The sequence below is a fragment of the Paroedura picta genome, chromosome 1 (genome assembly GCF_049243985.1).
Source record: "Paroedura picta isolate Pp20150507F chromosome 1, Ppicta_v3.0, whole genome shotgun sequence".
Classification (NCBI taxonomy): Eukaryota; Metazoa; Chordata; class Lepidosauria; order Squamata; family Gekkonidae; genus Paroedura; species Paroedura picta.
In genome coordinates, this window is record NC_135369.1 from 58,874,457 (window position 1) to 58,946,545 (window position 72,089).

At 42.2% G+C, this 72,089-nt stretch overlaps 1 protein-coding gene across 4 annotated transcripts; it reads left to right on the forward strand.

Annotated features, from left to right (window-relative positions):
* The first annotated feature begins 1,851 nt into the window (after positions 1-1,851).
* Positions 1,852-38,371, forward strand: LYPLAL1 (lysophospholipase like 1). 4 transcript variants are annotated; one of them, XM_077339667.1, is made up of 5 exons: positions 1,852-2,236; positions 4,699-4,798; positions 19,428-19,597; positions 28,143-28,258; positions 37,262-38,371. In XM_077339667.1, the coding sequence occupies exons 1-5, from the start codon at positions 1,867-1,869 to the stop codon at positions 37,322-37,324; spliced, it is 819 nt and encodes a 272-aa protein (XP_077195782.1). In that variant the 5' UTR covers positions 1,852-1,866; the 3' UTR covers positions 37,325-38,371. The 4 variants fall into 4 exon arrangements, with proteins under 4 accessions (XP_077195782.1, XP_077195768.1, XP_077195791.1 ...); XM_077339653.1 differs by lacking the exon at positions 37,262-38,371 and adding an exon at positions 29,275-31,216; XM_077339676.1 differs by lacking the exon at positions 37,262-38,371 and adding an exon at positions 30,865-31,216.
* Positions 38,372-72,089: the final 33,718 nt, after the last annotated feature.

Consider the following 72,089-nt stretch of genomic DNA (forward strand, 5'->3'; position numbering starts at 1 on the left):
GTTTGTGCTCTTCTTCTTTCCATGGAGGGTGATAGGACCAACATAAAAATGGTTTAAATAAATGAATAAGCAGTCCCAACATAAAATATTATTTTAATACTGTTTTCTCTGAGTGGAACCCAAGCTTAAGAGATCTGGAGTGGGTGGGGAGGAGGCATCCCCATCCCCACAGCCTTTCCTGCCTGGCCTGCCCTTTGGGAGATGGGGATGGGTGTAAAGGAGGCAGCCACTCCCCTATGGTCTTCCTGGAGCAGCCTGGCCTTTGGGAGAAATGGAGTAAGGTGGAAAAGAGGCAGCCCCACCATGGCTTTGCCCACCAAGCCTGGTTTTTGGGAGAGGTGAAAGAAGGGGAAGGAAGGAGGCAGCCCCTCTGCAGTCTTCCCTGCCTGGTGCAGCCTTTGGGAAATGCTGCTAAATTGTTAATTTGTTTTTATTATGTTTTATATTGTTAATGTTTTGTTTATATTCACTATGTTGGTTTTAATTCTTAAGGATTCATTGTCAAGAAGCCATCTTGGTGTTGTGGTTAAGAACAGTGGCTTCTAATCTAGCAACATGGGTTTGATTCCCCGCTCCTCCATATGCAGCCACCTGTGTGACCTTGGGCTCATCAGAGCCCTGATAATACTGTTTTGACTGAGCAATCCTGTAACTGTTAGAGCTCTCTCAACATCTGTTGTGGGGAGAGGAAAAGAAGGCAATTGTAAACCACTTTGAGATTCCATCTGGAAGTGAAAAGCAAGGCATAAAAATCAACTCTTCTTCTTAATCACATTATATACACCACTTTGAGCCATTTTGGGAGGGCAGTACAGAAATGTAATAATAATTAATATTCTAATTTTCACTTGGTAAACCCATGGAAGAAAAACTGGTAATTACCATTGCTCTGTCACAAGTTGGCTTGTCTGTCCAAATTGTCAATACTGTGAAAAATGTTGATTTCTGGTAGCTGTGCATAATAAATGCATAGTCCTTGGGTAATTCAGAGGCTCTGAGAATCTCAGTTCTGTAGTAAATGCAAGCTTTTAAACTAGAAGGTGCTTTATTTTGGCCAGCACCCTTGTATCTTCCTTATTTTAAAAGCTTGAGATGTTTTTTGTTCCCTTTCTTTATTATTGAAGAAAATAACCTAGAAAGTCTATCTTTAGAGGTGCCGTCAGTTAGACAAACATCAGAGCAGGCAATAAGGATGGCCTGTTCCAGTGACTTCAACTGCAACTGAAGCCCAATTTCACAGGAGGAAGGCCCAGTGAATAAAGTGGGCCTTGCTATTGAACACAGCTACTTCGGAGTACTGATTTTTTTAAAAAATTAAAACATCCCCAATAAGATGCATCCCAATGTGTGAGCCAAACTGCCGGCCCCATCGAACTGTTCCCTAGGCAACGCAGAGAAAACGGCACATGTGACAAGTCGTGAGCACTGGCTGCTGTGGGATGCGGGACTGGCACACGGGTCCCAGCGGTCACAATAGCTTTCCATCAGAACTAGGCACTTTACGACCGCACAATGCTTAATGCTAAAACAGAGGAGTGGATGATGCCTTTTCTTCAGCTACAGGGACTCATAACCCACCCTAACATACAGAATGCATTGTTTTCTAGGGACAGATGCAACTTTTGCGTAGTGGCAGTTCTTATTCAAGCTCGGCTAGCTCCTCGTATTTTCTACACCGTTAACTCTTCTGGGTTTCGTTTTTTCACTTCCTTCCCTCTCCCAACCTTTTCTCCCCACGCAAGACTATTTCTGGCTCCAGGTTCACCTATTCAATGCTAACCCGGGATACTATAATGATGCTGCCGAGCCTGAAACGCCGTGAAGGGCAAACACGAACCAAGCATTCAGTTCCCTGCCTGCGAGCCAATGGGACTCTTGGCGCTTGCAAACCCTCGCCCCACCCTACAATCGACGCGCCTGCGCCTCTGGTGCCACCTCTTCCAAGGCCGGCCCCGCAAAGACGGATGCGTCGTCTGTCTTGTTACGTGCAGCTCCCGCCCTTTTCCTGGCGCGCCGGTGTTGGGAGCTACGCCGGAAGAAGCAGGAGCCTGGATGGCGGCTCCGGGCGCGCTGCAGAGAAGCGTGGTTGCCCCCTCGGGAAGGCACTCCGCCTCGGTCCTCTTTCTCCACGGTTCAGGTGGATGCTTCTGGTCGCCGATGAGGAGATCTGCCTGCCCTGTAGCGAGCGGACTCCCATTTCAGAGAAAACTGGCTGCAGGGAGCGAAGAGGGCGCAGGTTTCCCCTGGGATAAGGAAGGCGTGGGGGTTGGGTTAGTTGTTTTCTCGCTGAGCAGGGACGAGTGTTGGAGAAGCACGAGTGCTGTGGTTTCTGTTCAGGTGATTGACCTGAGGAAACAGCTCAAATTCTCTTGGAAACTACTTCACACAGTGATGTGCCAGAATATATGGAAACAACTACTGTTTGCATGAATCTGCACACATAAGCAGTATTAGTTTGTTGCTTGGGAAATGTGGTTTGTGTAACCATTGCTAGTGGCTGTATCAATATGATCTGTACTTTTGAACATCACAAAACAGAATCCTATCCCATACATGTGACAATTTTAGGATCTCCTGGCTATATTACATACATGCCATAGGATAAATAACAAGAATTTAGGAGTCAGTATGTTACAGCCTAGAAATAAATATGCTGAACCTTGCAATTGGTTCGGCTGCATGGTTTGGTTCATAAATTGGTATGTACACACACACGCATGCAGGGTTTTTTAAAACAAAAATAAGCAGGAGTTTAATTTTACCTTCAGTCTAACAAGGTATTATTCCAACTTTAGTTTTTGTGGATTAAACTTCATTTAATCAGATACAAGTATTGTAGGACTTCACCTGGCAGACATTTATATATTTGTGATTTTGATAATTTGCTGTTTCTCTAGTTTTTCTTTGTAAATTAACACATGTAGTGGCTGAATCCCAGTTTTTATTATGACCAAGGCCTTGTTTAGCCTGAGCTTTGGAGAGACGGTGGTTACATCTCTAGAATTCTTCTTCAGCTGGTTCATGCCACAGAATAGTGACAGTGAGGTCCTGGTGGTTTGGACTTTTTTTAGGTGAACATGAAAGGAAGATACTTGGTACATCTTTTATTTTAGAACATCTAGGGATGTTTTTACATTATAAAGTCATTTAGTAGTTTTTGTACAAAGTCAGTGCAGCCTTTGATGCAGTGGGCTTATAGTCATTGATGAACCTATGCTCCATGAACAAAGTTTGAATCCAGTGGCACCTTTAAGATCAACAAAGTTTTATTCAAGGGATAAGCTTTCATGTACATATACACTTCTTCAGTATCTTGTTGTCCTTAAAGGTGCCACTAGACTTTGATCTGCTGCTTCAGACCAACATGGCTATCCACTCTGCTCCATGAATTTGCCTGGTACGTTTTAATGCTACCTGGACTAGCAAGTCATCAATACATAGTGTGGCAGTGTATCCCATTAATTGAACATGCATTGACTATTTTGAATCTGCTTCAACACCATTCAAGTTCTACTAGTAAGGGAGAGGAATTTTTAAAATCCTTTACATCTGAATTTCTATATTTTTCTTACCTCCTATTAATATTACCCCCCTAAACTGAAAGGCTCAGATTCTTTACTGGTAATGGATTCCCCCCCCCCCTGATTGTTTTCTGCATGTTTTCCATTTCTGTGATGTCCCCCTTCTTTTTTTAAATGGGGCATACAAGTTTTTTTGAAATCAGCTGCATCAAATATCTAGACAACAATGGCATCTGTTTTCAGCCTCTTTCCTAATAATTACTACTCTAGAGTTTACGCTTTTCACTGCTACCTTGGTGATATTAATTGGCTAGAAGTATAAAAAAGACTGCATATTAGAAGTGTCTTCATGCTTAATTTTTGTAGCTTTTCAGTAGCAGTGTTTTAAAGTTCAGCGAGGGTGGAGTGTACAAGCATGTGAAAGGAGGCTTTTCAGTGCCTTTGGGCAGCCTTGATTTTCAGACCACAAGTGTGCTGAAACTGGTTCATCAGCCAGTGCTGTGCTTACAATTATTGAAACTGTGGCAGCTAAGTAGGTGAGCTAGATCAAAGCCTTTTTAATGTGGTTTCAAATAACATTTTTTTTAAAGTGTAAACACTTATTGGGGTTATAGCACTGTAAACTTGTTTAAAATGTTTTTACTACCGTAGTGCAAACTCAGCTGGTGTTTTTTAAGGGATAATTTTTCATGGAAAATAGAACAGCCCAAGTTGCCAGTTCCTGATGCAGCGATGCTCCAGGGTAGCTGAGACTTGCTTCACAAATTATTTATCTCCTGTGTCAGTATACCCAGACCAGTGTATTTGATGCAACATGCCTTCCTCTCTCTATTCCATTATTTAGTTCTGTGAAGAATTTTTAAAAGAGTTAGTTTTGCTAGTTAATGAAATGAGTTGCATTAGCATTACAGTGAAATTCCTAAGTCCTCTGAAGCTATTGAATGGGGTAATTGCTTATGGTTGCAATGTTAGTACAGGATCCTACAGAACTTTCCTGCTAATGATGGTGTTTTCCTTTGGCACAGGTGGTTATTCTGGGGTTGCAAAAGGCAAACAAGTTCTGTAGGATCCAACAATTTCTATTTGAGATGTTAAATAATATTTAAAATGTAGGCCAAGTTTTTGCCATTGTATAAATGCACATCTAATATAAGTTTTATATATCTACATTACTCAGGTGATACGGGACAAGGAATAAGAGCCTGGATCAAGCAAGTTTTGAATCAGGATTGGTCTTTTCAGCATATAAAAGTCATTTATCCAACAGCTCCTGCCAGGTACTCCACAGTATTTTTTCATGCTATTCTTGAATTGATTTTTACCTGTAGTAATTATTCAGATTGTAAAGAATTTGAAAAGTAGCAGCTTCTCAGGAAGCTTTGAGCACAGTAGGATAATAACATAAATGTTTGTAGTCCTAATTTGTATTATGAATCAGTCCCCCTTGCCTTGAATTTATTATTTCTTTCACAATTAAAAGTAAGATCTGTTTTGAGCTTTTGTGACTTTTACGGATGCAGTTCATTGTGCGTGCTCCAAGCTGTTTACTTCATCCTCTTTCCTGGTAAAAATAAAATTGTCTCATTGCTGAAAATAACTTGTGATTTGTACAAAGGAAGGTTTTTTAAAAACCTTAAACATTGTGAACTTTACAGTGCACCTTCTAATTTCCAAGTGGCACTGTGAAGATGCATATGTGTTAAAGAAGAACGCTCAGTAAAACAACATTAATAGCCTGCTCAGCTAGAAAGCTCAGAAAAACAGTTGTTCTTCAGGTGTTCACAGCCGCTGCTTGTAATTAGTAGTCCACTGTTGGAGAAGAGAGATCTTCTGAAATATGAAATAAGATCAAAATAGGTGTTGCCATCAAGGCTTGGTCCTGCAAGGGAACAGTGGATGTACATAACTAAACCATTTGAATTTTGAATGCTTACTGTATACAAGTGAAAAGTGAAGTGTTTGAACACAAGGTCCTAAGAGGGAGTGCTCTTTGCCACTGATGAAAGTGCAAGTGAAAATGGCTGTTATGTCCAGACATCGTTCTGACAAAGAATGAAATAAAAGAAAAAAAAAAGAAAACAAAAAGGAACAGTGAAATAGTTTGTTTTTCACTGAGGATTGTTACATTGCCTTTGTTCAGATTTTGTTGTGAATTGCTTGGTCTTTACTGAACAGCTGTTTTTTGCTTGTAGAACATTCTTCAAGGGTAGCAAGGATTGCATTATGAGAATTTTGTTGGGAAACATTACCCACCAAGCCTTACAGCCCTGATCTTGCCCCTTCAGGTCCCAAAACTCAAAGAATATTTAAGAAAAACATGATTTGAGTCCCTTGAGGATGCCAAAACTACTGTTTTGATGTAGTGTAAATCAAAGAGTTAAGAATTCTTCAAGGAAGGGTTAGAGAGATGAAAACACCGCTTTCAGAAGTGTAGATCTAGACGGGGGATATGTCAAAAAATAGCTTCACATTTTGATTTTTTTGTTTTTGTTTACTAAAGGTTTCTATGATTTTGTAGTAATACTTTTAATATGCTTGTATTATTGGCCAGGCTAGAGTAACCAGGGGAACAAATAGAGCAAGCTTATGTGCACGTGATGAATATTGAATCCAAAAATTTCCATTTTTGAAAGTGTATTCTTCTGATCCACGTACTTCTGATTCACAGAACTTTCATTTTTCCTGATTGTTGACTTTAAAAGCAGTTCAGTAGAGTTCCTTCCCTGTTACCCAGGAATCACAGTTCCTTTGCAAAGTATTACAGAACATGCACAGTGATGGCTTGGATCATCACCTGCTATTCACTTTCTATTTATAGTGGTTACTTATGCTCATGGATGGGTTGAAGGGGTGTGTGGGGGACTGGGGGGAATAAAAAAATGCTTTTTCTTAATTCCTTGTTCTCACTGCAGCTCACCCAGTTCACCACAGGTTGTTTGGGACAGGGTATCCAATGACCCATTGGGGATACAATTTTAAGAGTCAAAGAAAACGGCATCAGAAAGAGGGAGGCAGGAAAGTCAGCATTGCAGCTCCATTCATATCATATAGGATACAAGGCTTTATTTTGAAGTCATGATGTTGGAAAACAAATCTAGAATGATTTAATTTGCTGGTCTTCATCTGGCAGATGTGGGCTGTATGCTAAGGTGGGACGTTATTTTTTGGAGTTGTACAGGATATAGCAACCACACTGAAGCCAAGTAGGTCTGAATTTAGTTGGAGCTTGCACAGGAGACTGCCAGGAAACATATGCTACTTTGAGTTCTATAGAAGGAAAGCAGGCTATTAATGTTGTAAGGAAATAGATAGTGTCATTGTAAAGTTAAGGCTTCTTAAAGGAAGAGGAAAGATAGAAAAGAGGAGAAAGAAGTCAGACTCACAAAGTGAAGAAGACCAAATTTGGCCCAATGATCCTCGATTTAAATGTGTTTCTGGGCCTTAAAAGGCCATAGACTGCAGCAGGCAAAATTAAATAGACAGAACAGGAAATAGTCAATGTTATTGAAATGCTGTCTTTTGTCTATAGTTTTTAGACAATGCAGTGTGTTTACCAAGGATAGTGGTTAGATGCTATTGCATTTTAAGCTGATAAAGACTGTAAGGGTGTTCTACAACATTAAATAGTTGAAGAGCTGAACTTCTGACCATAAAGAAGAAGGGCTGGTTTTTATACTCCATTTTTCCTGAAGGAGTCTCAAAGTGGTCTACAATCTCCTTCCCATCTACTTGCTACAGTATGAACATTCTTCCTCAATATGATCTTCCTTCACCAAGCTGCCTACTGGCAGGTATCATCACCTCAGCCTTAGTCAAAGACTTCCAAGGGTCCCAAGGTCTGTGATGCTGGCCTATATGCCAAGAGAATAATTCCTCATGAGAGCCTTGGATGGGACTTACTGATTTCCATTATCCCCCATCTCCAGTGATAGCTGGAAATGTGTGTACATTGGACAGATGTGCTTTAAGGAGTAGCTATTTGACTGATAGCTTCCTTGTTGGCTAGTCAGTCAGCTTCCCTAGCTCCCCCCACATCTCTACCATCTTGGAAAGGCCAAGATGTCTTGTTCAAGGCTATGCCTGCTGTTTGCTGATACAGTCAATACTCTGCCCAAGAGTTTCCAGGAGGCCCAAAGTCAATTGCAAGGTAACAGGGTAATGAATAAAACAGAATTAGCTAACCAGTCCACAACAGGTCTGGGAGTCAAGTATTCTGTCCAAGTAAGCAGGAAGGATTGGGGTGCAAGGTCCACAGGCAAGGCTGATATCAGGAAAGCTCTCTCTCTCTGCAAATAAACACAATATTAGTAACAAAGCAACAGACAATACTGAGTTTTACCAAGAAACTTGGAAAACAGAGCAAGTTGCTCCCACAAATTGGCTTTGCCAATATGTTTGCTTTTATCATCTTAATTCAGGGTTTCATTCAATCTTGGGGTTTCTTGATAGCCCTGGAAGGATTTAATTAATTTTATATAATTTTAATATAATTTTAAACTATTTTTTAAATTGATTAATTATTGGGTGTTATGATCATATATGGTCATGTTGACCTGCTCTCCCTTCCCAAAATGGCAAATTATGGGCATGTGTTGGCAGTGCGCACGTAAACAGCTATGCTTCCCAACCGTATTCTGCATGATCACGCCACTTCTGGGGTTTCTCAAAGCCTGCAGATTGTTTCAGGTGGTTCTCAATGGTAAAAAAGTTGAGAGAGGCTATCTTAATTACTGAAACCCAGATGTTCTTTATTCATTAAGTCCTTGGTCCTGCATCAACTCAGTGTTAGGATGCAAGACTGTGTTGTTCTAATCTCCTGGCACTCCTCAGCATCTCCTGGGTTGTAAAACTTGCTTTTTGTCTGTGATGCTTTGCTACCTCAGGAGATGCCGGAGGTGAAAGACAAACTGATTTCTGTCCCTTTGTCTCCTACCAGAAAGAACAACCCTCATCCCCTGAGGGTTATTTTGCTTGTTCTGACTCCAGATACAGCTTCTCAGATGGACATTTCACTGGTACTGCTCCTGATTCCTCCATCTTCTCATCCTCAAATGAAGAGACAGATGGCTGACTCACGGCACAAGAGATGCATCAGTCAGCTGTCATGGGCCAGGAGCTTTACCAGGACACAGTGTCTCCTTCTCAAAGCACCCAGGGTAGCTCAGTAAACCTATAGTGGAGTAAATTTTGTTATGCATTAAGGTGCTGCTTTGTGGACGACGACAATGGCAAACCACCTCTATTTCTTACTTGCTATGGAAACTGCTTGCTGGGGGTCACCAAACTTCCCTGCAACTTGACAGTAGATGACAAACACAAGGTGTCACTGAACAACAACACCTCATTAAATGGCTCGTTTATAATAAATAGCTCTGTCCAGTTTCAGTAGGCTAATCTTGGCCAGTGTTGAACAGCCTTGGTGAGTATCTATTGGGACTGGTTTATGTATGCAATGTCTTCCTTAAGGGCCTGATATTTATATATATCAGTGATTGACAAAGTATCTTAATAGTATATTGCAAAGAAATCCAAAGTGTTGACTCCCTAATTTACCCGCCCTTGTATGAGCATTAACAACATTCCAGTGAAGGCAGTTAGGACATACTGTCCAATGCACATGCCACTGTATCCACATTGCTCGCTGTCCCTCTCCAGGCCGGGCTTGGGTACACAACATGCTCCCTTGGCTCGACGCTTCTCTCCTTTCTCTTAACCACGGGGGATTCCATGGCGGCCCTGCTGCAGAGCACGTGGGGCTTGCCGGATGGAGTCGGGCAGGATGGGGCAACTTTGGACCCATGGTGGGAGGGGGTTGTTTTCTTGCCAGCTCTAAAAGAGCTGAGTGAAGCGTTTCGACGCATTCCTTGGCATTCCTTGCCAGGAGCCAGCGCAGCCCTCCGGGCAGGCTGGGCAGCTGCAGGAGGAGCCAGTGGGGTGCTGGAAATGCGTGTGCACAGGGGTTGTGTGTGCACCTGCGCACAACAATCAAGACAATGTGGAGGCAGCCATTGTCATGGCTCCGCCACTTCAGCCCGCCACCACCTGCCGCCCACCTCCACCACCAGCAGGCAACCTGGCGACCCCAGAGAATGGGCCAGGCGACCCCAAATGGGGTCCCAACCCCAAGATTGAGAACCACAGATCTAAGCAAAGGTCGAGGGAATCCAGGAAGGCTATCCTGTAGTTTCTAAAAATGTTCCTAAAATGTTTTGGAAGCAGGATGAGAATCTATCCATCTATTTACTCACCATCCTTTAGCATTTAAGAGTAAAGTATTCCTTCATTCTTCATCCCAAAAAAACGGTTTAATTTGTCTCAGATATCTAAGTGTTGGCAAATAGAGCATAATCTCATTGTGTCCTATCCACCTCTGCTTCTTGCCTTATCCCCCATGAACTGCTCCCTAATTTCATTTTGCTACTGATAACTTCCATAGTATTTTTAACCACCTGTGCAAAAGTGTGCGATTGCTAGCAAATGTTGGCATGCTAGAACTGTATCAGCATTGTGGAATGATGTAATAGTTTGAATGTTCTCCAGTAGGGTATTAATTCCAGCCTCTTAGGGCTAGTTTGGGCAAGGTGCCTGACAATGTCTATATTGGCATATCAAAAACCTTTCTTCACCAGTGCCACTGGTCTGTGAGCAGTGCGAATGGCTGACAGACTTAATGCAGACATAATGTTTCCTGATCTCTTGTGTAGGGTTAAGCCCAGGGAACTAAAGCCACTGATACTCTGCATGGAACTGTGAACAAACTGACATACTCAGAACATATAGCAGCAGTGCTTATACTTGTTATAATTAGCATTGTTACCCAAATGGCCAACATGTTTATGACCCCCGGCTTTTGGAGCATCCTCCTTGTGTGTTTAATAACACACACATGCATCCAAATAAAATTGCATTAGGGAATACTTCCTTTTGTATGCCAAGGTCCAGAATTTAGTAGTAGAACTTCTCTATGAGAATGGGGAAGGTCCAGGAAATAAAACAGGTGGAAAATATAAGAAAAGTCTAAACCTTTGTTTAGAAAAAATTGATTGAGAAAAGCAGGAGGCAGAAAGCTGCAGACTCTCTCTCACATGTACATACATACAAGCATACACGCAGCAAAGCTTAAACCATAGACAACCTAACACCTAAACAATAAAAGGACATAATAAATTTATTATTATTATTATTTATATGATTTGTAGACCACTCCTCTAGCAACAGTCCTGGAGTGGTTAGCAGCATGTAAAAACCCATACATACGTGGTTTATTTGGGGACAAATAAAAACATACAAATCTATCTGATGCACTGAGCAGGTCCTGAGGGTCTGAGGTAGAAGGAGAAGCAGGGCAGACATTAAAGCCTTCTCCAAGGGTCCTATGTTTAAGCCCACACAGAAGAGCTGCTACAACGTTCTTTTGATGTTTATACTGTTGGAAGGTGAGTAGTTAGTGGGCTGTAAAACTCGACTTGATTTGGATCCAAAAGGTTTGAATTTTACTGGCTGATTTGATTCCAACTACTTCCCAGGTAGACCTATTCAGGCTGCTTCCTTTTTGTCGTGCTGGGAAGTAACTTATGGATGAGTGGAATTTTCCTGGATCCCTATCTTAATTTTACTGAGGTGTGGGGGTTCTCTTATGGACATGCTCCGGTATCAGCACTCTACTTGTAATGATAGTACTCTCCATTTCCTTGAACGATTATGTTTTCTAGAGCTTTAGTGTCTGTTGACTGAGAGAACACTTTACCCCACCTTTCTCCCAATTGGGGACCCATTGCAGCTTGTCATTCTCCTCTCGTCTTTTATCCTCACAAGAAGCTTGTGAGGCACATTAGGATGAGGGAGTGTGACTGGCCCAAGGTCACTCTGAGCTTCCATGGAATGATACTGCACTCTTAACCACTACATCACATTGGACTCCAGCTAGTGCAGAACACTACAGCTCAGCTGTTATCAGGAGCCAGACAGAGCGTGCCTATTACTCCCACTCTACAGTCACTCCATTGGTGCATATCAGTTACTGAACTAAATTTCAGGTACAAACTACCTCAAACAGACCCCTTCATGGAACTGGTCCCTCTCCCCCTATTCTATACCGTGATAGCTTTGCTCATCTGAGCAAGGCCTTTTGCAGGTGCCACCCTGAAAATAAGCAAAGTCAACAACTGCCTGTACACTTATAATCTCTGTCATGGTCCCCACCTTAAGGAATGGCCTGTGTGGGGAGATCAGAAAGGTTCATGCAAACTATCCAAAGCTGAATTATTCAAGAGAACTTTGCACAGGAATTAGTGCTGCACTGTAACAGTGTGGTTCAGAAAGAAGCTTGAGGTGACTTATTCCGTGTATTTTCCCTTGAGTGTCAGTGAGAAAACTGGACTATAAATAGTGTAAACAAATTATACTGATCTTTTTCCACATGCACTCTCTTGCCTGCCCTCTTTCTTCAGCTAGGAGTAGTTACTTTTTTTCCAATCAATAATGCTGCCTTGAACAAGATCATGTTTTGGAGATGATGACAGTTTTCATTGAAGAATATCCGCTGACTATTCTGGCCTAACATTATAATACTAATAATAATGGTCAGCCAGTAGCCAAACTAGCACTGGATAATCTGATGTCATGCTCTTGGTAATAGTAGCCCGAAAGATGGTACTATGTTAGAACTCCTTGTTTATATACAAATTAAAAGATGCATTTTCAGAGTTCTAGAAAGTACTCTGAAGTGTAGTTGTGGCCAAGTAAATATTTTGCACAGATGAGCTGACTCAGTAATAGAAATCAAGGTTTGTATTTGAATGACTTGCTGAATTACGTACTATGTAAAAACAACCTCATCAGCTTTCAGTTGTTATGGTTAGTGTGTTTCTTTTTTGCTTTAATTATTGTGATTTTAATATGTTGTAATTTAAGGTGGGACTTTGAAAATATCATCAGCTACCACATCTGCCCAAGTAGTTTGAAAGTAGATGGTGTTTTTCTGCCATCCTTTCAATCTATAACTGCAGCTTTAAATACTGTTTTAACTACTATTACTGTGACTTTAAACATTTGTTCTCTGTTGAATGTCTAAATCTGAACGGAATACTGCCCATTTTCTCCTGCTGTTTTCTTCCTAAATAGAAAGTGATAGTTTAAATTGGCATTGTAACAGCAAATGTGGTCAAGTTAAAATTATGTTGTCTCAACTTTTTGAAATAAGTATACCCTACCTTTTAATGCTTCTCTTCAAAAAATCTAGGTCAAAGAATCTTTGCTTTATGTAGCATTTCCTTCTCACAGTTCTTCCCATTGTAAATCCAAAATCAGACTTTGAATAAATTGATACTGTGCATGCATGCTTCAGCAATCATCAGATAACTGGGTGTTTCTATTACACATTTTGCAAAGATTTTGCCTCTTTTAAATTTAAGTAAATATTTGTGGAGCCCTGAAAAATGGCTTTGTAGAATAGTGCAAACTGTTTTTGAGCTTGCAGTGGCTTCCTTCTCAGAATAGGTCTCTTATTTGGCTACAGCACAAAATCACCAGTCAGTTTGGCACCATTTAAATATGTTGGCGGGAGTCTTGTTGATCATAGCTGGGGTAGATCAGTAAAACTGTGTCAGGGGATGTGCAACACAGAGTGCCCACCCAGACTCTCAGGCAAATATTATATTAATTCATTTTTTTCAGGGTTCATGTCTTCATTCACCAACTTCAAATCATGCAATTGTGTATGATTAAAATCTGTATGGGTAAATAAAAATACATCAAAGATTCTCTTCATTCAGGCAATATAATATGAGATGAGATGAAATGGGATAGTGTTTCTCTCCTGTATCGTGTATCTCATTGCTTTTGTTCAGCTGTTGGTATTCCTACGGGCAAATTGAAGGAGCAAGTTACTTGCCTTCATCACAGATGCCTCTGGTATTTGTGCTGTTCTCCAGCTGTGATAAACTGTGGTCTGGTTTTCTGTGGCTTGTTCAGTGTGTGCTTAAGTGTAGGCTGTTATAATCTATGCTGGTGGCATCGTAGAACTTGGCAGCTTGTGTAGCATGGAGGATAAGATGACATCGCAACATTTTTCAGTCTCAGATGCTGTAAAGGAAGGAAAGAAGGCAGAAAAGTGGGGAAAGCTTGCTAATGGGAAGGTATTTTTATGTTGTTCCTATAGATTTTGTTAGGTTTGGGAGAATTTTGTTAGGTGCAGTATATAAATCAAATGAATAAATAAAAATTAAATTTAAATGCTGTTCATGAAATGTGGTGAGTGGCACAGATTAACTTCAGGCCTGTGCATCACTTTTACCCCCTGCCAGAGCCGATTCACCACACAAGCATCCTCTTGGGGGGTGCCCTGTTGGCCGAGCACCACTTGACAGGAAGCAACAGGTTGTACCTGTCCTTATCTTTGACGCAGGCTGCAGAGTCTGTGGGTCTGCCTTGGAGTGAGAAGCATGCACTCTAATTGGTGTTGCTGCTTTTTATTGATTTATTTATTTCTTGGATTTCTAGGCTCCCATCTCCAGAAAAGGTATTGTGGTGGCTTACAACAAGAAGAATAATCTTGTACAATAAAATGTTTAAAATCTTTAAAAAATTCAACTAAAATACCCCTGTGGTTGTCCCATCAGTAAAACCAGTGGTCCCCAACCCCCAGTCCGGAGACCGGGACCGGTCTGTGGATCAGTCGGTACCGGGGCACAGCTCCTCCTCATCCTCCTCCTCGGCTGCTGCCTCGGGGGCTGCCTGCCACTCTGCCGCCGGCTCACCTTTGGTGCTCTCCAGCGGCCGCCATGGCTGGGGCTCCCCTTCAGCGTGGCACTGCACAACTGCTGCTGGCAGCGCCTCCCAGCGAGCGGCAGAAAGTCAGGGGCGCCAGCGGGAAAGCAAGCAGAGCAGGGGTGCAAGCGGTGGTGGTGACGTCCCTCAGCAAAAGACTACCCCCCCCCCCGGGCCTCAGTAAAATTGTCAAGTGTTGACTGGTCCCTGGTGATAAAAAGGTTTGGGACCACTGAGTTAAACTATCTCTTGGGCCTGATGTTAAAGCCTTTCAAGTTACAATGATTGGCTTGGCTTTGGTGGCAGGAGAATGGCTCAAAGAGCAGAAAAGACTGGCGCAGATGCAGCTACAAAATCTTCAGTAGTTATTTCCAGAAAAGTCAAAGTATCCCCAGTTCTACTGGCACTTTTACCACTTTAACAGTGACAAGTAATTCTTTGTTATGGAATTTTTACAAACACGTCTAGTACGTAAGATCAGACTCTTTATAGTCCTACTATAGAAGTCTCAAAATAAACTTTCTCACTGTAGTATTGCAAAATTCAAATTCAAAAAAACCTTTAATGGCATATAAAAACACTGTCAAGTATTGCAAAAATATAATAACTGGGGGTACCTTGACAAGTCACCTTTCTGGAAATAAAGCTAAGATATAACTACTGAAGATTTTGTAGCAGAATCTTTTCCCATTTTTTCTGCTAGCGTTTTCACGGACGCTAATAATAGTTTGAGTATTACAATTTTCATTGCAGCAAGCTTCATGATTTCCTTGGTTTGGATACACAAATCATCTGTTTGAATGTGCTTGAGCTTCAGGGACTGTAGTCTGGAAAAGTTCCCTTAGTTTAGAGGTAGCAGCCGTTTCTCATACTCAACTCCCAGCACAATATGCAGCTGATAAGAGACCGTTGCCCAGTCAAAACATGTAGATGTGATTGGAAACTAGGGGAGCTGACTGAAATGTTCTGTCAGGAATTATTTCAAGGTTTTATTGGAGGTTTTAGAGCTAAGTATTTCACCGTTTTTCCTTTTACGTTGAAATGAGTTGTTTCTAGTTTCTGCATCAACATAATCCCAGAAGGCAAGGGCTGAATTCTTAGCCTCTCTGCTTGGAATCTGATTCATGCATGCTTGTTCAACACTAGACTACAGGATCAGTTGTTTGATTTGAGGGTGGACAGTCAATAACACATGCCATGCTTTTATATCCTTTTATTTGCCAGCCATCACGTTCATAGTGGTGAAGTATTGCCATACCCACAGGTATTCCTGGAGCCAGGATCTTGGTTTCAACCATTTAAATTGCTGATAGGAAGGAAAATGACAGTGGCTTAAGGATTATCAGTAGGCAAGTTAGAGTGACTCAAATGACATTTGAGTCCTCTAGCGGTCTTAGCTTTTACAGCTTCAGTTATTCATAATTGCTCATAATAAATTTGTTCTCTTATTTGAGAACGTTGGGACGCTCAAGTATATGGAGAGTCATTCATTACTGACCATTGAATCCTGATACAAATAGAACTATGAAGACATCTTCATTTACATTTTGATGTTTTAAACTTGCTAAAGATTAGAAGCAAAGAGATGACAAAAGAGAGCTTTAAAGTTTGTTTTGGCTTGGGGCACACTTTTTAGATAGTATTTTGAGGGTATAGATTAAAACTGGCACACAGAACATGTACCTGGATGCTGAGAATTCATTTGTAAAGCCCTGGCCTCAGTTACAGGAAAATAATTAAGCGTATCCATCTTTCTTCAGTGGACAAAACCTCCAGAAGGTAAAACAAAGGCAAAGTGGTTAAATTTCTCTCATTGAAATTAAGGACCCTTGAAAAGATGGCTCAGCATTGGTTGGCTCATACCCATGGCTTATAGAAATAAAAGAAATCTCAGTAGACAGCATTTATTACAATGAAGAAGCTGAGCTGACATTTTTAAGAAAATTATGCCTTTCCCCCCCAAAAGTCCACATATATACTAAGCTGTTCTTTAGAGCGGTAGTTGAATATGCTTGCATTTGTGCTGATGGAGAAGGCTTCTGTTGCCAATGGGACAGAAGCCAAGAGACCTCAGGAGCTAGTACCAGTGGATTAATCTACACAAAGCTGGATGTCAGGGAAAGAAAACAAATCTCTTTGTTCACTCGCAGAAGGAATGGCATCCGTACTGTTGCCACGTCTACCCAGATTTAGTGTAGGCAATCTTACAAGAAAGAATCTGTCAGCTGTTTTTTTAAAAGTTTCACTCTTCAAGTTCCTCTGTACTGTCTGACACCCTAATTGCCCATTAAAATTACATTTCAGATTCAGACCGTATTGTCCTTTACCTGACAAGTGTTATAACTGGTTGCTCAACTGATTGTTCTCAGCCAGTGGTTGGATGGATTCAGACCTTCTTCTTTGAAGGAATGGATTACACCTTCCTCCTCAGCCAAGGGTTGTTTTTGTTTTGAAGGCATGGCACTTTTTTTCTAAACACATTTGTCTGAGCTAGAGCTTTTCTGGCATTTCTGATCCAGAAATAGTGATAAAAATGTCATTTGTTTAAATGGAGATGGCAGGTAGAGAATTGAAGAGGAATGCCTGCACCTGTTGTGCTTCAGTTGAAGAGAGCAAGATAGACTTTCTGAGCTCAGAGCAATTACTCAGTCACCCAAAGTAAGACCAGGAGAGTGTTGCAGAAGAGTGCAGGCACCCCAACCTATCTGCATCCTGTCCCACACAGCTCAGCTCCCCAGTGCTGCTTCTCAGACGACCTTCAGCAATGGAAGTAACCTGTGGCTGTGGAAGTAGGGTCAGTGGAAGAGATGTGATGAGTTTATAAAAGGTTCATTGCCCCTCATCTGAGCATCCTTTTTGTGGCGAAGACTTGGATCTTCTATCATGCTATTTCTTTTTTTACTGTTCCTAATTTAAACTCACAAAACTGCCACCATTACTCGTCTGGTTTTTTTGTTTTTTGTTGCCTACTCAGGAATGGTTGCCTACCACCCACTCATATATGAGTCTATCTGAGCAGGGATCTTCTGTGGAAAACAATTTTGTAAGTGACTTCCATACATTTGGAAATGATTTTAATTAGTCAGTAGTAAACGGTTCATTGGTGGAAGATCACACTGCTGTCGTTAAAATCCACCCAAATACGGTGGGTGGCTATTTGCACAAGCAGCTTACTACATTGGGCATTTTACTCTCAAGATGAAGTTGCCTTCCATTGAATGAAACCCTTGTTCCATCAAGGTCAGTATTGCTAACAATATGAGCAATAAGTATGAGGAGCAAGGAAATGAGCAACTGCAGAGCATGGAGCCCTGTTGCCCCTGACTCTTAGCCCAGGGCTGGGGTCCTGTCATACTTATCAAGAAAAAAAAGACTTGATTAAAAAGCCAGTTCACACAATCTTATTGCCAGCGTAATACAATCTCTTTGAATTTTCTTTACATATGTAACGTTCAGAACAATACTGTGCAGATGGCTGCTGTTTCCTGACACCCATTGAAGAGGGTGTGAAAGCACGCTAGACCAGGGGTAGTCAACTGCGGCCCTCCAGATGTCCGTGGACTACAATTCCCAGGAGCCCCTGCCAGCATTCACTGGCAGGGGCTCCTGGGAATTGTAGTCCACGGACATCTGGAGGGCCGCAGTTTGACTACCCCTGCGCTAGACGATAGTGACCATCTGCATGATCTGCTGTTCTAAATATTGCACAACTTGAGTGATTGCGGAGGCTAAGAAAATTAGAAGTCCCCAGTGCAAATCTCCTTTATGTAATAAATTTCATAGATGGTATTACATAGGCCACTATCTCCCAGAACATAACCACTGCCATCCGCACACCGCATTGGGATAATGGTCAGTATCCAACTATGCAGTTTCTCCAACGGAACAGCACATACATATGTAGACAAAAGGGCAGCAGTTCTTCTGTTCTTACTGCAGACCTACACTTGCCCCCCCCCTAAGCTGTACCTTAAGACTCTGCCAAACCCTAGGTACAAAATTTCTGTAGTTTCAGTAGGCGTCATTAAGAGGAGAAAGTACTGCATTGCAAACCCCATGGATGTTTGGATGTCTGCCTACCTTACTGTGCTGTTGTAAGAATAAATGCATTAATGAACTGTTTAAAGTGCAATATACTGTAAATGCCTAGAATCATGGCTGGGGTGGTGGTAGAGTACAGGGTTACTATGTGGTTGTAGAAAGGAATTGTGCCTCATTTAGTGAGAATGTTTCCACATTAGGAGAAATACCTTCTTTTAGCTTCACTTCGGATTTCCTTTGGATGCTGTAAGCATTTCCACGTTTGAGCTTTCCTCCCCTTATTTACGGGGTTGAAATTCATGACATGTTTTCCGCAGTGAGTGTGACAGAGGCAGCCTCCCCCTTTTCAAAAAATGTGTTATTTGCATTATGATGCCATCTTGCACCTTTGGTTTTGTTGTGCCCCTTAATTCCACCATTTTGTGCCCTTGATTAACTCCCCCCTTCCCCCCAAAGTGTCCTGAATATATTTTTTTCCACCTCACTTTATTGAAATTAAATGAGAATTTAAGAGAAGAAGCTTCAGGTTCAGTTACTATTGCTTGATTATATGATAAAGCTGCCATTAATTCTAAATATGTCTTTAAATTTTGGCAGAGTTTTGTGACTTGCCCAGTTTACAGCCCAGTTGAGTTGAAGGAATCTTAAAAAATAAAGCTATCTGTACAACTTTTATGTACGGTGTACATTGCAGTCATATCCACTCAGAATATCACTAGTCATGTGTTATAAATGGCAAATTGAGGCCAGCCAACCCACTTTGTGGAATCAGAGCTGAAATAGCACTTGGTCTGCTGTAGTATCCAGTCTATAACATTACAAACTCTTTTAACAGCTGTCTGGGTTAGTGTTGAAGAGGTGGTGGAGATCAGTTGCCTCTTAGTCATGCCCTTTTTGATCTTAAAATCTCCCCCTGCCCATGGAAGACCTGGACTTCAAAATAAAGGTATGTAGCTATAATAGATAGTATGGGACTTAATTACTTTGGTCTTTCAGTGATGCAGCATTCTGTTAAAACAATGTGTGGAAAGGTCTTGACAAACTTGGTGGTTATACCCTTTTTCTTACTCATGCTGTTTTCATCAACCTTTCTTCCAGACCATACACGCCTATGAGAGGGTCCATGTCCACTGTGTGGTTTGACAGATATAAGATCTCTAATGATTGCCCAGAACATATTGAAACCATTGACTCGATGTGTCAAGACCTTACGAGTTTGATTGATGATGAAGTTAAAAATGGCATCAGGAAGAACAGGATACTCCTGGGTAAGATTTAAAGGAAGAACATATTTAACATGTGTGAAAGAGTTCATCCTATGAATTGAGCCAAGCCTGAAATATGGTATGTGGTTGTGGAGGCTTTGAGCAGCCAAAAAACTCTTTAATGGTTTGGGTGGAGCTGCTGATGCCTTCAAGGGGCAATGTACAGCCATTATAACTGAAAACAATCTAAGTAGGTTAGTCATGTTGAGCTTCTACTGCCACAAGCCAATTAATTTTGAAATGGGCCTCTCTTAAGCATCGTTATTAAGGAACAAACTCTCCAGACACCATCTAAAAGTTTTTATTTATACTTTGGTTGAGAAGCAAAGTACAATCTACTGGCTAAATTTCAATGTCATAACAAACCACATCATATAAAACCATGGTTTGATTAAACTCCAGCTCAAAATGATGTCTGGATACAGACTGTGGGTTGTTGTTGGATGCTAAATTGGGTTTCAAAACCATAGGATTCTAAACAGTGGTATGTCATGATGCCTGAATGCAGACCTCCCAATGTGATCAGCAGCCCCATCGCTCTTAGCCACTCACAAACAGAGGGTGACAAAAGCCGTAAGAGTTGCTCCAGCTCCATTCAGCAATGGATGGTGCATGCTTCTATCTGCCTGCTCACTATTCAGCCACTGAATAATAACAAGCAGGTTGCATACATGGGGAGGCTTGGCTAGATGTCTGGACATATGAGGTATTGGGAATTGTGTTGGAAAGGGGGATAGCAACACACTAACTGGCATGTACAAACAAGTTGTGGTCTGTTTACATACATTAGGCTAACCAGGGGTTGTAAGACAAATTGAATCGACAACTTGTGATATCTGAATGCAACAATTATGTAAAGTGAAAAGTTCTGTCACATAAACTTAATTGCAATAGGAGTTGTGGAGAAACACAATCATGCATTCATTGTGATGAGACTTGTGAAAAACAATATTCCAAGTGGATTATGCCCATTATGTTGAGGACTTAAACCAGCTTAAAAACTGTACAATTTGCAAATATCTTTTTTAACCAACAGTTTAACCAACCATCATATATGGAATTTGCACAAGTATCTATTTTGCCATGTTACTGAGGAGCTACTGAAGCTTCCAGGTAGACATGTAGTTTTTATGCCCATCCATCTCCCCACCCCCCAGAAGGAAAAAATTGTAAAGTGTCCCTAGTCTTTTACTTTGTAAGAATTGAGTGCTACAGGCACCACAGTGAGTACTTCAAGGTGCAGAAAACTTGCTTTTAATGCGGGAATTTGTAAAATCATATCCAGATGCCACCAAGATGCTGAATTGTGGACCAATCCACTTTTGCCTGTTTTCTTTCTGGACCCAGCCCTTCTTAAGCCTCTGAAGTACCCTGTTTTCTTTTCCTTGATGGCTCATTGCCCTGGCTCCAGGATGTGTTGTTTTGGACAGTGATCAACCAAGTCTTTTTGATCTGGTTTTCCTGTTTTACCTGCTGGCATGGAAGCATATGAAGAAGAACAGGTGTCTCCATAAAAGGGGCTGCGGGGGCATCCCTTATATGATATTGTATTGTGTCCTAGAAAAACACAACCTAGGAAAGGCCATTATGAAGAGAATTTTTCTGTCTGGAAAGTCACTTTTTGGCAATATGATTCTACTTGGAACAAGCTACTTAAAAAAAAAAAGATGCCCAAGCTGACTGGTGACTGCCCAAAGAAAATATTATTCTGAACTACTTAAATAGCACAGGTAAATTACTGCACTTAAAAAAAGTAATGAAGTTGATACATCTTTTAAAAACATCTGTCTCTTTTACATAATGGGAAAAACACATAATTGATTTGTAAATATAATCCTAATAATTCAGGCGAGAAGGCAGCATGGTGTAGTATGATCTTGTCAGATCTCAGATACTAAGAAGGCTTGATACTTGTAAGGGAGACCACCAAGAAGGATTCTGCAGAGGAAGGCAATGGCAGCCCACATATGTTTCTCACTAGACTTCAGAGCCCCTTGTTGGGGCCACCATAAGTTGGCTTTACACACACAATAATTAATTCAACCAAAGTTTCTTCAGTATTAATCTCTTTAATATTTTTCCTTACCAGATTTTATGCATCTATTCTTTTTGCTCTTCTTTTAAAAATATGTTAAAACTTAATACTAATGCGAATTAAAATTACTCAATGCACATTTAAATCTTAGATTTACTGACTACCATTCAGGTGTATTGAATGACAGACCATAAAGCAACTTATTGAATATACATTTTTAAATCTAAAAAATCAGCCAGGCAGTTCAAAAGTAGTTTAGTAAGGTTCTGTTGGTATCTGTGGTGGGAAGTCCAATAGGACTTAAATTTCCTTGGATCCGCCCAGACCACCATCAGTGCCTGAGGGTCCAGTGGTTCCGTGCTCCAATCCACCTTTGGTTCATTCCGTAGTGACCACATCGATTCTGAAGCCTAAACCTCCTAAGAGAGGCGTCTGGAGCAACTGGGGCAGTGAATGTTCCTGCTATGGATCAGCAGAGTGTAGCTCGGCTTCAAAGCCTCCAGCTATTAAGAAAGCTCAAAAGAGCAAGTATAAGGACAAGTCCCAAACCCTGCAGCCCCTCTCACTGGCCCCTCCTGGGGATCGCCAGGATGGCATCAGACTGCACATAGTGCCATTGTCCTAATCCAACAGTATGCATCAGATTTCCTCTCCCCACATCAGACACCCTCTGAGGTTGAGAGAGCCCTGATATTACTGCTCGGTCAGAACAGCTTTATCAGTGCTGTGGTGAGCCCAAGGACAGCCAGTTGGTTGCACTGAATCAAACCTGGCTCGCCAGATTAGAAGTCCATACTCCTAACCACTCCACCAAGAGAACTCTCTCTAGATGACTCCTTGATGGAACTGGCATCAGTCTCCCCTGGTGAGGAATATAAACTTCACAAGGAGCAGCTGCTCAGGATGGCTAAGCCCCTAGATCTCAACGCCTTGACCTCAGATGCACATTTGAAAGATAAATTCATGTCAGCTCTATTCAGAAACACCCACAGTAATAGCCCTTCTGGTTATTCAAGACCCAGCAGATTTCACAATCCCAATTTGTGTCAAGTTTCCAGACAGGAACTGGGACTGGCATGCTGCCAGTCTCAAGGGAGTAGAATGTGTGAAGTCCATAAACACAAGCCGAAAATCAGAGCCACCAGGAGCTGGTCCATAGTCCATGTCACTTGCCAAAAGTCCAAAGTACAGAGAATTCAATCAAAGCAAGGAAGCAGGAACAGAGTTGCAGGCTCCAGAATAGGCAACGTTGCCAGCACAGGGAGCAATTGCCTGTACTCTCATTTTATGCTTGGTGCTCAGCTAATCCCAAACACCTGCCTAATTAGTCAGAGTAAGAGCTCTGCAAACACTCACAGTTGCCCAACCTTCCTATTTCAGTGCCACCTGGCAAGCTATCACTTCAGATATTTGGGTTCTTTCTGTTGTTGGTATTGGTTATATGTTATAGTTGAAGTCTAGACCTCTTTGCCAAGGGGGGTTATGGGCAGTTGACAACCCCTTCCCTGAACTCTCTCAACAGTTGACTGAATTACTAGCCAAAGGGGCAGTTGAGAATTCTTGAGGCTATGAGATTCTACTAAAGTTTTTTCCTGGTTGATAGGAAGGACGGTGGGTCCCATCCTATTTTGGACCTCCATGATTTAAATAAATTTCTGTATGTTTCCAAGTTCTATATGGTTTCATTACCATCAGTTATTAAGTCTTTGTCACTGAAACTGCACCTTCAGTCCAATATATGAGCAATTCACATTGTGGTTCACTTAGTGTACAAGTGGACAGGCTCAGCAGGGCATTCAACCTAACTTACGAATGGCCCATAAATTAAATTTATCTGGAACTGATATTTGCTCGAAGGGGGGTCCTCCAGGTAGGCCTATTTGCCAAGGCATGGTCCACATATACTCTGGTTTCTCTTCAGCCAAGGCATGGTCCACAAAGGCTCCTTGGTTTTGCTCCCATGGCAGGATAGATGAGGGCTCTAGGGGAATACATTCCAAGCATAGTGAAGTGGAAAGCTTTTTTATGCCTTCCTTCCTCTGCCCTTGATTTTCAGAGTCTTAGTCAAAATGAGGGCAGAACACATAATGGCAATCTTGATCGCCCCCACCAGTTCTGGTTTTTGAACTTTGTGTTCTTGGCTCTCGGAAACTACATCCAAATCCCGCAGAGCCCTGACCTTCTGTCTATCAGTTCCCTCCAGTATCTGGACCCCAGCCGACTTCATATTACAGCATGTGGAATACAACCATAGACCCCTTGATCCCCGGGAAGTTATAGTGAGATTTTGTTACATTCTAGAAAACAATCCACTAAAAAAAATTACAGATATAAACAGGATCATTTTGATTCCTGGGCCTGAGAGAAAGGATTGTGTCCATCCACCTGCCCGTTACCCCAGGTTCTAGATTATTGGCCCCCTGGGGGCTGACTTTTTCATTTGTTGAGACTCATCTAGCAGCGATTGCAGCATACCACATTGAGGTACAAGGTACCTCTGTGTTTGCACATAAGCTGACCAAACAATTTCTAAAGGGATTGATGAATTTGTTTCCCCAAGACATGTACCCCTCCTGTGATGGTCATTGGAGGTAGTGCTTAATGCACTAGTAAAAGCCCAGTTAAAACCCATAGCCTGTTCATCGGTGGGCTTCCTTACTATGAAGGTTGCCTTTTTAGTGGGGATTACCTCAGGTATGGCTGAGGAAATGGCAAGAGTTTGGGAGGGGAAAGAGGGTTAGCAAAAATGATACAATTACCAATCTAGCAAATGGCGAGAACAGATGGATTCAAAGCAACCAAAACGACAAGCATTCAGTTGGACAATCTGGTAGAATCCATCCAGGGGAAGCTAGATACCAAAGAGGCAGTTTGGAGGCCCCAGTGAAGGGTATTTTATGTAGTAAAAGTCACATAGGCAAAAAGTGGATTTTTGGACAAGGGATTCAGATGCCCCCTTTGATGTGTGCCCAAAAGCTTGATTTATCCAGGATGTCCAGGAGCAAAGCGATCAAATAGAATGATCTGGGAAACTTTGGATATGGTTTGATCTAGGTTACTACTATAAAGCTTTTGGTAAGCTGGGGTTATGTTGGGTGGATAGGAAGGAGATTTCAGATGTAAGAAAGCACTTCTGAGATCTGACTTTTGCCTTATGTCTAGGCTAGTGCAAATGTCCAGAGTCCATAGTCTTGATAGAAGAAGCACACAAGTGCTGGGTCTGGTAGTACTGGTGACATTCCCCCCCCCTCCAATTTTGAGATGACGGAACATGTGTCCATTTCAACTTCATGGTAAGTTGCAGTATTTGACCGCAGATGATGGTCATGAGCAGTAAAAGGGTTAGGTAGCCAGATTTTACCACTAAAGAAAACTAAACAAAAATGAAAATGATTTATCCAAAAAACGAAAACCCTGTTCAATCAAAAGCAAAAACAATTTTGTGATGTATGAAAGTGTGCAGCTGGGGTTGCTTTTTCTCCGTGATCATGATCAGGTGAGTTGAAATCAATGCAATATGACTTTACATGTAGGCACAAGTACACATCATAGAAAAGAAATGCAGATGTTAAACCAATTCAGCTCAGATGCAGGTGTTGCTACTATACACAATGGATAAATGCAAGCCTAAAACAAATGAAACCAACCTACTGCCTACAGGATGTGAGGGTTGGGAACAATTCTAGCTATCACTAAATGCAAACAAGAGCAAAAGAAATAGTATGATGAACAGAGAACTTCAAGAGGAACTAAGAAAGAAAAGGAAAATGTTCAGGAAATGGAGGGAAGGACAGAGCTCTAAAGAAGAGTACCTACAGGCTACTAGGCACTGTAGATCAATCATCAGAAAGGCCAAAGCTGAGAGTGAGCTAAGATTGGCCAGGGAAGCCCATTGTAACAAGAAAAGATTTTTCAGTTATGTGAGGAGCAAACGTAAAGTAAAGGAGGCAATAGGCCCACTGTTGGGTGCGGATGGACAAACTCTAACGAAAGATGCAGAGAAAGCAGAAAGGCTTAGTGCCTATTTTACATCTGTTTTTTCCCACAGGTCAAAGTGTTTAGGCACATCTAGAGATGGCCGTAGACAAAGGATAGTGTCTGGGTGGCAGGTTAACATGGATAGAGAGGTTGTCGAGAGGCATTTAGCTGCACTGGATGAGTTCAAATCCCCTGGTCCGGATGAAATGCACCCGAGAGTACTCAAAGAACTTTCCAGAGAACTTGCACAGCCCTTTTCCATCATCTTCGGAACCTATTTAAGGACTGGAGATGTCCCGGAGGACTGGAAAAGAGCAAACGTTATTCCGATCTTCAAAAAAGGGAGGAAGGATGACCCAGGAAACTACAGACCAGTGAGTCTGACCTCTATTGTGGGGAAGATAATGGAGCAGATATTAAAGGGAGCGATCTGCAAACATCTGGAGGACAATTTGGTGATCCAAGGAAGTCAGCATGGATTTGTCTCCAACAGGTCCTGCCAGACCAACCTAGTTTCCTTTTTTGACCAAGTAACAGGTTTCCTGGATCGGGGAAATTTGGTTGATGTCATTTACTTGGATTTTAGTAAAGCTTTTGACAAGGTTCCCCAGGATGTTCTGGTGGATAAGTTGAAGGACTGCAATCTGGATTTTCAGATCGTTAGGTGGATAGGGAATTGGTTAGAGAACCGCACTCAAAGAGTTGTTGTCAATGGTGTTTCATCAGACTGGAGAGAGGTGAGTATCGGGGTACCTCAGGGCTCGGTGCTCGGCCCGGTACTTTTTAACATATTTATTAATGATCTAGATGAGGGGGTGGAGGGACTACTCATCAAGTTTGCAGACGACACGAAATTGGGAGGACTGGCAAGTACTCCGGAAGATAGAGACAGAGTTCAGCGAGATCTTAACACAATGGAAAAATGGGCAAATGAGAACAAGATGCAATTTAATAAAGATAAGTGTAAAGTTCTGCATCTGGGTCAGAAAAATGAAAAGCATGCCTACTGGATGGGGGATACGCTTCTAGGTAGCACTGTGTGTGAACGAGACCTTGTGGTACTTGTGGATTGTAAACTAAACATGAGCAGGCAGTGTGATGCAGCGGTAAAAAGGCAAATGCCATTTTGGGCTGTATCAACAGAGGCATCACATCAAAATCACAAGATGTCATAGTCCCATTGTATACGGCACTGGTCAGACCACACCTGGAGTACTGTTTGCAGTTCTGGAGGCCTCACTTCAAGAAGGACGTAGATAAAATTGAAAGGGTACAGAGGAGAGTGACGAAGATGATCTGGGGCCAAGGGACCAAGCTCTATGAAGATAGGTGGAGGGACTTGGGAATGTTCAGCCTGGAAAAAAGGAGGTTGAGAGGGGACATGATAGCCCTCTTTAAGTATTTGAAAGGTTGTCACTTGGAGGAGGGCAGGATGCTGTTTCTGCTGGCTGCAGAGGAGAGGACACACAGTAATGGGTTTAAACTTCAACGATATAGGCTAGATATCAGGAAAAGGTTTTTCACAGTCAGAGTAGTTCAGCAGTGGAATAGGCTGCCTAAGGAGGTGGTGAGCTCCCCCTCACTGGAAGTCTTCAAGCAAAGGTTGGATACACACTTTTCTTGGATGCTTTAGGATGCTTAGGGCTAATCCTGCGTTGACCAGGGGGTTGGACTAGATGGCCTGTATGGCCCCTTCCAACTCTATGATTCTATGATTCTATATAATTGAAGGGATTGTTTTTTCATTAAAATATGCAAATTAAAAGATGCAAAATAAAATGCACAAAATATTTCTATTAATTCTGTGCTATTAAGCAGCTGTCCCCAACCCCCGGTCCAGTGACTGGTACCGGTCCGTGGATCAGTCGGTACCAGGCCACGGCTCCTCCTTGTCCTCATCCCCAGCTGCTGCCTTGGGGGCTACTCTGCCACTGGCTGATCTTTGCTGCTTTCCGGCGGCCGCCATGGCTGGGGCTCCCCCTCGGCGTGGCATTGCTCAGCTGTTGCTGGCAGCACCCCCCAGTGGGCAGCTGGGTGCCAGTGGGAAAGCAAGCGGAGCAGGGGTTCAGGTGGCGGCGGTGATGTCCCTCGACAAAAGATTACCCCCCCCCCCGAGCCTCGGTAAAATGGTCAAGCGTTGACCGGTCCCCGGTGATAAAAAGGTTGGGGACCACTGCTATTAAGCATGAGGGAAAACGTGGGGAAGGCCAGCCAATTGGTCCCTACTACCTGTAGTCACTTTTATAAGCAGCCAGCAAAAATAAACTTTTAGTAACAGAGCCATAGATCCAACCATATGCCAAAGAATACATGCATGATATTTCACCCCTTGTTTCATTATAACAACACGAGACTCTCAGTTCACTTAAATTATAACTAGATCAAAAATGTGTGTATGTATGCATATATCTCTGTGTGGTTTGGAAAGCATAAAGCAGTAACATTTTAAAAGAAAATTGAAATCGCTCAAATGTTGAAATGCTTGAACTTTTCACTCTTTTTTAACTTGTTTTCCCCGATTCCCCAAATCTGTAGGTGGTTTTTCAATGGGAGGAGGCATGGCAATGCATTTAGCATATAGGCGTCATCAAGATGTGGCTGGAGTGTTTGCTCTTTCAAGCTTTCTCAATAAGAACTCTGCTGTCTACCAGGTGGGTGTCAAAACTGTTAATAGCTCATATTTTTAAATCTTAAATACCACAGAGCATTATACATCAGTGATGCAATGCCTATATAATAGCCATGTTGTATGCTTTTCACAAACTGGTGCACACACACACATGATGTAAAGGCACCAAGGTGTCAGTGAACTTTAAACTGTCAGTTGTCTGATGGAATTAGTTGTTCCCTTGGGGAGACTAAATGTCCATGTTTCAAACTGATTGGATTAGGTAGCAGTTGCAAAAAAAAAAAAGTATTTCAGAATCCTTATCCTTTCAGAATGATTATTTGCATTTTAATGTCTCAGGGTTCTAATCCACTTTCTGAAATCTTTTCTTCCAAATATATCTTGTGTCTCTTATCCACTCTATGTTCTCTGTGGAAGTTCATCTACTGATAATTATTTTGTCTCTGTTTTCCATGTCTCCTCTGATTCTGTAAACATCTTTTCCTGTATGTTTCTGATTCTTTCAGGTTCTTCTTCAGTACCCACTCTTTCAGCAAAGTCAATGGGGGGGGGGGGCACATGCTTTGACTGTACAAAATTTCAGGTTAGGTTCCTGACATTTCGAGTAAAAGAATCTTGTGCAACAGAATTGAGAGATATCTCAGCCTAGCTCTCAGAGAGCCACCCATCGAATAGAGTTAGATGAACTCTAAAGGGATTAAATAGACCAACAGTATAAAGCAACTTCAGATTATCTTTTGTTACCTGTTATCCTATACTTTCATTAACCAATAGCCTCTGTAATTTGTTAGTCACTGACAGCATCTCAGTGCTGTTCTGTCCAGGTAAACTAAATAGTAATTGTCACTCAATGACTTCAGCATACATCTGAATCAGTGCTTATGTTATGACAGGAGTTGAGCCCATTCTCTTTGGGTTCTCTCTGCTCTGGCCTGTGCACTCATGTCTATAAATCTTTCTGTTGACATGGGCGTCTTCCAGGTACATGTTTCTTCATTTTCAGAGTGATAAAAGGGGACAAATCTCTTCTCTCAATAGGCATTGACAAAGAATGAAAGAGAACGCCCAGAATTATTTCAGTGTCATGGAACTGATGATGAACTAGTTTTGCATTCTTGGGGTGAAGAGACCAACCAAATGTTGAAATCGCTGGGCGTACCAACAACATTTCTCAGTATTCCAAACCTTTATCATGAACTGAACAAAAGTGAGCTAGAAAAACTGCAAGCTTGGATTTTGAAGAAACTGCCAGAGAAGCCCAATGATGAATGACTATAAGGAAAAGTACTTTGTGTTTGATATGCATAACTTCCATTTCACGTAGAGATTTCTGTGTTCTGTTACATAACTTTTAACCGCATTGTGGTTATTTCCTGTTAACATAAACACTTTTAAATACTAACCAAATGAAATTTTAAAATTTGCTGTAAATATTTCATGAATGTCTTGTTTATGTGCATCAGGTGATGGTACTTTTGACCACATTTAATTTCAAGTCGCAGCCGACTTATAGAAGACCCCAGATGGATCCCCAGTATAGTGCCCATGGATCCCAAGCTGCTAACCAACACTTTTTTGTCTGTGTTTATAAAAAGTGGGTGGGGCCAGGTGCGGCTGTTGGCCATTGGAGATCTGATTGGCTATGCAGATTTTTAAAAATACTGCATTGGTAGCAACTGCTACCACAGCACAAGAATTTTCACACTGTGGCTGAAAGTATGCTACAGCAGCTATTTTGTGGCTGACTCTACTTCCTATGGCAGCCATTTTGTAGTTGTGGCCACACACTGTGTCAGAATTCCAACGATGATCACATGCTGAAAAATGTTGGGAAGCCATGCTGTAGATTTGCCATGGCAAGAGACAAACGGAGGTGGTTTGCCAATTGCTTGCCCATGCATAACAACCCTGGAATTCACTGGTGGTCTCCCATCCAAATACTAACCAGAGCCAATGCTGCTGTTGCTTGTTATTATTTAAATTTTTATACCAACCTCCCATTGCTGGCTCAGAGCAGTGAACAATATATAACAGTATATACAATAAAGTAGATACAATTATTCACATAAAATTAACTTTAAAATAATATTAAAACATTTAAAATCATCAGCATTAAACAGTTGTCCCATCATAATTGACTGCATTTCCCCAGATGTTCTCATAGAAATCCAGTCTAGAGGTGAACGTTGTATGGATCACTGTGGCAAGGTGTTCCGGGAGCAAGTAGAGCAGTAGTAGCTTAACAGAGATGGAAAAAGGCTAACTGCACTATTTTTGTGACCTGAACCTCCATAGAGAGGGAGGTATCACAAGTCACACCCACAATCATAGCTGAGTATGCTCAGGCGGGGCAGGCACGCTTCCTCATTTGGACCCTTCCTACCCAGTCATAGGACCTCTGTCTTCAAAGGGTTGAGTTTCAGGCAATTCTGCCAGATACATCCCGTCACTGCTTTGAGGCATCTGGGGGTAGCGCCCAAGCCCGAACTCCTGGACCAACTGGGCAAGAGGGCACATAAAGATGTTAAATAGAATTGAGAGAGAACCACCCCTTGCGGGACTCCATATGGGAGTTGGCAGTGGTGCAATTGTTTCTCCATAATAACTACCCTCTGTTCATCACACCAGAGAAAGGAGATCAGCCATTGAAGAGCCATCCCCCATCTTCCAGTCAATGAGGTGAGGTGGCGAGCTAGAAGCTCATGATTGACTTTGTTGAACGCTGCCATAAGGTCAAAGAAGACGAGCAGTGCCAACCTGCCCCGATCCAGGTGTCGCCAGAAGTGACCAGCACCATTTCCATCCATGGCCAGGCTGGAAGGCCGACAGGAATGGATCCAAGACTGAGGCTTCATTTAGGAATGCTAGTAATTGGTTCATGTCAGCTTAGCTTTCAAAATCTGAAAAGATCGGGCTAGCCAGTGTAATCTAGAACAGAATAATATTAAATAATATAAAATAAATGGAATGGATTATTAAACCACATTGTAATGTTATCCTTGCGTGTACTGCTTTTCCTTCATAGGAGTGAGTGATAGCCATGCATATAAACATACGTATTAGAAAAAGTGCATACAGCATCTGTCTTGGCAGATGGCTGTTACCTACATCCGATGAAGGTCAGAAGATTGTGAATGAAGTAGTACTCAAGCAACTACTAACAATCCTTCCACCCTGAATAAGACATTGGGTGGCATGCTAGAAACCCGCCACTTTAAAGAATATTTGGAATATTTGGAAAAAGTAGTGGTGGCGGATCAATTAAATATGCCCCGGGAAGGGGATTAAATGGGCGGAAGTCCTCGGGAGGTGGTGGGCGGTCGAGAAATGGACCCCTCAGGTCATGGTAGAATAAAGACCGGTCTCCCAACTCAAGGGGGAGGGCCCGGAATCAGTGGACGTTACCCGAACCCTGAAGGCCGAGCTCAAACGCCGGGACCAGAAGGCAGCTGGGGAAAGGAGATGAGCATACCCCCCCCCATACCAGCAGCACTGGGTAGTAATCAAGGTCCATGCTTCACGTGTGGGCAGTGGGGGCACTTCTGTAAAGAGTGCCCTCATGGAATGCGATTTAGGTTGGGGTGAGACTCTACAAGCTTCAACTGCCTTAAGACCAGGTAAACCTACAGCCTTATTGGTAGCTGTGTGGTTGGAGGAAACGCCCCGTCAGGCGTTAATGGATAGTGGGAGTTCCGTCTCTATGATCCGTGCAGACTTAGTGCCCAACGGGATCCCTGTTCATAGATGGACCCAAGTGGCTTGTTTCTGTGGACAGCTAGAGAAGTGTCCCATCAGATGCATCCCAATGCGATATTTGGGGAAAGAACGGAACCTGGAATTAGCCCAAGTAAGCACCCTACCCTATGACCTGTTATTAGGGTGAGATGCCCCAGATTTTCAGCAGCTGTTAGTGGAGGCACTTGCAAAATCCCAGAAACCTATATCACTCAAGGGGAAGAGGATCCTGAGGAAGGCCCTTTGGGGCAAGGACAAGGCCCAGTGTGCTTCCCCTCCACTGACCAGTCTGATGACACTGAAGAAGATGCGGAGGAAATAGTTGAGGATCCCATGCCCCAAGAGGCAGATGTACAACAAACGTAGGCTCAAAATTCTGATTTTGTGAAGGCTCAACATCGTGACCCGGCCTTGTTTATATATTGAGCACATTTATATGCTGCTTTTCAAGAGTCCTACAGGCAACGAATTTGGGAAGGTTACTATAAATGTTTTAGTCTCAGTTTTTCTCTCAAAGGTCAGCATTCAGGATCCTATTTCTACTGCTGCACAGAATGAGTCCATACTTCCTGGGGCAAAATATAGTACAGAAGTGTAGGTGCTGTCAGTAATAACGACAACTAGTCAATGTACTTTTAACATTTAAAAGTTACCTTTGCAGAGGCATTTTGACCAATATATCCCACAGCCTCTTACTTCAGCCTTGGAGTTGAAGGCCATTTGGCAAATCTAAATGAAACAAATGAGTAGGCTTAAGCAGTCCATTTCATGATACATTCTGGAACTGCCACTTATACTGGCAAGGTACATAATTCAACAAGCAAATGAAAATGACTTCCAATTAGGCTTGAATTCTCCTGGGCTCTGTAACCATTTTCTGTTCTGCATGGCAACAAAGTGTGAGTTTGTGTTTTGTTTTAATCTTTCATCATTATATATGTGTGTTTTTAAGAGGGTTGAAATTTATGAATAGATTAGTGCTTTGAACGCAGGGCTTGCTGGCTAATTGACGGACAGCCACAGACAGCTGGAGCCAGAGAACAATTACAGGCAAGGCTGAAATCAGCTGGTGCAGCTGGCAAGGCTGCAATTAAGAGTAACAAAGCCCGGAACGAATAAGAAGGCCTGGTGTTCAATTAGTTTCCCTATTTAAAAACAAGTATCGAATGATGTTTAAAAGAAAATAGGCTTCAAAGCTTTTAATAAATTCCTTCAGAAAAGGAGAAAGTCAAGTGGAATCATCTGCGGGTGGATGAAAGAGCAGAGGTTTTTGAATTACTGAATGCTAGTGAGAAAAATTAAGAGAGAATTCTGCACCTCACTATCTGGGCAGAGCAAGAACTTGATTCTGAAAAGCCATGTCATGTAGAATGTACAGAATCAAACTTCTAGCATAAGGTGACCAGATTTTAACATTGGTAAAGTGGGACACCATTGACCGGGGGGGGGGGGGGAGGTTCTTGATTAAAAATTTGGTCTATATGGAGCAACAAAAATTTTCATAGAATGCAAGAATAGTATTGTGTGTGTGTGTGTGTGTGTGTGTGTGTGTGTGTGTGTGTGTGTGTGTATATTTTCCAGGTGCCCCCGGATGTCCTTCCAAATGTGGGACAATCTAGTCACCTTATTCTAGCATTTGTATATAAATATCCATACTCCAGACATGTTAGGCATGCTACCTTCCTCCTGTGGACTCTTGACCCTGCCAGGCAGTCAATACTGTTGCCAGCCCTAATCTCTTTCCCTGTAAAACAGTAGCCTCTGCTCCTACATCTCTTTAAGACGTGCCCTCCTGAATTCAGAGACTTTTTATCTCCTGTCAGCTTTCCCCCAAGATTTAATTTAAAAACTGCTTTGCCACCTTTTTGATTTTAAGAAGAAAAGTTGGTTCTTATATGCTGTTTTTCTCTACCCGAAGGAGTCTCAAAGCAGCTTATAATCACCTTCCCCTTCCTCTCCCCACAACAGACACCCTGTGAGGTGGGTGACACTGAAGGAGCCCTGATATCACTGCTTGATCAGAACAGCTTTATCAGAGGTGTTACAAGCCCAAGGTCATCCAGCTGGCTGCATGTGGAGGAGAAGGAGCAGGGAATCAAACTCAGCTCACCCGATTAGAGGCCACCACTCCTAACTACTACACCAAGCTGGCTCTCCTAACCACTACAACCAAGCGCCAGCAGCCTGGTTCCTTCTCAGGACAAGTGGTGGTCATCTCTTTTGTATAGATTCTGCTAGTTCCAAAAAGCATCCCCATGCCTTAACAAACTTAAACCCTTCCTCCCTGCACTATTGTCTAATCTACACATTGAGATTCCAGATTTGTGCCTCTCCAGCTGGCTCTGCACATGGAATAGGTAGCATTTTTGAAAAAGCTACCTTGGTGGTCCTGGCCTTGAGTCTCCTGCCTTAACAGCCTAAATTTTCCATCCAGGACAACAATATGGGGAGTACGTTTCCCATATCATTGTTGCCAATATGTACCATGATCACTGGCTACTCCTCAGCACTGTCTGCTAGCCTATCTAGACCACATGTAATGTATGCTACCTTCCCACCAGGCAGGCAAGTTACCATGCAGTCACTATGTGGGTTGACCACCCATCAATCTACATGCCTAAGGCTCAAATTACCAACTACCAAGAGTCCCCACCCTTCCTGCACAGGGTTGGTTCCTTCATGTGAAAGGATACCTATACATCAACTGAAGAAGGGTCCCTTCTGAGGGAACATTCCCCCTTTCATCAGCACAGTGCCCTGTTTCCATTTGACCCTCATATCCTTGACTGTGGAGGGGCTGCCAAACTCAGAGAGGGACACAACTGCTCGGTCAGAACAGTTTTCTCAGTGCCATGGCGAGCCCAAGGTCACCCAGCAGGATGCATGAGGGGGAGCGCAGAATCGAACCAGGCATGCCAGATTAGGAGTCCACACTCCTAACCACTACACCAAACTGGTTCTCAGCACTCAGCTCCAAACTTGGATCCAGCACTTTCTCTCACCCTAAGCATCACAGATGCTGTGGATATAAAATGCAGGAGGGGAGAACAGTGTAAACAAATATGTATTTCAAAATGGTACACACATCTTAGAGAGTCGGAATTGGCTAAATAGCCAGGTGCATTCTTAAAGCCACTTTCCTAAGAGTAAGCCCATAGAATAAAATTGGGCTTCCTGTTGAGGCCTAACTTTTTTTGCAGTGCACAATTTGCTTAGAACCCTGAGAAAATCAGAGCTGTGAGAGAAGGGTGAGTGGAAGAACAGATGATCCGAAGAAAAGAGACACTGAGGCTGATGGGACAAGCCTAATGGATAGATGTGGCTGTCTGCAAGAGAAGTATGGTCCTGGAGGTATGCAGCAGTTTATGGTTGCATGTCTCTAGCGGCAGAATATTGCAGTTAAAACAGATGAGGCAATGGGAGCAACAGTTCTACTCTTTTGAGTATTTCTGTAAGAAGCACTCTGTTTGTGTTATATAATTTAGTGCAACCTCTCTCCAGAAGTCAAAGGACTGCTGATGATATAATGCTGATAATGATAATGGAATTATTTCAAAGGCCAGTGTGCTGACCCATAAAGGGAGGGAGAAGGTAATAGGCAAACCTTCTGTGAATGCATCATGAAATCATCTTTGGCTTTTTCTCAGTTAATTAAAAAAAAAAACCCACGGGGATGATGCTTCTGTAAGCAAACTATGTAAGCTTCTAAAGGCCTGGCAGTGTGTCCCTTTGAATGGCAAGCTTTTCATCAGTGCAAAGTCAGATGTTCAGAAATGCCTTTGATTTATGCCAGACGTCTCTCGTTTTCTTTCTACTGCTGACACAATTTTGTGATCCCGTTTTCAGTACAGACCTGCATTTATTATAACCAACATAGATAAATAAGCAAATGAGCCTTGCTTTTCACAATGAATACTGGCCATGTTGCAGCAATAATAATCATTACTGATGTGCTATAAGAGGTGAGGCAGTTACACAGGAAGGTCCAGCATAGGAAAGAACTGGCTCCCACCTATCTGGATTTCTTAAAATAGTACAAAACTCTGGAGGTGTAAGTATGAAATAGCATCTTAAATCACTGGTTTTCATATGCACTTTTCACGGCTACTGAGTACCTGATGTATCCACTATCAAATCCAAAGGTCTTCTCAGCGTCTCTGACCACTTTCAGGATTTAGGGGGAACATCTGGTATTTTACACACCTTACACAAAGCTTTGTGATGGTTTGTGATGTTTCTGTGGGTATCCATGACTATCCCACCTTTGTCTGTGTGCACTCACCTTGACAATAGGTTCCCACAACTAGGACAGGTATCCACAGTGTTCTGTGCGCACGCCTGGTTCCCTCTTTGTTGTACTTTCTATCAGAGCAGGAGAAGAGGTGCCACCTAGTGTTGCCCAATTCCTCAGTGGCATGGATGGAATGCCATGGGATCGCCTCCCTTTCTTGCACTCATGTAATGTTTTTTTAAAAATATGCATGTTGTATAGACTTATGTTTTTAAAATTTTAGTGCGTAAGAAGCCGATGACAAGCTTCTAGTACAATGCTGCTTGTGGCTGAGGAAGTAATCTTGTTATTATAGGAAAACTACATAGTGACTTGGTACTAAACTGCATTTACCATTTGAATGTAAAATAATCAAAAGGGTTTTTATTTTCCAGGTATATGTATGCAATCTTAATGGGAATATAGTTTTAAGCACTGTCCTTTAAAACAAAAATGTGACTCAATTTAGCTCTTCGTGTAGTTTGGTTGCGTAACTCTACCACTGGGTCCTTGCTTTTTCATGAATATCAGGTACAAAATGTTTGGCCTTGATCTTTTTCTTAAAACTTATTCTAAACTTTGGGGGATGAGAATTAATTCAAGAGCTCCATATTCATGTTGTTGTGGAGAACCTAGGGTCTTTTGGTGGCATGTTCTACACAAGCAGCAACACAGGGAGATTAATGGAAAGCATCACTGAGTGGTCAAGAATGACAAAAACATGTTCCCTTACAGAACATTTAAAAATATTCCTCTGCAAATAGAAGACTAGGACAGCAAGCAATAAGGATAACTAGAACTCGGATGCTGGGAGGTATGGTGTTTTTTTAATTAACAAGATGTTTCTTAAGGTGGGAGTTCCTCCAAACTGACAGGGAAAGGGAAGGTGACTGTAAGCCGCTTTGAGCCTCCTTCGGGTAGAGAATAACGGCATATTAGAACCAACTCTTCTTCTTCTTCTTCATAATCTGAAATAGTTGACTCCATTTTTTCTACCACTTCTTTCTGTTTCACATGCAGATCAAGCCTAGGAACGTGGACATACAAGGAAAAAGGACAGAAAACAATAAAAAAGTGAGATAAATCTGAAATTTCTTGTAATACCTCACATGCAAGGCAGGAGGAATATGCAACTAGAATCCTGCCCTCCAGCAGGAGCAAGAATATTGGAGTAGATGGGAAATACTTTTGATTATAGCTGAAGGAGATGGCCTTATTCCAAATGCTTCCTTACAGATGCATTGGGTCCCTTTTGGCTGCAAGATAAGGGAGTATCAACCATGTAGTCCTAGACCTCTCAGTGATACTTTCCATTGATTTCCTCGTGCTGCTGTTTGCCCCAAAGACCATAGGTAGTCCTAGAAACAGGGCTTGTTTTTCTTCATTCATGTCCAGTACACAGCTTCTCTAGGTTTGGCCTTCGTCTATCATGTCTGTGACACTGTTTCTCCCCCTGCACATTCAGCCACAACACCTTCACTCATCTGAGCAAGGCCTTCTGGGAAAAGTCAACAATTACCATGCACATAAACCACTGCTATGAGGAAGGGGCAAATGCGCAGGAACTGATTTTCTTTCCAACTTGATCTGAAAGCCAGTTTTGACAGCTGAGCTATAAACTTCTGAAAATTGTGGTTTGTAATGGACATGCTGGCAGATACTGAATGGTGTTGCTATATGTGATGAAACTTTTAAGCATTTTTACTCCACTTCTGACCCTAAAATAAAACTGAAGTCACAATATTTCCCATAGAGACATTTAAGTTGCCTACCAGCAGCAGTTGCTGAATTTGTCTGGAGTTTCCTCAAATGCAGCTACTGGAATAATTTTCTTCTCAAGAGCATAATTGCATTCAGTCAACAGGTTTACACAAGACTGAATGTGGATTCAGAAAGGTCTTTGAGACATACTAGTTTAATGTGGAGGATTAGGGCAGCTTACACATGGTTGTGACCTGATACCATCAAATGACTTTTTAGCAGGTAATAAGATTGTTCCTATAGTGTCTGCCCATAATGTGAGGAGAATTTCTAGGAGTGAGGTAAAGTAATATGTGGTAAATTCCTCTCAACAGGCTTCTATGTACTTGTACCATAAAAATCCAACTGATAACAGTTAGGACATTCAAAGTTTGAATGTCTGTATTATTTTCAAAATTATATTACTTTTATTGTGCACAATTTTTAAAAGACAAAATGTCTGGTTTTAACATGTACCAGTTCTTGACACACATAAAATATGTATAGCAGCCAATAAAAGCTCCAAACTAAAAGGTGTAAAGTATCAGAGTCACTTAATGAAAGAAAATGTCTAGTTTTCAGTCATTAGCTCGCTTCCAAAGGCTGCCCAAATTTTTATTAGTGCATGTATTGCAATGAGTGATTTTTTAAAAAAAGAAATGACAAACCACAGGCACTTAAAGATCTACGAAGATACCTTGAGAAGATTTATGAAAGAGTTTGAGAGGGCTCTTGTACTTTGTGTCATCCAACCTATAATTATGATGAGCCCAGATAAACCACTTATACCTATAGTTTTCCAAATAAGGCAATTAAAAATGTTCAAATACTACTAGCCATTGGAATAGGTTAAGAAACCTAGCTTAAGTATATTTATCAACAGATCGTATTCTGCAAAGCCTGGGTGCATAGGCCACAGATCCCACCCCCACCCCCACCCGCCGTTCTCCTTAGTCCTATCCAGCCCCAGGAAAGTTGACTTCTGTGGCTGCAAGATGGAGTTAGCAGGACCCATGTGGAATCACAGCCAGGACCAGCGAGCTGCATTGAGAAAGAGGAAGGGTTGAAATCTTCTATCACAAAACACCCTTGAGGGAGACGTAGGAGTCATTGTACCCTTTTCTCCCTCATGTAGTCCCTGACCCACACCGTTTTTAGGCCATGCTGTTCTCACAACCTCAGGAATCAACTTCTTTAGGGTCAGAAAGGACTGCCTGAGTGGGGAGAACCATGGAAAAATCTGTATTTGTCATTGTCTTTCTCAGACAGATTGCTGAAACCTACCCAAAGATATTCTGAAGTGGGTGGGGGGTGCACATTTGGGACTAAGCACCATTTACATTATATTTCTGAGTAAACATGCATAAGCTGGAGCAGTTAGGGAGTACATAAGAGCAAGAAGGTAAACTAGAAATATTGTGAAATCTAATTTTGAACTTATGGCTGAGAATGCAAATGGACAGTGCTGTGAGTTCACACAGCGTAGGGGGGTACCCTCTTGAGTATTTCTCAATGTGCATCTCAAGTTTCAAAGTTAGAGTAAAATTTTCCATATTCTAAGATGCATTATTTCATGTTCCTCAAGTTTCCAGTCGTGCAGTGCATGACACAGTTTTATGGACTTTGGTCAGACACTCTGAATTATATGGCTAAGGCATCTATACCTGATTTAGACCTTCAGTGTATGTTAGTGCTCTTTTGTTCATAGGAAATAAAAGGGGCCTCAGTGCTCTGGTAGCTCCGGCTGAAATGAAGTTGCAGAAGCATGTCTTCTGTCGTCATTATCCAGTGAATAAAGCCTAAGGAGGGGGTAGGAGACAGCATGATATAGCTGAAGCTTGTCAGATCTCAAAAACCAAGCAAGGTCAGTACTTGGAGACCTCCAAGGAAGACTTTCAAACTGCTGCTCGCTTGCCTTGAAAGCCCCTTGCTCAGGTTGCCATAAGTCGACTGTGACTTGACAGCACTTATATACGTACACACAGTTCCAGGGCTTGTGGTTGTAATTTCTGAATCAGCAAAATCACTCTCCACACCGTAGCTTAAGCTACCATCATTTTGTAACAGGTAAAATGCCAAGTGGATGCTCAGTTGGAAAGTTGCCTGGTGCAGTTCCCATGCATGTTGGGCTCAGGAGTGAGGGTCACACATGGAACATCATCTCCTTTCCATTACTGTTGCCTGTGATCTAGCCATTCCACCTGAAAAGCCAGGCACAACAGAATTCCACCTGCAAGCCAGTCAGCTCTGTGCCAGTCACAGCCCAAAAGAGAAGAAGCCATCTCATGCGAGCAGTATGCATCACTGCCATTTCTGGGTTGTCTTGATGCACCTGGTTTGGTGTTTGATGCCAGTTTGGTGTAGTGATTATGAGTGCGGACTTCTAATCTGGCATGCCAGGTTCGATTCTGCGCTCTCCCACATACAACCAGCTGGGTGACCTTGGGCTCGTCACAGCACTGATAAAGCTGTTCTGACTGGGCAGTGATATCAGGGCTCTCTGATGTGGTGTCTGTTGTGGGGAGAGGAATGGGAAGGCGACTGTAAGCCGCTTTGAGCCTCCTTCGTGTAGGGGAAAGCAGCATATAAGAACCAAGTCTTCTTCTAAATGTCAGGGTGTTAATATTAACATGCTGGAAATGCACTGGATTCATGAACCAGAAGCCAATGCACAGAAAATACATCAGCTGAATTCTGATTCTGACTGAACCATCCAGGTATTTCAAGCAGAAGTAAATTATGTGCAAAGGTTGTCTAGAGCAGTATTTAAATGCTATAATCAGAGGGGATGAAAAAGCAACAGCAGCAGTGTTGGGTTTTTATTTCCCACTTTTCACTTCCAGATGGAGTCTCCAAGCGGCTTACAATCGCCTTCCCTTCCTCTCCCCCAAACAGACATGCTGTCAGGTAGGTGGGGCAGAGAGAACCCTGATGTTACTCCTCTGTGAGAACAGCACCATTAGGGCTGTGATGAGCTCAAGATCACTCAGCTGGCTGCATGTGGAGGAGGAGTGGGCAATCCAACCCAGCTCACCAGATTAGAAGCTGCTGTTCTTAACCACTACGCCACAAATGGCCCAACATGCCTGTAAATCACTTGCATGGCAATTATGTCACAACGCAGGTCTCTACAAATGCACTGTCTCTACAAATTAGATGTGATTACCAGTGTATCATCTTCAGGCTCCATTTGTGTGTATTAATGTTCCTCCTGATTTCCACATGAAGGGCCAAGGGCTGACTTATGGTCAGTTTGGTTGCAACAGAACTAAGGTTATCTCACTTGAATACATGCATTTGCACGCATAGAATTATAGCAGGTGGTTTGTCCTATAAGAAGTCATAAGTGAAAGATTACATATTAATGCAACCTCTGCAAATGTGTCTTTTGCTGGGTTTGTATTAAAATGGTGGCATCTCAGGGGCTAGCACCTGTGACTTTACCACATATCGGCCAGACTCTTGGGTGAGTATTGCAGAGTTCTGCACCAGGTGACATCCTTGGGAGAGCATGTGGCTCAGATGGATGGTAAGTAATGTGAAAGACCTCTGCCTGAGACACTGGAGAACCACTAGTCATAGCCAATGCTGACCTTGATAGATCAATAGCCTGATTCAGTATAAGGCACCCTGTTGTGCCTGTTCACAAAACAGTCCAGAAGTCAGGGTACTGGTGGTAGAGGTTGCTTGTTTATGGCTGAACAAAGAATACGTAGTAGATATCTATGCTACTCGGGCAACCAGATTCCACACAAAATGTGAGTTTTCACCAAGCCCAACATCCTTAAGCGAATAACCACTTCAAATTATACAAATAGTGTGCAGGAAATAAGGAACAAGAAAGTCATGAGCATTTATTGTTTCTTCGTCCCAAGTTCCTGATACAAGTGATAGAAAATTATATTATGGATATTTTGTGTAATTCCACCAGGTCGCCTCCTCCTGCTCTGCCTTTTTTGAGCCTCTGTTTTTGTAACTGACATGTCAGTCACCTTAATGCATGTACACTCTTTCTATGAAATCATTTTTCTTCTATGAAGTAATCGCCTGGGAAAAGGTAAACATTTTTCTAACATCCATGAAGCGAGGTTTAAATTGCCTGATACCTCTTACAACAGAAACTAAACAGGGGTCTGTATCAACAAGAAACTGGTCTTGTATCTTTGCACTGATGTCATGTGGAACTGCTAGCCCAAGGGGTGTCACATGGGTATATTTCAATGCACTTCATTCATGATCAGGAGCCTCATTGTGATATCACTTTTTCCCCCTTACAGCAAAAGGAAGTATATAATAGGGTGGTACCTGTTTGATTTATAGGTGTTTTGTAGCTGGTTTAAGTTAAAATGTTGTTGGACGCAACTTGGCGGACTGGATGGAATGAATGGCCCCACTAAATCCTCCTCCAAAGGATTTTATTTGTGTGTTTGTTGCCTGCTTGAGAGGAATTTATTTGATACTTTTAGAAACATTCTTAGGATACAAACTGAAACCATCAATTTTATCTGAAGACTCTGCTAAACTCTTGGAAATCAGAAACAAGGTCATCAACTCTGGCTTGGGCAGCTCTTGGAGAGTTGGGGAGAGAACTCAGCCGAGATGTAATGCCATACAGTGCCTGTACCACTGGCAATCTGCAAAATATTATAGTTGAAGTCTGTAGTATATAATCAAAGTCTTTATTCAGGCAAAACCTGCAGCACTTCAACATTGCAAAAGACTGGCCTCTCCACTGGGAGTAATAACAGAATAGCCACCAGTTTGAGGCTTATTTTCGATAGTTACAGCTAAACAAAATCTTCTTCAAAATGGTTTTCAAGACTAAAACTGTGCACTAACCCATTCTGAGGGCCTAGAATCATAGAATCATAGAAACATAGAGTTGGAAGGGGCCACACAGGCCATCTAGTCCAACCCCCTGCTCAACGCAGGATCAGCCCTAAGCATCCTAAAGCATCCAAGAAAAGTGTGTATCCAACCTTTGCTTGAAGACTGCCAGTGAGGGGGAGCTCACCACCTCCTTAGGCAGCCTATTCCACTGCTGAACTACTCTGACTGTGAAAATTCTTTTCCTGATATCTAGCCTATATCGTTGTACTTGTAGTTTAAACCCATTACTGCGTGTCCTCTCCTCTGCAGCCAATAGGAACAGCATCCTGCCCTCCTCCAAGTGACAACCTTTCAAATACTTAAAGAGGGCTATCATGTCCCCTCTCAACCTCCTTTTCTCCAGGATGAACATTCCCAAGTCCCTCAACCTATCTTCATAGGGCTTGGTCCCTTGGCCCCAGATCATCCTCGTCGCTCTCCTCTGTACCCTTTCAATTTTATCTACGTCCTTCTTGAAGTGAGGCCTCCAGAACTGCACACAGTACTCCAGGTGTGGTCTGACCAGTGCTGTATACTAGGGGTCCCCAACCCCCGGTCTGCGGCCCGCTACCGGGCCACAAAGGCCATCATACCGGGCCGCCAGCGGCCGCGCCTGCCTCCCCCCACTGCAGCGAGAGGAGGGAAAGAGGCCAGCACGGCAGCCAGCACGGCAGCCAGCGCGGCATCCAGCGCGCCAGCGACGCTAACGCGCACGCGCAGAACTGCCGCTTTTGCGCCCCCTGGTGGCCAAAACGCGCATGCGCGGCAATTGGGCATGCACGTTTATGAGCAACTGTGGCAGCCGGGCCGCTGGCTCTCCCCCACCCCCGGAGGCGGTCCCCGACCAGATGAAGGTTGGGGACCGCTGCCATATACAATGGGACTATGAGTAGATCTCACACAGCTTGTTACTCAAGACATGCCTCTTCCTTTCTCCTGCAATGAACGTCAGCTCTTTGCTTCTTCCACTTCTAGAAGACCTGAAGCTGGATCCACTTCTCTTCCCCCATCTTCTGTCTCCTTTAGCTTCTTTTGCTAGATTTCCCCTAATCCCGCCAAGTCCCTAATACCGGCTCCTCAGTCTCTGGAATAGGCTGGTCTTATGAAGGCCTGCCTGCTCAAACAGCCATTTCTGACCCCCATCACCTGTGTGTATGTGATGTGAGTATCCTTTCTGTCCTGATGTGGCCTTGCAAAATACAACTTTTTCCACTTTCTCACTGTATTAACAAAGAACGGAGTGAAGGAATAAAGGTGTAACAGAAAGCATCATGTTACAGTAACTATCAGCATTAATGCCTAAACCAGCAAATAAATCTGGCTGCCGTCAGCATCACTAAATTCATCCTGGAAATAAAATATAGTCATTTTTTTCATTGCCAGAAAATCAGGAAGTCTGTCACCCTGTCAGCTTCTCTGACAGAACACCACTGCCCTGCAGTCTGGCCAGGCTCTCTTTGCAGCTTGGCAGCAGTGAACTTATTCCTATGTGATGAAGCAGTTGTGACAAAGTTTAGGCAGGGGAGGGGAAAGGGCTCTTTTCATGCAGTTGTGACAGCCTTGGCAGTGGTATAATTCTAAAATCCTCCTGTTGATGGATTGTACTTAAATATTCTGCAAAAAAATCCCCTTCAAACATTTCATATTGTACAAAGCATCCCGGCCTTCTTACTAGATGGGAAAACAGAAAGGGTTGAAATGGTAGTAATAAAACAAAATCCTCTTCTTCTCAGTCAAGTTGTCCTTCTGTTTGTCTTGGCATAGACTCATCCTGATGCTATGAAATGACCAAGACCAAACATACATATTGCCCATTTTCTTCCCAATACTATGGCTCATTGGCCTTTAAATAAGTACGTGGGCAAATACTTGCCCAAGTTGAGTTTTACAAAGAGTCAGAGTTTGAGGACTATGAATAGATTGGGGGGGGGGGTGTCATTCTGAGCTTCTTGCCGAGGATATTTTTAGAGAAACTGGTGGATGCCATGGAAAACAGCTTTGTGTAGCCAGTCACACCTCTTAAAAAAATAACCTACCACTGTTTGCCAGTGGAGGTCACCTTTTCTGTTGTCAGTTCCTTTTAACATGGACATGGCAGTTTACTCACTTCTTGGCCGCCTGTCTGGTTTGTGTGAAAAACCGTGTCTTGATTCATTGGCCCATGTTCCTCTGATTGTAGAACTTATCCATTTGCCAAGCAATGTAGTAAGAATAGAATTAACTAGAGTTCAAACTTGGCAATTTTCATTGCTATTTAACAGCCATGCAGATAAAAACGCTTCAGTTACTGGCTCACACACAGACACAAACCAAACCTGCTTAGCTGTTTAGCCAGCCTACTTAGGGTTGCCAAGTTCCCCCAGCCAAAGGTGGGGAGTGGGAGGTTAGGGCTGCCACCTTCAGGTTGGAAAATTCCTGGAGATTTGGAAATGAAGCATGGGGAGAACAGGGACTTCAGTGGGATATATTTCCATAGAGTCCATCCTCCAAAGCATCCATGTGCTCCTGGGGAACTGATCCCTGTAGTCTGGAGATTAGATGAAATTCCCATGGATCCTCAGGTCTCACCTGGAAACTGACATTCCTACCCATAGATTTTAAGGAGCCTCTTGTTGCGCAGAGTGGTAAGGCAGCAGACATGCAGTCTGAAGCTGTCTGTCCATGAGGTTGGGAGTTCAATCCCAGCAGCCGGCTCAAGGTTGACTCAGCCTTCCATCCTTCCGAGGTCAGTAAAATGAGTACCCAGCTTGCTGGGGGGGAAACGGTAATGACTGGGGAAGGCACTGGCAAACCACCCCATATTGAGTCTGCCAAGAAAATGCTAGAGGGCGATACCCCAAGGGTCAAACATGACCCAGTGCTTGCACAGGGGATACCTTTACCTTCACCTTTACCCATAGATTTACCTGTTATATTTTTAATCCCAACTTTTCTCTAATGAGTTCAAGGTAGTTTTGTGAGTTTTCCCCCCATTTTATCATCACAACAGACCTGTGAGGTAGGTTTGGTTGAAATAATTGGTTGGTCCAGTCCACACAGCAAGCTTCATAGCAGAATAAGGATTTGAACCTGGGACTTCCCATCTTAGTGTGACACTCTAACTACAACACTGCCTCTGTAGAGATTTCAAATAGACTTTTGTAAATAATTTGTGGTGCCAAATGACCACCATTACTTAATCTTCCCAGGCTGTTTGCTTGGAAGAGATTCTGGTTAGCTACAAATAATTGGATAAGTCGCTATTTATAAGCCTGTTATTGGCCCTTTTGAACTTACTTTGTTGTTGTTGTTAGGTGCGAAGTCGTGTGCGACCCATCGCGACCCCATGGACAATGATCCTCCAGGTGTTATAACATTGGAAATACACACACTCACACACACACGGAGTGATAGGGGAAGCAAAATGAGGGGAAAGAGTATGAAGAAACAATACAAGGATATGCATCAAAACATACCCACCAATAAAAGGAAAGGAACTTCATGGACAGGTAATTGCATGAAGAAGGATATATGAAACCTTGCTGCCTGTTTTGTCCCAGTGTTATAATGTCACACCATTTTAAAGGGAGGGGGGATTGCATGGTAATATTACATTTATAATGGGGGGGGGTAACTGTATTTAAACATTATATTTTAAAATATACTGGATTGTTCAGGGAGCAACCAAAGGGGAGGGGGGCGAACATGCTACAATTACGACTCAAAATGGCATCACAGCAGGAAACCAAATTTGAATTCAGGGGTTCCTCACTGGAAAACTGCAAGTTAAGATCTGAAAAGTGGGGGGGGGGGGATCACTGTAAAGGCAGATTTGGAAGCCACTGGGTAAGTGATGCAGAATTTAGATATACTCCCAGAGAGGCAAAATTTTGTGCAGAAGTTTTGCATTGTTTGATTCTTAAAGTCAATATAGGGGATTGCTATTTTGTGAACTGCCAAGTACTGACAGTCTGATTTCAACCCCAGTTGAAAGAATCTCAAGTACTGACTTTCAGAATTCAGAGAGCAGTTTAACACAGACAAGAGAACTGGGGGAAGCTGGTAAGGATGAGTTGATAATTAGACAGAGACTCCCATTTGGGCCAAAGGAAGGGGATAGATCTTCTAGTGAGAAGAGAATTTCCCTACACAGTCAAACAGGGAGTTAGCTCTGAAGAGTTCAGAGATCCCTGAATGGGTGTGGTTAAAAACTGCCTTTAGAAACCTTAAGAATCAGTTAAGAACTCAAAATGAGTATTGTATTTCAAGATAAGAGGTTTGGGTACATGAAAGAATATACCAGCAGTTTGGTAACCAAATGAATTAGAGAATACTCAAAGCAAGTATACTAAAGTGTGTGGGGGAGCACTGGAACAAAAGCCTCTCAACATAAAGATTTAATCACTATGAAAAATTTAAGAAACTCTCATTAGCCTGTAACATAAGAACTAAAGTCTGTGCATGTATTGATTTTACCTCAGAAACTAACCCCTGATTTCACCTGACCTTCCCCCTCTATTTTAAATAAAATGTTATTTCTGAATTTCAAAACACCTTGAGCACTATTTAAGTTGTTTTAGCTAAAGCTCCTGATCCTTCCCTCAGGTTCCTGCACTGAGACAATAGCCAAAATATCAAACTATGGAAGAAAAACGAAGGGAAAATCTTGCCTCTGTGGGAGGGCAGTGTGTGGGGCCATCATAGAAGTCTTAACCCGTTCCATTATGTAAGGATAGGAGTAGCACTGGGCACGGTTGTCAGTGCTCAGATAGTCATAAAATAGAATTGTGATAGAAAGCAGAAAAGTACTTTTGCCTTGAAAGATCACCAGATCCCCCCTCCAGCTTTAATTGTTTTAAAAGAGGCTCAGGGCACAGAATATGTACATTGCTCATTCATTAGTTAATATCCCTGCCAGAGAATCCTAAATTTAAACCCAGACAAATGCCTCGGCAATGCATAAACATTGGCTAAATCTGGCTAAATAAATTTTTGTTTCAGATTAGCTACAGGATATCAGCCTAAAGAAGACAGTGACTTCCATCCCACAAAGAGCAGCATGAAACCAGTGTGCCAGTTGAATGCACCCTAGGTCAAGTCTCATTGAAAAGGTGGGGGAAACCAAACAACCCAGACTTGCTTGTATGGACTGGTAGATATTGCTTGTTGGGAGCCCTGTAAGGGGGGGGTGCTTTGGAGAAAGAACTATTGTTTATTTTGGAGACTGTTCCTCTTTCTGCTCTCAGTGGTAACCTAGAAATGAGCTCACCATTGGAAGCAAATCTGTCTTCTGTTTTCACTCCTAAAGAATTACTTACTCTCTGGAATCCCCTTGCATTAGGACTTGTATAAAAATACAAAATGGAATTCTGTGCAAGCAGGGGAATGACAAATGTGTACTGCACACCAGGCAACTCTGAATGTGGGAGAGACAGTAGCAAACAGAAATAAATTTTCTGAAGTCATAATGACACATAGTTGCATGCATTTTTACAAATTTTGGATTTTTTTTTTGCCATAATCAGCTGTTGAGGTAATAACCTTGAGTGGAGAACCAGGGGCAGAGTGGGAGGAGAATTGGGGTAAGAAATGTATTAATCATCTCAGACCTGGCTGTCTTCCCACTTATCACCTATGTCTGGAACTGCATTTCCAGCTGTAATGCAAATGTTTAAGTACCTGATTGTTTTTTCTGCACTGGCTAAACATTTTGGGAGCAATTTCAGAAAACAACAGTGTAATTGTTGGGCTTAAGATGCCTGAAATATTATAATGTCTCCAATAGCAACTGACTGCCATCCACACCCAAAGCCATTCATAGGTTGTGTTTTTAAAAATTAAATCAACATTTTGTGCCAATTAAATAGAATACTATGACTTGCAAAAATTAAACATTATATTTTAAAATATATTTTAATGTAGCTAAAACAAACAGACCCCACAATCTACTTTCTTCCAACTAAGTATAACCTGGAAGATTATCCCTACCTTGATTTGGCTGATCTGGCCTCAATATCATCAGGACTAGATTACTATAATGCACTCTATCTAGTTCTCCCCTCAAAATCAACTCAGAAACTCCAGTTAATGCTGCACATTGCATCTTAATTATTATCAGGAACTAGGTAATGCATGCATGTGGATAAATGTGTGGATAAATGTGTTTATGTTGAATCTTGGATTCAGCACAACCCCTACATTGTTGTTGTTGTTTTTTGTAAGTTTTCTGTGTGAACAGGCAGGAAGGAGGAAGTCAAGTATGGCCCGTCCTGCCAATGACACTATTGGGTGCCAAGCCATCAATGCTTTGTATCTTCAAATAGGCATCCTGGGTGGAGACAGCTCACACCTTGGTTGAAATCTGATTCTGAGAAGATGACAGAGACGTGCGCTCATTCTGCATTTATTGGATAATGCACTTTCAGTGTGCTTGGTGTAGTGGTTAGGAGTGCAGACTTCTAATCTGGCAAGCTGGGTTTGATTCCGCCCTATCCCACATGCAGCCAGCTGGGTGACCTTGGGCTCACCACAGCACTGATGAAGCTGTTCTGACCGAGCAGCGATATCAGGGCTCTCTCAGCCTCACCTGCCTCACAGGGTGTCTGTTGTGGGGAGAGGAATGGGAAGGCAGCTGTAAGCCGCTTTGAGACTCCTACGGGTAGAGAAAAGCAGCATATAAGAACCAACTCTTCTGCTACTGCTTGATTTTCCCGTGTGAAACAGGAAAGTCCGCTTCAAAGGTACATTATCCAACATGTGCGGAATGAGGGCATTTCTGCACAGCCTCATGGGAGTCATGGTTTCCAATTCCCCATGTCATTCGATTACCTGAACCACCTATGCGTTGGACAGAATTGACCTTATCTACTGTGCAGATGTAAAAGCCCCTGCAAAGCAAGGAAATAAAACTGCACCTTCCGTTCCTGGCAACTTCATTTAAACATGTTTGAGGCCCAAAAGAATGGATAATAGCAAAGTGCATGGGCCAATGCTTTGCATCAGAATAAGGCAACTTTCATTTTTTTTACTTATACTTCACCTTTCCCTCAAAGAGTGACCATGGCTCACTAGAAATCTGCCAGTAAAACTATCTGTAACAGCTTTTGCCACTCACCATCATATACACTCATCACAGACAAAAAGCTATCAGACACTGGCGATATGCTCTGTGAAGTAAGGCTTTATTTTTTTCTTTCTTTCTGAATTCAACAAACAAGGCTTCCTACAACATCAACACTACAGCCAAAAGCCCATATCGAGGCTGGAAAAATTGGCTGTTTTTAAAGGAGTAGCACAGGGAGCAGGAATTGCTGGGAGGAAAACAATTGTTGCAGTGATTCAAATGGAGAGAGATGGTCTTTCAGATATTTGAGTGAGCATCCTCAATTCTTTGTGAGATCTGCAAAGGACAATTTACTCTCATCCATGGTACCAAATCACTCCCATCTAGAAAATTGGTTTTGCCAGCCACTGTCACACCTGCCTTGCCTTGATTAAGTTTCAGCTTGTTCTGTTTCAGCCACTTGACCACAGATTCCATTTTAAGGGTAGAGATGGTTGCTTCTGGGGACGTAGAACCAGACTAGACATTATCTTGTTCTTGTGTTTTCATGCATTTCCAAGTGGTGCTGCAGAGAACAGCTTCTAAAGCAAACCAAAACAACCTAAATTGGATCAGAAAGGAACTGCAGGGAGAGATAGGGCTCTTTCCTGCACCCCCACTGTTTTATCATGCAAAAATTGCAATGGGGGGTATTTTACCAAATTTGCTGGTCTGTTTATTTGCTGACAAATGTCCGACCACATGATGACTTGAATCTGTGAATGAGCCTTCAACAACATAGATAAAACTTGCATATCATCTCACACTTCCAACAAAATGCTTTTCAATAAAATCCCATCATTTGTTCATTCACTGATTTGCTCATTGGCCTTTTTTTCACTGATTAGATATATTTCCATCTCATATTGTAACCAAGTCGGCTCCTGTATCGAAACAATGTAAACCATCCTATGCTGTCTATCGTTTATTTAGGGGGGGAAAATGTTCCGCCTCTCTAGGAATGTGCCAAAGGTCTCTTACAAAATAAAAGTAATAAACATAAAACAATAAAAGATATCAAATAAAATTCAGCCTTAAAAACCCAGCTCTGCATTTAAACACAGACCATCCAAACAAACCACTGACAGTGCATCCCCATCCAGGACATGCTCTCCTCCGTCCTTGAACAGCTCTTCAGTCTTGTCTGGATTGAACTTCAGTTTATTGGTCCTCATCTGATACACATGACCATCTCCAGGACTTCCAGAGACCCACCTGACTCAGCAGTTAAGGAGAAGTAGAGCTGGCTGTCATCTGCATATTGGTGGCACATGTCTCCAAGTCCCCTGATGATCCCTCCCAGGGACTGCATGTAGTTATCTAACAGATGGAACCCCGCAGGACCCCATGACCAAACAGTAGTCTGCCAGCAACACCTTCTGGAATCAGCCAGGCAAGGAAGAGTGGAACCATTGAAGCAGGTACCCCTCACTCCCAAATTGACCAGCCTCCATGGAGAACTGGGTTTGTAGTATTCAATGGCATAGAGAGTTCCAGGAGAATTGGGGGAGAGGGGATGCACCGCTGTATAATCCAAGGATATGCACACACACATAAATCCAGCTCCTTATGGAAATTGAACCATTGGTATGTAAAACAATAGAAACACTTAAAAGTTCAGAGGCAGGCTCTCATAATCCCATTTTATAATGATCAAAGTTTTCAGTGGGCCTTACTTTATAGTACTGCGGTTAACCTGCAGTCCCTCACTTCCTTTTTCAAAGTTTTTTGTCTCCATTACTCAAGCATTCAAAAATTGTCTTTAAAAAACTCTACAGATGCAGGAAGACTCCTCTTAAGTCATTCCCTTCTATTTTTTTTTCACTGATGTATTCTCTCAAGAGTGATAATAATCTTCTTTCTTTTCTTTCCTTCTTTTTAAATGCAGGTCTAAGATGGAAGGAATTTTTTATCTGGAAGAGTAGTATAAATTAGCTTTGACTGCCAGTTTCCACTGATTATTACTTTCCAGGCGGAATTCCTACAAATTCTTGAGGCATGACCTTGGATGAAAAAATAATCCCCCCTTTTAAACTTGTTGAGAAATTCCAGAGAACTTCACAAGAGATTTAATTTTAGAGCATTAACACAATCTTGGTTTTGAAAGATAAAACTACAGGGCTGTTATTTGGTAGGAGCCATTATTGAATGGTGAAGTCATTGGAGCTTATTTTACTGTGTTATCTTTTCCTCTCTTTCTTCTCCCTCTCTTTGCTGCCCCCCCCCCAAAAAAAACCTAATTTTATTATACATTACACAATGCACTTTGGATTCACCCTCATAAAAGGATAAGTATTTCAACAGATAACCTGCCTTCAGACAGCTTGAGAGCATAAGCCATGTGAGGGTTGACTTACTGCCTTCATCAAAAAGGCAGAGCAAGGGGCAAGAGGCACTGTCTACCTACCGTCATTTCAACTTCATTAGCTTGTAAATCTTAGGCCCAACACACTTATGGAAAAGGTGAGTGTTGCCATAGATAGAAGAGATCTGTGTTACATTATACATCAGTGCCAAACAATTACTAATGGCAAATATATCTTTGATTCAGACTTCAGTTATCCAAAGCAGATAAATTTTAAAATGAGACAACCAAGAGTTTGCTTGAGGCTGTCGTAGTTTCAGCTCACATTCTCCTCTTTATGAGGGGAAGGGTGATTTCCTCATGCTTTTAAATCCCATAATTCTGATACCTATTGTCTTAGTGGGAAAGGTCCAATTGGCTCCAATTAAAAAAAAAAACAATCCAGACTGTCCTGAGCCATTAAGAAATACTGATAATGTCAGTTTGGGTCCTCTGGAAGTATAATGTTCTGTCCAGTTAGACTTATACGTGGTAGTTGTTTTCTAATGTTGAGCCAGAGGAAGAACTAGAAGGAGGAGGAGGAAGGTGAGGGTGAGAATGCTCTGACAGAACTGTTCTATGAGAATAACTCTAACAGGTCTGTGACTAGCCCAAGGTCACCCAGCTGACTGAATGTGAAGGCATAGAGAGTCAAACCCAGCTCACCAGATTAAAAGTCACCAGTCTTAACCACTAAACCACACTGGCTCTCCCCTTAGTTCTTTCCCCTGAGCAAGTTGTAGATAATGAAGTACATCCTGCTGCTCCTACTATGTTTTCATGTGAAGAATAGGTAGCAGAATGGCCTACCCTATAAAGTGCCGAGCAAACCCCTTTCACTATAGAAGGCAAACCTCATTTAATTTAAATTTAATGAAAACCCTTTCTCACTGACATTCCGGGGCATGCATAAACACTCTGTTGCAGGCAAGCAAGTATTTTTCAAACTGCCATATTTTCATGCTATGTACAGGACAATCCAGCAATTTTCTTATTCTTGTGCCTCTATGACCATTTACGCACTGGGAACTTCACTGCCCCAGCTCCCACGCAGGAGCACAAATCGGGGGCAGATGAGGCGCACCGTGCCAAATGCTCCCCCATGTGGGTGCAGGAAGAGGTGGGGCTACCTGCCACGACTAAAACTCCAGCCTGCAGCTCGGCATGAGACCTCCAGTGCATAAGCAGTCTATAAAAGGTTTCTAGAGACAGAAGAAACATCTGTTCATTAAGGGGAAGCAGTCTGATAGGTTCTGCAAAAGCCACAACTGAATTCAAGTCTGTGGCTTCAATGGAGGCTGCTTCTACACTAGGGTGCTCTTTCATGGTGGTCAGGTCGCTGTGTGATTGCCCTTGCAGTTGAGATTCCAGACAACATAAGGTAATCCATTTTCTTTCCATAGTTAGCTATGGTTTCCCTTCCACACCTGCTGCCCACTGAAGCCCTCAATCTCTATGTTCTATCAGAATTCTACTGCCATGTTTTTGTTTTTGTTTTAAGTTCGGGGAATCCTTCATAGGAGCAGCGTAAGTATGAGAAATGAAAAGAGGAAAGCACCTCATAGAAGACTGTTCCTGAGTACTTGGAAGAAGTAAAAGGCATCCATCCCCTGTCCAGAAGTGATGAAATGCATTAATGACTTGTCATTTTGTTATGTCATTAAACAGTTCAGTAGTGTCAACCACACACAACTTCAGAGAAATTCAGGACAAATGAAGTATCAGGAGAAAACATGCCCACAGATTTTAGGGGGGCTAGGAACAGTACAATTGTACTTTTGAAATAATGCTACAACATTTCTCTGATCAGACCCCCACCCCATAAAAAATGCCTGGCAACAGAAATGGAGAATTCCCAGCAACAACAGGGCTATTCCTTTCAAGGTGACATTTCCCTTTCAGACACAAGAAATTGCACAGGCCAATAGCATCTTGCCAGGGAAACACTGTTTTTTATAGGTTTAAATGGGGGGGGGGGTGTTTTGAGGCTGATAACAATTTGTACACAAATACAGGATGTGGAGAAAGGAAAAGAAACCTGCATGAGTCAGGTGGCTGAAATGGGTGGTGTTTGGTGTAGTGATTAAAGAGTGGCAGACTCTAATGTGGAGAGCCGGATTTGATTCCCAGGTGGGTGACCTTGGGCTAGTCACAGTTCTGTTAGAGCTTTGGTACTTTATCATACCCATCTTTGCATGAAACGTTCTCTTGATATCTCCAATTCTCTTGAAGAGATCTCTGGTCCTCCCTATTCTATTGTTTTCTTCTATTTGTTTGCACTGTTCATTTAAGAAGGCATTCTTATCTCTTCTAGCTGCATTCAATTGGGTGTATCTTTCTCTTTCTCCCTTGCCTTTCACTTCCCTTCTCTCCTCAGCTATTTGTAAAGCTTCCTCAGAAACCCATTTTGCTTTTTTGCATTTCTTTTTCTTTGGGATGGTTTTAGTTGCTACCTCTTGTACAATGTTGCAAACCTCCGTCCATAGTTCTTCAGGCACTCTGTCTATCAGATCTAATTCCTTAAATCTATTTGTCACCTCTTCTGTATATTCGTTAGGGGTATGATTTAGTTCATACCTGAGTGGCCTAGTGCTTTTCCCTACTTTTTTCAATTTAAGCCTAAATTTTGCAACAAGAAGCTAATGATCAGAACCACAATTGGCTCCTGGTCTTGTTTTTACTGACTGTATAAAACTTCTCCATCTTTGGCTGCAGAGCACATAGTCAATCTGATTTCTGTGTTGACCATCTCGTGATGTCCATGTGTAGAGTTGTCTCTTGGGTTGTTGGAAAAGAGTGTTTGCTATGACCATTGACAAAATTCTACCAGCCTGTGCCGTGCTTCATTTTGTACTCCAAGGGCCAAACTTGCCTGTTATCCCGGTTATCTTTTGGCTTCCTTCATCAGGTAATAATACCTATTTATTAGTTATTAGTTAGTTAGCTGTGCAAACAGGAACTGACTTGGGACAGGTTCGTCCTAAGGCCACCAGTCTATAACACCTCAGCTCTAAGCACTAAGAAGAACAGTTAGTTCTTATATGCCGCTTTTCTCTACCCAAAGGAGGTTCAAAGCAGCTTACAGTCACCTTCCGCTTCCTCTCCCCACAACAGACATCTTGTTGTGCCTGTTGTTTGGCTAATTTGGGGGAAAGATGGACATGTAAGTATCAATGTGTGTGAAAACCAGACAATTCAGAAATTGAATTTAGGATGAAATTTTTCGGTGGTTAGTTAATTTTACGAAGCAGAATTCAGAGGCTCTGACATATGCAGTAAAATATATACACAAATATTTTTAAAACTCAGTATGTAATTTGAACCGGACGTACCCTTCTTTAAAAAAACAATTCTCCTTTTTTGCAAACAAATAGTTGCAACAATGGTATTTGCTGCTGTATTAATTTGCCAAAAATAGTAGTTTTATTTGTTGTCTTTTCTTCTTTCCTACTTGATGATAGTAGCAGCTTGATAGTAATTTGAATATAGGAGATGAGAGAAAGGGAGAATATAGAAGGGGAAGCAAAAAAAAAGTGCTTTCTGAATTAAATTGTTCAATAAGGAGATGCATATTTATTCCTGTCAACTTCATCTTAGTCTTTCAACTAAACTTCCCCGTACCTGTGAGCCAAAGGCCATATATATATATTATTTAAGTCCTGCCAAGAAGAATTGATCCTATTGAAGGACTTCACTAGCAAACATTAAGTTGAAAAACAACCACTGATGAAAACTCGCTTGAAAACGGTTATAATCTGGAGGCCGTTTTGGTCGTTCTATTAAAAGAAGAGATAAGACATTTTTAGTTACATTTATTGTGAAATTGTTTATTATAGGATAGGTTCTTTCTTCTGTTATAATACCCATTTCGAACCATCCTTTTTTTCGTGGTGTACACTTCATCTTACTTTGCAAAATACCCACATATGCCAGTGAATTTCCAGACTGTGGGATTTCGGAAATAAACTCCCCAGTTCAGAAATGTTGACTCCAGTAGAAGCTGAGTCAGTAGTTCACGACTGGCCGATTGCCAGCTCTCTCAGTCAGTGTCCCTGCCTTCACTATGGCAAAGAGGGATTGTTACAAACAGTATTTGCTCAAAAGACTTTGAAGGCCAAGTTCAAGACACTTTTGTTATTGCAGTACATGGAAACTGTCCAGTTGCTGTGAATGGGTAGTGCATTTAGATATTCCAACCTGAAAACATACCTGGATGTTTCATCTATGTACAGTATCCTAGATATGTTTGAGGATTTTCCAGATTACCATAAAATGGTTCTGAAAAATCCTGGAAATATTCAGGATTAACAAGGAAAATCAGAAGCCAGCAGGCTGTGTTTCTTTCTTTCTTTATGTTTTCTGTTTATTTCTATCAGCTTGCGAGGCTGTTTCTGTCAGTCTTAAGTCTGTTTGTTGGTTTCAAGAGGTTTTTTCTTTATAGAAGTTGCTTTGTACCAGGTGTTCAGCATTATACTTACAAAAATCACACACACACACCCATACACACACAACTTGGAATTGTTCTACTGTGGTTCTCTGGATTCACATTGGTCTTGTTGAGCTTGAACTGCCACAGCAGCACTGGGTTTTTCTGGGCATCTACACATTGCCTTTTTTTCTATTCAGCTTGTAAAATTCCCTCACCTTGCTTGGATTTGTTCTGCTGTCTGTGATTCTCTGGATTTGCATTAGTCCTGGTGAGCTTGCACTGCTACCATAGCACTGGATTCTGTTGATCATCTGTACATTGTCACTGTTTCTGCTGGGCTTGCAAAATTGCCCTCCTCCCATTGCCACAGCAGAGTTTCTCTGGTTTGACATTACTGCTGTTGGGCTTGAACTGAATTGCAATTGGTTCTGTTGGGCTTGCAAAAATGCCCCCCCCCGGGTTTCCACTGCAAAAGTACTCTGGTTTGATTCTGGTTCTGTTGTTTTGGAACATTGGCTAGAGTTTCTACGGTGATTACTATGTTCTGAAATTGTTTTGTTGGCTCTTCCATGGGAGGGATTTGATCAGGATTGCTGCTTACACGCATGGCTTTTTCCATGGAAAAAACTTAAGGGTCCCCCCCCCCTGTTCAGGGGGCCATAGTATTGGACCAGTTAGCCCATTCTACTTGATTTTTTTTTAAGGACAGGCACCAACAGCCTCATTACAATTTAGGCACCTGTAACTTTTTAAATCCTCCCCAGCCACCTGGAAAGTTTAGGGAATAATAGGCCTGAAAATTCAGAACTCTCCCCCAGGAGGAGGAGCCAAATGTCATACTGGTATTTGGTATTCAAAACATCAGATATATTAACATTTTTCAGGTCCAATATACTCAAATCTGAAACTAACTAAGTACTCACACCACATAGATTTCAGTAAACTTAGAAGGGTACAGGTGGAGGACCTGTCAGACTCACAAAGGGGGGAATCCCACCCTCGGTACCTCAGTTCTCCTGCCACGCCAGCCACTTCCTCTCCCACCTACCTGATTTATGAGATGGAGCAATGGCGGCAGCTCTTGCTCTTCTCCTCCTGCCTGGTCACTGACAGAGGAGAGGCAGCAGTGGTGGGGCTGGCTTTAGTGGCATTGGGGGTGAAGGGAGTCAGTGCAGAATGGCGTTGCTCCCAGTCCTCCTCCTCTATCTGCAGCAGTTAGTATTCTCAGTTGTGGGGGGGGGGGTTAATAGCAACTCCTCCTCTTTCTCCCCTGCCCACCAATCTGCCAGCATGCAGGGGAGAGACAGCAACAGTGGCTCAGTATATCTGGCTCCTCTTCTACTCACTCATAGTAAGTTTCGATTGTCTGAACAAATGCAGACAATGTTCTTCTGTCTTGTGGGATTTAATTTTCTACTTCATTTTGCAGGGATTTTAAAAACATTTTCCTGCAGACTTGGGGATTTTGCATAAGAATACCCCCTTTCTGATTTGGGCCCCATTACCTGAGACTATAGAAACACATGAAGGACAAGTTCAGCATTAGATACAGAATAGTTCTGTTTAAGACTGCACTGCAAAAGTAGCAGGGTGATGGGCTGGCCAGTGTTCTCTTACTGACTAGCTCTGCTCAGTCTAATGGAGAGCTGCAGCTGCTGTCAACACACAGCCTAGCCAGCAATACAGAGAACATCAGCAGCCAATAGATCAGGGGGCTTGTGTGGGTTTTGCTATCCACAAGTTTAATTCCCTGGTCATGAAATGTGTTAAGTATGCCTTGACCTCTTCCTGTGGCTTGGCTTATTTTCATAGAGTGTTATACTCTGTCTAGATTGTTATTTCTCTGGGGATAAAGATAGCCTCTGTGCATCCCATTTGTACAATGGTTGCATAAATCCTTAAGAAGAGGCTCCATACATATATGTATTATATGTGCCACTTGAGTTGCAGTCTGTGAGGGGGTTCCTCAGGTTGAATTCAATGCCCTATATCTTGTCCTTGTGAGCTACACAAGTCACAAATGAACAAATAGAAGCAAGGTATATAAGTGTGCCCACCCACAGACTTCATACAAAATCACATATAACATATAAAAGGATCATGATGTTGGAAAGTGCTATCAAGGTGCAGGTGCTTTATGGTGAGACAGAGACCCAGGTGGCCTCCGTGCCATTCCCCATGTATGCACAGGGGCAGGGCTCTCCCGCTGTATGTAGATGCTCTGGCATAGGACGCGTACATGCACTGTGCACCAGGGCTAGGAAGCCCGGGATGCTGCCCGGCAGTGGCAGTGGGTCAAGTAGGGATTTGAATCTCAGTTTAAGGTCAACATTCTGTTCACCTCCTCATGCATGTATTGGACACTGGTCAGGAGGAATATATGCATCTCTGTCTGTCAAGTTTGATGTAAAGGGCTTCCCAGAATACCATTCAGGGCCAGATTATCACCCGAGCAACACACTGGAGGGATGTCAGCTGGCAGTGGTAGGGGAGAAGGTGATGAATATGGCCTGAGCAATCATTCCTCCCACAGTAAAGCTGTTGCTAGCTGGGAGACAAACAAACTCCAGAGGCAGCATGCCTTTGGGCCTCATCTTTCTTCTGGCTGCTGGTAATAGGGGAAGAGACTATGCCCACAGTTGTCTCCTGGATCTGTGTTACCCCCTCAAGTCCAAGACACGCCTTTGCAACAAACTGTAGCTTGGATCAGACCTGCCTGTGGCACAAACATATCCCTGACTGCCTATGGTACCATAAAGACCTATAAAGGATTCTCTTCATTTGTGTTTCCTGCCCCTCAGTGTCTTACCCCCCCCCCCAAACTGTTTTTGCCCTTCCTGGGCATTTATAGGATTCCTTTTGACATTGTTACAGAAGGGCTTCCCACAGACTAGACTAGGGCAAACCCTATTAGATATCTACTGAAATTAAGCAAGGGGGGGGGGAAACTTCCTGTATTAAAATAGTTCTAAACTGAGTAATTCACCATGTTGTCTTTTAATGTTTATTGAGTAGTATTTTATCTTGTTGATTTTTTTAAAACTTTGCAGAAGACCTTTGGTCAGACAAGTGTAATAATAAAAGGAAAAGTCTGAGTAGAATTGCCCACTGCCACTGAAGACCCATGGGAAGTTCCCAGAGGCAGAGCCTTAAAAAACAGCCTCACCACTGTCACAGCCCTTCTCCCCATGATACTCTAGGAATTTCACTAATTTCTAAAGATCATTGAGAACAATGGGATTCCTAGATGCACTCTCTTCCTGCTGCTGCCTGGCACTTGGCAACCCTTCGACTTAAACAATTGGACATTCTTCCTTTTGATTATTTCATTCAGTTCAGGGAAACCCCATGGACTCTCTATAAACACCTCTCACTATCAGCAACTTGTTCCTTTCAGTTTGTGTCAGATATACAAACAGCTTGGATCTGGGAATGGTCCAAGGCATGTTTAATTCTCACTCCCAGGCCAGCGTGCGATTGAAAGACTTCATTTTTGAAGGCCTCTGGTATATTTGTGTGTGGCAACTATTCCCACAGCAAACCCCCAACTCTTAGACACATAAGGCTGATACATGGTGGCCACTGGAGGGGAAATAGATGGGCCTGGGGATGCAATTGTTCTTATTAAACACAAGAGCTCAATTTCCTGCCTTGTTTATCTGGAATGATGCATGAGAGCTGACCTCATTTTCAAGAGAGAAAATGTGTGTGTGTGTTTGTGTGTGAGAGTGTGTATTATTGGAAGGAATCTAATGCTGAAGCTGTTATTTTATGGGTTTCTCCCCTGGAACAGATCTAGGTCAGCTGAGCTCATTAACAAGAATTGCTCTGGACTTTGGAGCAGGTTCCTGTGAGCAAATGCAGGCGCTTGTTTATAATAAGACATGTGGGTCAAATTAGAATGTAAATAAACGGGTGACTCTCCAGAATCCCAGATAACACTTGCTGAGCAACAGGGTCAGGGCAGATTTAATCTAAAAATCTTTCTGCTGCGTGTAAATGATTATGTCATAGCATTTGTATTTAATTACTAAACTCTTTCCAAAGAATTGACTCATAGCACGTTTCCTGGTTAACCACAAAAACTTGTACTACAAGATTTGTCATATAGATTCTTTCGTTCCCCCTACAGCATTGTTAAGTCTTGGCTCCTGTAAAAGAAAATCCTTGTTCCCTAGGAAGACATTTGCAGTCATCTCTAATATTAGGGGGGATGGAAGGGAAAGGAATTCTGTACTTTTGACTCAGGGAAAATTAACTTACACATAACAGTGACAATGTCTCATTAGACACCCAGGTTCCCTATAAACTTGCAGGGGTAGTCAAACTGTGGCCCTCCAGATGTCCAAGGACTACAATTTGCCAGCATTTGCTCATGGAAATTGTAGTCCATGGACATCTGGAGGGCCACAGTTTTACTACCCCTGCTATAAAGTAAAAGAATAAAGAGCAATCTAAGCAGGAATGCATCGACAATATTAGGTATGCTGGCCGTTTAGGAAGACCGGTGGGAAACTTTTCTTCTAGCTTTTATTTGGGAGTGTCACGCCACATGTTTAGAGTGGGGTGGTAATTCAGATTGGTTGAGGTTTGGAAAGGTAAGTATTTAGAACTTTAACCTACCAAGTGAGGAAGTCAAAGTAAACTTTTCTATGTAATGCCCACTCATGAAAGGAATTTTAAATCAGCCACTATTCTGAATGAGCTGTCAGGAGATAAACATTAAACTTATATCCACTAAAGCTGCTCAGTGTCAAATAGCCCATTCTAAACCTTGACTTCTCTTTGGCAACACTAGTTTGAAGCACACAAAAACGAATTCCATGTTTCCATGACATTATCTTTTGGAATTTTCTGTCAACATTACTCATGGAATCAAGATGAAATCTCACGAGCAATCAATTTAAAGGAATTACAAAAGGAAAAAAAAGTTTTTCCATTTCAGTATAGGGACTTATGCATATTATAATCATAATTTACATAATTCTTTAAACACTACTGCCATGCAACACTTCATAGTATTGTTTGATGGGTCACTTATGCACCTGCTACGTCCTGCGAAAGTAAGCCAGAAAAGCTAAATCCAATTTATGTCGATAAGCTGCCAAACAAGGCAATCTGGTCAGGTTTTTCAAATGGCCAATGCCAGGGCCCATACAAATTATGTATTCCACAGGAACATCCCCAGGCTGGGAACAGAGGCTTGTTCTGAAGTTCTGCACTTCCCAGGCATACACAGAGAAAAGGGGCTTAAACCTCTTCCCATGCCAAGTTTCTTAACCTGGTAGGATATACAGAATCAGATCCATGAGATCTACAGGGAGGTCCAATAAGCTTTAGTACTTTCTCCACCTTATTCATTATCTATACAAGAACTCTGAATAATATTTATGTAGTCTTGGAATGGGGGTCATCAATATGCAAATGATACCCAACTATATATTGGTAGTAGAAAGTTCCATCAAGTTGCAGTTGACTTGTGGGTCCTCATTCCAGGCCTCAGTGTTTTCAAGGCAAGAAACAAACAGAGCTGGTTTGCCATTGCCTGCCTTTGCATAGTGGCCTCCCATCCAAGTACTAACCCGGGCTGACCTAGTTTAGCTTCCAAGATCAGAAGATATCATTCTATTCCATGCCACTTTTGTTCCCCCAGCTATATATTAACATGCCTAAATTACCCAGAACTGCCATGTCTGTGCTCAGGTAAATTCCCTGTGATAGTAAAGGATTTGAGGGAGAATAAACTGAAAATGAATACAGGTAAGACAGAGGTGATGCTGCTTGGTAATCTGTCTTCATTGAATAGGGGGGCACTCTACCGCACTTACTGAGGATTCAGTGCATAGCACCCAATGACTTTTTTTTAAAATTCAGACTCTGCCCTACCTCCCCTGATCAAAGGTTTTAAAAATAGGAGAGTCAGGTTTTGTAAAACCAATGAAAATATTCTTGTACTGGATAACTCAAGGAAGACCTCATTTTCTCCAGTGTCATGTGCAGGAAAGCAATACCAAGTATGTGTATAATTTACACACCCGCAATTTACCAGCGTCTTTCTTACCTGAGCACCAATTGCAACTATTGACCAGTCCCCCGAGGACAGGTGACTTTAAAAGAGACTGTAATTAATGAAATCAAGCTATATCATTCTTTTTTAAGGATGCAAGCATATTTGTATTCAGGCATGATTGCTGGAACTGAAGAAATTAGAAGAAATAGAGCTGATTCTTTTATGGCACTTTGCTCTACCAGAAGGAGACTCAAAGCAGCTTACAGTTGCCTTCCTTCCCTTTCCTCTCCCCACAACGGACACCCTGTAAGGTGGGTGAGGCTGAGAGAGCCCTGATATTATTGTTCGGTCAGAACAGCTTTATCAGTGCCGTAGCGAGCTGCTGGCTGCATGTGGGGGAGTGCAGAATCAAACCTTGCTCACCAGATTAGAAGTCCCTATTCCTAACCACTACACCAAACTGGCTCTCGAGAGATTCAGTGAGAGTTTGAGTCTGCATACAAAGCAGAGGATCGGGCAATAAATTGTCAGCCTGCCCCAAGGAACTGTCCTTGTTAACAGAAATATGCCTGGAAAAGAAGGGGTGTGCTATAGCTGTAAAAAGCAACTAAACTTCATACATTACATAGCATACAAGTATGGTTAATGTTGCAACATGCGTAATAGTTTTTTAATTATTATTATTATTGTCGCATAATGTGTTCCTATGAGTTCTTCAGTTGGGAGCTTTGATGGTCAGCAGCTCCCAAGTGGCAAATTCAAGAGTGTGATCTTCATGCATTTCAGACTGTCTATTCCATAGCCACCAAAAATGACTTCTCTGGGTTAATTCCTTTTGAAGCTAGAATATAGAATGCTGCTCTCCATGTTGTGCTTATCTAAGAAGCACTAGGGAGAAACTAAATGACTGCACGGAGATTGCTTCTTTGATTGATCTCTGGGTAGCCTGAATGAAAATATCAGCCCAATATCAGACTAAATGATACACTTGCCATTTTGCATTTTCTGTTTTCATGCAACATCTTAATTGGTTTATATATAAAGGTTATCATGTCCATATGGCATACTGCGTTAGCATTTAATCTACCTCAAGAATTCAATGGTGATTTGATACAGCCTTTTCAGTCCATAACATTTTAATGTTCATCTCATACTCTTGAAGCTAGCCCTTACAGTCCGATTCCAAACCATATGGGGGTGGGGGGTGGGACTATGGTGGGATGCTGTAAATTTCACAAGAAATCTCTTTAGCAGTTAGACATACGCTGTTCAATACAACTGTAAGCTAAACAAAAATTTGTTCAGCTTGCACTGAGCAATTTGAACAGCTGCTGAACAAGTTTGCAGCTTTCTGTTTGTCTGAAGGGATCCTGTTTGTCAGGGGATCAGTTGGGAGCCAGGGTATCTTAGTCTTGTTGTGCTTGGAAACAAGAAAGTTTCAAGGATAACCAGAAGCCAACTCACAGATGATGGGGGATCAACTCGGAATGGGCTTCTGATTGCTCCTTCCGCCAAACAGCTTGAGAGCGAATTGGCTTCTGATCTCCCTTAGCAAAAGGAGAGAGAAGAACAAGATTGTTTCTGTAATTTTTCTCTACATCCCAAATTATCTCCTTTTCTTTTCAACTCAGAAGAAGAAAAGCAACCTATTTCCTTCTCTCTCCCAAATGAGAACTGGTGGCTGAAGAGAACAAGAGCAATCTCATATTTTTCTCTACAGTTGTGTATGGGGAGGCCACCTACCTATCCCCAAAAAACCTTTGCTCGGTACACTGCAAAATCTCCCTGTCTGGAGATTAGAAATCAGTTCCCAGCTGATCCCTGTCATCTGGGAGACAGCTGCTGACAGCTGCAACTAGCCTGTCCTGCAGAGAGATGCAAACAAGCTGCAAGCAGTCAGAAAACCTGTCATTTAATTGGCAGCCTGATTGATTGATTTAATTTTTATTTATTTAAAACATCTGTTAGACACATCTCTACCTTTCCAGAACTCAGGTTATTGTGTTCTGATTGCTGCTGGTGAGGAGGATGAAACAAACTGGAACTAACTTCAGATGAGCCCTGCTAAGAATTGCTCCCTAAGGGCCTCTTATTATTGTGATGCTCACCTTGGGACTGGAACATGCCAGATTAGCTGACGCTTTATACTGTTGTGAAGGGCAGCCAGCAGACTTTACAAATACGATCGTACTCCCAACTGTACAGGTATATGGATATTTGTTTATGGGACATTTTAAATCTAAAACATTCTAGACCTACTGCAATCTGCAATTGTAGAGATGATGATAATATCATCCGTTCAGTCATGTCCAACCCTCGGCGATTCTATGGAAAAGTCTTCACCATGCATCCCTGCCTCTGACTGCTTATTTTAATTGGTTCATGGTCATCCCTGTATCGGCTTTGATTGTGTCGAGCCAGCAGATCTTTTGGCGACCACGTTTCCTTTTGCCACTGACCATGCCAAGCATTAATGATTTTTCTAATGATTTTTCTAGCAAGTTTGATCGATGGTTGCACTTCTAAGAACAACTCTTCTCAGCTGTGACCCTTCTCAGCTGTGAGCCCATCCCTGAGGTGATATTATCCCCCTCCCACTCCTGTTCAACAGGCCACATTTCACCTTGGGGGTTAATGGGAAGCAACCCGATGTACCCCTTGACTTAGGAAGGGGCCCAGGATCTTTCTTGCCGTGGCCTCAACTAAAGACCTGTAGAAAGAATTCTGTTTTACAGGCCCTGAAGAACTGTGACAGCTCCATCAGGGCCCTCAGCTCTCCCGGGAGCTCATTCCACCAGATCAAGGTCAGAACCAAAAAGGCCCCAACCCTGGTCAAAGCCAGGCGAACCTCCCTCAGGCCAGGAATCTCCAACAAATTTGCACTCACCAAGTGCAAAAGGGTGCAAGGTGTAGAAGGGTGTGTAAGGAGGTAGGCGGTTCCTCCGATAAGCGGAGCCCAGACTGCAAATAGACTTAAAGGTTATTACCAAAACCTTGAACTTGATCTGGGCCACAAGTGGCAACCAGTTCAGCTGCCTCAGTACAGGCTGGATGTGGGCCCTCCACAATGTACCTGTGAGGACCCCAGCAGCTGCATTTTGTACCAGCTACAATTTCCAGGTCAAGTTGCAAAAAATCAAGCCTGGAGGCGGCTGTTGCATGGATCGCTGTGGCCAAGCAGTCCAAGGATGGATAGGGCACTAATAGCAATTCTTATTCTCTTCTGCTTATGGTCTTCTGCCTTCTCAAATGAAGTTCTAATTAGCTTTTTCATTACTCAAAGGTTCATAGCACTGAAATACACATGCCCATTAACTCTACACAATAGATATCTTCCCTTTACCCTAGTTCCATTAACTCCTATGAGAGCCAGCTTAGTGTAGTGGTTTCAAGTGGCAACCTTTAACCTGGACAGCCAGGTTTGATTCCCCATTCCTCCACTTGTAGCCAGCTGTGTGACCTTGAACCAGTCACAATTTTCCCAGAGCTCTCTCAGCCTTACCTACCTGACAGGGTGTCTGTTGTGGAGAGAGGAAGGGAAAGGTGTTTGTAAGCCAGCTCTCCTTCCTCTTGTAGATGCAAATAAATAACCATCAGATGGCTCCAGAGATATTGCCTGGGATATGATTGAAGCAGGAAGCATGAAGTGTGTCTTTTGGCAGGGATAAACAGTTCATTTTCCCACAGAAAAACAACAGGACAGTTAAAATGTTGGGACACATGCAAATCTCAAAGGAAACATTCCATAATTAGGACCGAGCACGGAAGAGTATAATATTTAGCAAAGTTCAAATACTGGTATTGAATAGTGGAATGCCAGAAGATGGCTGATGACTGGCACATGACACGTGTGCTGGTGGAGCACCGTGCTGATAGTGTATTTGTAGTCTGCACAGATCCTCACATCTCTGTTGGATTCGAGCGGTGTGATGATTGGAGTCTCTCAGCTAGTGTAACCTTTCTCAATATTTGTACTGTTGAGAACCCCCTGAAACATTCTTCAGGTTTCAAAAAAACCCAGAATTGATGCAATCATGAAGAATATGATTGGGAAGCATAGCTGTATACATGCCCACCCAGGGCCACTCCCCTTCCCAGCCCCTCCAGGGCCATCATTGACCATTTCGGGAGGGGGGAATAGGTCAACATGATTCTGTGGGTGTGAGTTTGCTGGAGATCCCTGGCCCAAGGGATGTTCCTCTGGCCTCAACCCAGGTCAGGGCCTTTTTAGTCCTGGTACCAATTTGGTGGAATTAGCTCCCGGGAGAGCTGAGGGCCCTGATGGCGCTCCTGCAGTTCCACAGGGCCTGTAAGATGGAGCTCTTCCTCCAGATCTTTGGTTGAGGCCAGAGCAGTTAAGATATAGGTGTGTCCCCCCCAAGCCAATAAGAGAATGGGGCCATCATGCTGTTCCCTCTTAACTCCTCCCAGGCACTTACATGCCTTCTGTCAAGTGGGGGTGAGGAGGGCATTTAATTCCACTGTCAGGTATGTGGGGTTTTATGGACGATGTTTTTATTTTTATGGAGAAGAAGTTTTTTTGTGTGGTTTAAAACTTTGTTACCACCACAAGGCGGTTTGTTTGTTTGTATGTTTGTTTATACACATTTAAATATGGGAGTGGCAGGATATAAATCAAATTATAAATAAATATAAATAAATATCACCTGATAAATGTTTAATAATTTTTTAAAAATTAACTCCCACCCATAATACAGTTATGAAAGAGTTAATATTTGGAGAAAGCTATGTTTTGCTTGCTGGCTGCTGAGCTGTTCCAGTTAGGCTCTCTACATCCAAATTGTATATATTACCTGAGCAATTTCTTGACAACCAACTGCGATCAGTTCTTTGTGGAATCTGGAGCGATCCTCCTAAATTCTAATTATAATACCAATGATCTTAACACCCTAATTCAGCAGTGAGGAAGACAAGAGAGGGCGGGGGATATAAAGGGATGAAGGTGTGAACAAATGCAGTTCCAAGTACTTAAGTCTGTGACTGATGGGAATGAAAGAAGGGGTTAAATAGCTGGCCTTTCAAGAAAGGAGGTTTTGAGAAGACATCGGAAGGAATACAAGTGGCACTGTCTGCATACAGGTTCATAGAATGACCTCAACATAGAGAGGACAGTCTTGAGGAATGGGCAGAGACCCAGAGACACTTGTGGCTGAGTATGGCAGTGTTAACAAGATGGAAGTTCATGGGCAGGGCAGGGATATAATGGGGAACCCAGGCCAAAAAATAAAGTGTGGCACAATTCTGAACACCTGTAAGGATGAGAGTTTCTCCCCAATTCAGAAACGAATGGGAAGATGGTCAAGAAAGACAGTCAAGAAAATCCAGTCAGTTCTCCTGTAAACACCCCTGTAAAATTGTTGGAACACTGTAAGATCCTTCTCTAAGAAAAAAAGAGAGAAATATTTGTAATTTGTATCCAATTTAAATATACCTACCTCCACTAGTCATTTTGTTTTGGTAGTTGAAGAAAGAGGCAATGAGTAATAGTGAGCATTGAGCTGCCTGACCACTGGAACACTACATGGCTTCCCTTGTAACTTCAAAGTTTTCAAGCATTGTCTCTATACTAAATGAGATCGTCTGCAAGCAAAGTCCCCTGTGTTTTGTGCACCCTTGGAATGTGTATCCAAGCACAAATTCCTGACATTCCAAGCTGTTGAAGCACCTCAGGCTTGGTTTAAGAAAAAGGACATGATCCAACAAATGATTAGCATTTTCAAGCTTGTGATTGATCACATTTTACCGCATACTTCCTCCAAGGAACTAAGAGCAATGTGTATTAAGAATATAAGAACTTAAGAAGAGACCTGCTGGACCAATAGGCCACCTAGTTCAGCATCTTGTTTCATGCTGTGGCCAACCAGATCCTCTGAATGGCCAACAACAGGACATAGAGGCCCTTTTGTTTTGGTATTTTTAATGGAAAATATTTAGGCATGTGATCAGTTCTCCTACAGAAATATATGTCTGCCTTCAGAACATGAAGTTATCTTTCGTTGGAGTGTGAACAACAAAATGGGGGGGGAGGGTGAAAACCGTTGCAATCATCTCAGTGATTGTTCTTACCCCAAAATACATTGTTTCATTGTTGTAAGTCTTATCTTGACTTGTGGATAATCCTTTTTCTTTATGTCCACCTTTTCAAGTTATAAAGGCCCTCTGAAAGCCAGTTTGGTGCAGTGGTTAGGAGTGCGTACTTCTAATCTGGCATGCCGGGTTCGATTCTGCACTCCCCCACATGCAGCCAGCTGGGTGACCTTGGGCTCATCACGGCACTGATAAAACTGTTCTGACCAAGTAGTGATATCAGCACTCTCTCAGCCTCACCCACCCCACAGGGTGTCTGTTGTGGGGAGAGGAAAGGGAAGGCAACTGTAAGCTGCTTTGAGGCTCCTTTGGGTAGAGAAAAGCTGCATACAAGAATCAACTCTCCTTCTTCTTCTTCTTCTTCTTCTTCTTCTTCTTCTTCTTCTTCTTCTTCTTCTTCTTCTTCTTCTTCTTCTCCTTCTTCTTCTTCTTTTCCAGAAGGGTCACCACCTCCTTGTGGGAGCATTCAGAAAAAGAATGAAGCAAATAAGTTTGTAGTTTTGAACGATAGTCAGCCAACCAAAGCCATATGGGAGTGTCACTTCAACTCATCCCTCTCAACACCCTCATGTCAATATTCAGCTATGCCTTATGGATATTTTGCAGGATAAAAACAATGGGCTGATAAACAATTATTCATATCAAATTGTGCAGAAATTCAGAATAACAAGACTGAATTAGGACACATCTTCTCTTCACAGTTTAAGACTAGATTCTCTGGTCTGTTCTCACTCCATTTGGGTGCCCCTAAAATTGGACCTTCTGATCCAATCTTTTTGCAACTTGGGAGGTGCTTTTGAGGAGAGATTCCTACAGCTATGTTGCAAGTTTGGTTCCTCTATCTGAGCCCCCCACCCTAGATCCCAAAAAAAACAGAAAGGGGGACATCCCCATAAACTTGAATGGCACCATTGAAACCATATCTAAATCAATTTGGCTGAATCAAAACTACACAAAGTACAAATAGATTCAGTTTGAATTGATTCTGACTAAATCAAAAATGATCTGAATCTCCTTCTTGCACATGCTTACCACTCCGCCTTAATCACGCTGCATTTTTGCATTCACTCATTTTCATGCCACGAGTACAGGAGGAGGCCAGGAAGCAGAGGGACAAATTAACACTGAGCACTCAGTGCATAGATGTTACCCACCCACTATGCTATAGTGATGCTTACGAAAGCAACATGATTCTCAAAGCATTTATCAAGAGTCCAAACCTGAGCCCTGTGGGTTCTTAGGGTAGTATACACGAGAAAGTAGTCCTTTGAAAAAAATTAAGAAGAAGAACAAGAAGAAGAAGTTTATTAAATATTTTTAAAGGAGTTTTTGTTTCTATGAAATACAATAAGAAAAGTTAACTTTACTATCTAACATATTTATACTTTGCATTAAAGTTCCAAAAGGTGGAGCAATGACTTAAATATTATCTTCCTAGTCATGCGTTCGCGATGAGAACATATTGTGGTCTAGATCTCAATTCACCAAAATTCGCCAAATTTAGCCTCCTTCACTTAGGCTCTTAGTTCAACTATAGTCTTGAGCCAACTGTCATCTGATGATAATAAGGACACATGCTCACTAGATTGCTCTAGAAGACTACATCATCACTCCTGATTCCCCTCTCCCATCCGTTGGGACACAGGTTCTCAAGAGGAGCCAATTATCATATTCCTACCTCTGGCCTTGAAGATGATAAGGGCCATGGAAGTAGAGAGGCCCAATTGCTAACAACTGCAAGATGGTCTTAAGCTCATTAATATTTTTATTAACCCTTTGGGAAAAACCAGGGGTGTTGTTATCTCACTAAGCTTTACACAGGGACAGTACAATGATGGATAAAGCAAAGACCTGTGGCTCAAGGTAGCTGGAGGGACCATTTGGCTATAACTTTTCTTCTTGCCATTTTTATTCCTCCTTTGGTTTATCATCTTTTGAGCTTCTCTATTTTTGAGCTTCATCCAAGCATGCTCCAAAACTGCTTGTGTATTCTTGTGTTTATTTGAAAGCAGTGGTCCATTATCATGATGTCATGAATTCTTTTGTTCAAGCCTTGCAGATGTAAAATAACTGTCAAATGTATGCTTGCAAGAATTCAGAACCTTTTAAAGAATATTTGAAAAACAGCTGGTCTTTGTGCTTCCTGTTAATAAAATTGCATTGCCTCCCTGTGCTTCATTTCAACTTATACGTAGTGTGTGTTTTTGGATTTTTTAAATTAAAACATTGAATTTCATATGGGAATCTCCAAATATGTTTCTTAATAGATTTCGCTTCAGAAGTGATAGATGGGTAGTATTTGGTAACAGCAAGTCCCAAAATATATTGTGGGGTAATTTGAGTATGGTGGTTTTTGTGTGTGTGGGAGAAAAACTAATACATAGCTGATTACTTACTATTACATGCAACACTGCTGCAAAAGAATCCATCTGCAACTCTAACTAAATAAATTAGAACAAATGTGTAACTAGAAGTACATTCTTTAAGATTAATTGTAATTCCTAAGAATTGTTGGGAATGTTCAGTCTTGCTTATAGGGATGTACATCCCAAGATTCCTGAGCAGAAAATATACATGAAAAATGTTCTTTCTGGTCCTTAGCATGACGTCTGGAACAGTAAAGACAAACTTGGGGATAACTTTCCCCCCCCCCCCCAAAAAGATCTAATGTTGTTTTGCAGCAGGAAACATTTTGTTTTTCTTTGGTTCTCCTGCTTTCCTGGCCAATGACATATCTCCCTTACAACTGGATCCTTCCAAGGGATCAGGAGCACTCCCTGTCAATCACCCTGTCAATGAAGACATCAACAGAGAAGGAATTCGGAAGGGCCACACCTGCTGCTCTGGGCCAGATGTTGCCTTCAGAGGAATGAGAGATGCCCCCCATGCATTAGGAACTCCTCAGACAGTAGTAATCAACAATACAGTAGACGCCCAGCATAAAGATGTGTGTCTCATAGCAACTGGATGACCGATTCATCATGTATAATCACACACACAGATGTTCTTTGAAAGACTCAAACTATTTTCAAGGATTATAGTGATAGGGTGGAGGAGTAGGGTTGTGTTTTTTGTTTTTAGGGAGTTTTCTTTTTGAAAAAGAAGTTTTCTTTATCAAAAGAGGCAACTGACAACAGCAGGGAAGCATGGCAAACGCAGAGTGCTCAGATGCAGCTAGGATTTCTTTTTTTAATGTCAAACAATTAGTGATCTCCTGCCAGGCTGATGCCATTTCCCCTCCATATGCAGCAGTGGAAAAAGTGCATC

Bases quoted from the DNA above. Each gene is read 5' to 3' on its own strand.
- LYPLAL1 (XM_077339653.1), top strand. From the start codon at position 1,867: ATGGGACTCTTGGCGCTTGCAAACCCTCGCCCCACCCTACAATCGACG. The intron at 2,237-4,698 runs GTTTCCCCTGGG...TACATTACTCAG, and splicing joins AGGGAGCGAAGAGGGCGCAG to GTGATACGGGACAAGGAATA. The intron at 28,259-29,274 runs GTGGGTGTCAAA...TTCTCTCAATAG, and splicing joins AGAACTCTGCTGTCTACCAG to GCATTGACAAAGAATGAAAG.